This window comes from Salvelinus alpinus, chromosome 35, assembly GCF_045679555.1.
Source record: "Salvelinus alpinus chromosome 35, SLU_Salpinus.1, whole genome shotgun sequence".
In the NCBI taxonomy this organism is placed as follows: domain Eukaryota; kingdom Metazoa; phylum Chordata; class Actinopteri; order Salmoniformes; family Salmonidae; genus Salvelinus; species Salvelinus alpinus.
In genome coordinates this window covers 23,073,788-23,145,876 of record NC_092120.1, presented here as the reverse complement: position 1 = coordinate 23,145,876, position 72,089 = coordinate 23,073,788, and the positions used below count along the sequence as shown (strand labels likewise).

Below are 72,089 nucleotides of genomic sequence, written 5' to 3'. Positions count from 1 at the left end.
ACCCATCTACACACAATACCCCATCATGACAAAGTGAAAGCATATTTGTTGAATTTTTAAAAAATGTATTGAAAATTAAATACATAAAAATCTAATTGACATAACTATTCAAACCCCCTGAGTCAATACATGTTAGAATCACCTTTGGCAGCTATTACAGCTGTTAGTCTTTCTGGGTATGTCTCTAAGAGCTTTGCACACCTAGATTGTACAATATTTTCCCATTATTCTTTTAAAATGTCTTCAATCTCTGTCAAATTGGTTGTTGATCGTTGCTAGACAACCATTTTCAAGTCTTGCAATAGATTTTCAAACAAACTTAATTCAAAAATGTATCTCGGCCACTCAGGAACATTCACTGTCTTCTTGGTAAGCAACTCCAGTGTAGATTTGGCCTTGTGTTTTAGGTTACTGTCCTGCTGAAAGGCAGTGTCTGGTGGAAACACCAGGTGTCTGGAAAGCAGACTGAACCAGGTTTTCCTCTAGGATTTTGCCTGTGCTTAGCTCCATTCCGTAAATGTTTTATCCTGAAAAACTCCCCTGTCCTTAACAATTACAAGCATACCCATAACATGATGCAGCCACCACTATGCTTGAAAATATGGAGAGTGGTACTCAGTAATGAGTTATATTGGATTTTCCCCAAATATAACACTTTGTATTCAGGACAAAAAGTGAATTGCTTTGACACATTTTTTGTAGTATTACTTTAGTGCCTTATTGCAAAGAGGATGCATGTTATAAAATATTAGAATTGTGTACAGGCTTTCCTCTTTTCACTCTGTCAATTAGGATACTATTGTGGAGAAATTACAATGTTAGAATGTAATCCTTAGTTTTCTCCTATCACAGATATTAAACAATGTAACTGTCATGAAGTCACCATTGGCCTCATGGAGAAATCCCTGAGCGGTTTCCTTCCTCTCCATCAACTGAGTTAGAAAGGTCACCTGTATCTTTGCAGTGAATGGGTGTATTGATACACCCTCTAGTGTGTAATTAATAACTTCACCATGCTCAAAGGGATATTCAATGTTTTTTTATTTTATGTATCTACCAATAGGTGCCCTTCTTTGCGAGGTCTTTGGTCTGTGTGAGTAAATCTGTGTTTGGAATTCACTGCTCGACTGAGGAGTGTGGGGTAATGAGGTAATCATTCAAAAATCATGTGAAACACTATTGTTGCACAGAGTGAGTCCATGCAACTTATTATGTGACTTGTTAAGCAAATGTTTACTCCTGAACTTCAGGCTTGCCATAACAAAGGATTTTAATACTTATTGACTCAAGACATTTCAGTTTTTGTTTATAATTGATTTGTAAAAATGCCTAAATACATAATTCCACTTTGACATTATGGGGTATTGTGCATAGGCCAGTGACAAAAAAAATCGTAATTTAATCCATTGTAAGGCAACAAAATGTGGGAAAAGACAAGGGGTGTGAAATACTTTCTGAAGGCATTGTATTTGCTAATCTAATCCTATTTATTTGTATTCTTTTGTATATGTTATCTGTAAATAGTTCAATAAAGTTTTCAATTTGTACTATCAACTTCTTTTTTGTTCTAGACAAATACCATCAAGCCTTCCAGTGGTGTCAGGTTACATACTGACAGCTGCTGGTCTTATCAGTTCACCTCCGTTTATAAAAGGATTTAGTTCGACATTTAACATTGCAACCCTGAGAGATTGGTGGAGGAGGAACTCCGCTTTACACGACTACAGGATATGATTAGAGATTGGTCGCAGAGTTACAAAGCAATCATAGAGACTGAAACACACAGGAGGACCTCAGGTAAGTGGCATGAGAACACAAACGGTAAATGACACTCACGCCAACAGTCACACCTAGATCCAATTTACTGACTGTAAATTGCTCTGGATAAAAGCGTCTGCTAAAATAACCAAAATGTAAATACAAATATTAACACTTGCAAAGCACTCTGTGTATTTTTTTAATGAGCTCCAGCCCTAAACGAGACCAATTTTTTTCGGGTCAGACCAAATCGGAACCAAACCTAGACAGGACTATGTTTGGGCAAAATCAAGGCCGGTCCAGACCGGACCAAATCTGAACCAAACAACATCTGTGGTTATAGTTATATATACATATTCTCACATATTCAGAGTCCACCGGTTTAAGAAAGTACAAAACATAATATATGTTTACGTTATTAGCCTTCAGTGCCTATATTAACCCCCTTTTCACATTTCATTGTGTTACAAAGTGGATTCAAAATATTCCAAGTGGAAACATTTTAAAGTACATGTTAGAAACACCTTAAGCAGCCATTGTAGCTGTGAGTCTTTTTGCGTAAATCCCAAAGAGCTGATCACATCTGGATTTGACCGCTGGCTACGTCCCTTCCATCTTCAAGAGAGCGAGAGTTGCACCCCTTCTGAAAAAACCTACACTCGATCCCTCCGATGTCAACAACTACAGACCAGTATCCCTTCTTTCTTTTCTCTCCAAAACTCTTGAACGTGCCGTCCTTGGCCAGCTCTCCTGCTATCTCTCTCAGAATGACCTTCTTGATCCAAATCAGTCAGGTTTCAAGACTAGTCATTCAACTGAGACTGCTCTTCTCTGTGTCACGGAGGCGCTCCGCACTACTAAAGCTAACTCTCTCTCCTCTGCTCTCATCCTTCTAGACCTATCGGCTGCCTTTGATACTGTGAACCATCAGATCCTCCTCTCCACCCTCTCCGAGCTGGGCATCTCCGGCGCGGCCCACGCTTGGATTGCGTCCTACCTGACAGGTCACTCCTACCAGGTGGCGTGGCGAGAATCTGTCTCCGCACCACGTGCTCTCACCACTGGTGTCCCCCAGGGCTCTGTTCTAGGCCCTCTCCTATTCTCGCTATACACCAAGTCACTTGGCTCTGTCATATCCTCACATGGTCTCTCCTATCATTGCTATGCAGACGACACACAATTAATCTTCTCCTTTCCCCCCTCTGATAACCAGGTGGTGAATCGCATCTCTGCATGTCTGGCAGACATATCAGTGTGGATGACGGATCACCACCTCAAGCTGAACCTCGGCAAGACGGAGCTGCTCTTCCTCCCGGGGAAGGACTGCCCGTTCCATGATCTCGCCATCACGGTTGACAACTCCATTGTGTCCTCCTCCCAGAGTGCTAAGAACCTTGGCGTGATCCTGGACAACACCCTGTCGTTCTCAACTAACATCAAGGCGGTGACCCGTTCCTGTAGGTTCATGCTCTACAACATTCGCAGAGTACGACCCTGCCTCACGCAGGAAGCGGCGCAGGTCCTAATCCAGGCACTTGTCATCTCCCGTCTGGATTACTGCAACTCGCTGTTGGCTGGGCTCCCTGCCTGTGCCATTAAACCCCTACAACTCATCCAGAACGCCGCAGCCCGTCTGGTGTTCAACTTTCCCAAGTTCTCTCACGTCACCCCGCTCCTCCGCTCTCTCCACTGGCTTCCAGTTGAAGCTCGCATCCGCTACAAGACCATGGTGCTTGCCTACGGAGCTGTGAGGGGAACGGCACCTCCGTACCTTCAGGCTCTGATCAGGCCCTACACCCAAACAAGGGCACTGCGTTCATCCACCTCTGGCCTGCTCGCCTCCCTACCTCTGAGGAAGTACAGTTCCCGCTCAGCCCAGTCAAAACTGTTCGCTGCTCTGGCACCCCAATGGTGGAACAAACTCCCTCACGACGCCAGGTCAGCGGAGTCAATCACCACCTTCCGGAGACACCTGAAACCCCACCTCTTTAAGGAATACCTAGGATAGGATAAAGTAATCCTTCTAACCCCCCCCCCCTTAAAAGAGTTAGATGCACTATTGTAAAGTGGTTGTTCCACTGGATATCATAAGGTGAATGCACCAATTTGTAAGTCGCTCTGGATAAGAGCGTCTGCTAAATGACTTAAATGTAAATGTAAATGTAAATGATTGTGCAATATTTATTTCACTAGGCAAGTCAGTTAAGAACAAATTCTTATTTTCAATGACAGCCTAGGAACAGTGGGTTAACTGCCTTGTTCAGGGGTAGAACAACAGATTTTTACTTTGTCAACTCAGGGATTCAATCTTGCAGCCTTTCGGTTACTAGTCCAACACTCTAACCACCAGGCTACCTGTTAGCCTAAAGGTCGTCAGATGGCGATGTTGGGGTATGCATGCAGCCGGCTATACGCTCGTATCCCTGTGGACTGGTTCGTACATAAAACATTCTCCATTCAGGCTGCATACTGTTTGTGAAACACCATTTTTTGACCACCATGCTAGAGTGGCTAATGGTAGGTAGGTAGGTAGGTAGGTAGGTAGGTAGGTAGGTAGGCTAGCTATAGCAACTTAGTTTAATGCACTGACTGTAAATCGCTCTGGATAAAAACATCTGCTAAATTACTCAAATGTAAAAATGAACACTTGCAAAGCAGTGGGTATTTTTTTCGAATGAGCTCCTGCACTAAACAAGATCTAATTTTGTCGGTCCGTACTGGACCAAATACGCAACATCTGGGTCGAGCATTCCTAGGCATTAGCCAAGCATGATGGTGGAAAATGAAGTTTCATAAAGAAAGTACATATATTTTCCCTTTTTTTCTGCTTTCTCACCATTAAATCAGTTAAGGAGGAAATCCACACCTTTGTAGCCTGAATGGAGAATGTTTTACGTATGAACCGGTCCACAGGGGATACAAGTGTATAGCTGGCTGCATGCAGTCCATTTGGATGGTACGATGAAACGGCTCAATATCGCCATCTGCCGGCCTTTGGACTACAGTCAAGTCAAGTGGGAACTTTTTATACGGAACTAAACATCACGGAACGGAACGTTGTTCACGGAATGGTTTCAGTGCGGCACAATAATGGCATCTGTGGAAAAGGCACATGTGGAGATCTCAGCTGGGATATTAGGTAAGCTTTAATAGTTTTTCTTAGAATTGTTCAAAAGAAGTATAGCCAGCTAGCTAGATGATTAACCTTGTATCGTTGGTCTCTCCCAGACTCAACAGACTGGACTCAAGCTGGTAGCTAGGCTAGCTAACATAGCATTGGCACTCTAGCATGATCAGATAATCTATGGCTGTACGTTAGGTATCTAAAATGTTACATTAAACCCTATGGAGTCTTAAGTAGGCATATCAACGTACTAACTAGCTATGGTACTTGCTTTTAGTTGTCTTCACTCTGCATTTGAAATATCAAATGGCATTAACGTTCGCTTTACACGCGAAAGGTCCACGTTTTTTTGGGGCTCCCGAGTGGCGCAGCGGTCTAAGGCATTGCATCTCATTGCTTGAGTCGTCACTACAGACACCCTGTTTCGAATCCAGGCTGTATCACAACCGGCCGTGATTGGGAGTCCCATAGGGTGGCCCAGCGTCTTCCTGGTTTGGCCGGTGTAGGCCGCCATTGTAAATAAGAATGTGTTTTTAACAGACTTGCTTAGTTAATAAAGTGAAATAATAAACAAAAATCTAAAAAGTAGCTAGCCTATGTGACGTAACTAACTTAGATAATTGGTTAGCAAGCTGTCTGTGTAAGTTAAACATTTGATCGAATCAATAGTTCATGCCCAGCCTAACCGATTAAGCCTAGCCATTATTTGTGTAAGTCAATATGTTAAATGCCTAATTTTCGCACGTCAGAAGAGGATTCTGAGCCCCAGGAGGACCACAGTGCTGAGAGTGATGATTCTGACAGAGGGAGCGATGGAGGGGGGTCAGAGGATGGAGGGAGCGATGGAGAGGGTTCAGAGGATGGAGGGAGCGATGGAGAGGGGTCAGAGGACGGAGGGAGCGATGCCGGAGAAGACGATGGAGAGAGTGATGGGGAACAGGCTAAGGATGGAGGGAGCGAAGGAGAGAAAGACGAGGGCGAAGGCAACAGGGAAGCAGGTGATGTCGACGCCAACCCCAATGCTGGATGGGCGGAGGCCATGGCCAAGATTCTGCAGAAGAAAACGCCAGAGCGCAAACCCAGCATCCTGCTGAAGAACAAAGAGCTGGACAAGATAAGGGAGAAGGCGAAGAAGGAGAGTCTGGAGAAGAAGAAACAGGTACTGTTTATTTTCATGTCTGTGTGGATGTACCTGTATGTCAATCTCTCACTTTAATGTAAACGGTATTAAACTGGTTATTGAAGTCAGATGATAGCCTGATAACAGAAATGGCCTTAGACCAGTTCACCTGGTGTTAAATTCCACCCATGGCATTTATTCAGTACAGCTTGCATGTATGTATGTGCTTAAAAACTTTTTCCTTGGCCACCAGACTGATAAAAGGCAAGCTTGGGAGATGATGTGTCGAGAGAAACCAGATGTTGTAAAAGACAGAGAGAATGAGAGGAACATGCAGAGAGTTGCTACCAGGTACAAACACACTTGTGCCGCTTACAGACCTACAGTGCCTTCGGAAAGTATTCACACCGTGTGACTTTTTCCAAATTTTGCGGTGTTAAAGCCTGAATTTAAATGGATTCAATTTTGATTTTTTGGTCACTGGCCTACACACAATACCCCATTATGTCAAAGTGGAATTATGTATTTTTATTTTATAGTACAGTGCATTCAGAAAGTATTCAGACACCTTGACTTTTCCCACATTTTGTTACTTTCCAGTCTTATTCTAAAATTGATTACATTGTTTTTTTTTTTGTGTGATTTTTTTTTGCAAAAGTATTAAAAGGAAAACACAGAAATACCAGATATACTTTGTTGATTCACCTTTGGCAGCGATTACAGCCTTGAGTCTTCTTGGGTATGATGCTACAAGCTTAGCCATGCCTATATTTGGGGAGTTTCTCCAATTCTTCTATGCAGATCCTCTCAAGCTCTGTCAGGTTAGATGAGGAACGTCGCTGCACAGCTATTTTGAAGTCACTCTAGAGATGTTCAATCGGGTTCAAGTGCGGGCTCTGGCTGGGCCACCCATGGACATTCAGAGACTTGTCCCGAAGCCACTCCTGCATTGTCTTGGCTGTGTGCTTAGGGTCGTTGTCCTGTTGGAAGATGAACCTTCGCCTCAGTCTGAGGTCCTGAGCACTCTGGTGCAGGTTTTCATCAAGGATCTCTCTGTACATTTCTCTGTTCATCTTTCCCTCAATCCTGACTTGTCTCCCAGTCCCTGCTGCTGAAAAATATTAGTGAATATTTCTAAACCCGTTTCCACTTTATTATGGGGGTTTGTGTGTAGATGGGTGAGGGTGGAAAAAAACATTTTAAACCATTTTGAATTCAAACTGTAACACAACAAAAGGTGGAATTCAACAGCATATCTCTTAATGATGATACAATGCCTGCCAGGTGAGGATGGGGATAACAAAATGATTAGATCAGGGAAAAATCCCATGCATTTATGATTTAGTGCTAAATATAAGCGTCGCAAAAAATATTACAATTAATCATACAGTGAATTGGCCTTAAATTCTACCAGAATGACAGTGTGCTGTGTGTACCCCTCTCCACAGGGGGGTGGTACAGCTGTTCAACGCCGTGAGGACGCACCAGAAAACGGTGGATGAGAAGGTGAAGGAGGCGGGCGGCTCGGAGAGGAAGAAGGCCAAGCTCCTCTCCTCTGTCTCCAAGAAAGACTTCATCAATGTGCTGCGTGGCACAGAGGGAGGCAGCGGGGTTGTCAAGACCGAGAGACAGATGGTGAGTTTCATCCCCGATACCTCTCTCTCCCACTGTGTTGTTTTCCCAGAGTTGGTCTTAAGGCAGGTGCTAAATCAGCCCCCCGCCTTAAAGATTTATTGCAGCTAAAGTGTCAATTGCAGCCAGTTGTAGTTGTGCTGAATATAATAATTATAATTTCATTCTCCCGGATGCCAGTTGCTGTGCACCAAAGCACCTCACTCGCACGGCTCTCTCAGCTATATCAATTCTTATTAGCCAGTACCCGTCAAGTGATCGGGTCCTTGTCACAGGCCTAGCAGCTCCGAAGTAGCCTACAAGTGAAGACCGACACATCAGGGATGCATCAGCGTGCATCCTTCTTATCGAATTCTGATGCGCACTTTGATGATGTTAGAAGAACTGTCCACATTTTGCTTTTCCTCAGCCAACAAGACAAGTAAACAAACCGCAAAATCACTAGCCTGTGTCAATTTTCTATACCCCATAGTAATAAAGTTAACCGAGCTTGGTCGTTCTGTGCGAGAAATAAACATTTGATACAGTCTGGGGCCGTTGTGGGACGATAGATCCCAAATTCATACAACCGCTACACATAATTGTTTTTTAAAAAGCAATAGATCAACAAGTTTAGCTTAATGTCGATAAACTATTTTTTTAAATAAATTACATTATAAGCATTGCGCACACGGCAGTAGGCTACGCGCAAATGTTCCAATATGCAATGTGGAATAAGTACCTAATTGTCATACTGAGTAAAAGTAAAGATGCCTTCATAAAAAAGTGAAAGTCACCCAGTAAAATACTACGTGAGTAAAAGTCTTAGTGTTTGGTTTTAAATCTAAGTGAAACTATGAATAATTTCAAATTCCTTATATTAAACAAACCAGACAACACAATTTTCTTGTTTTTTAAATTTACGGATAGCCAGGGGCACACTCCAACCCTCGCACATAATTTACAAACTAAGCATTCGTGTTTAGTGAGTCTGCCAGATCTGAGGCAGTTGGGATGACCAGGCATGTTTTCTTGATAAGTGAGTGAATTGGACCATTTTTCTGTCCTGCTAAGCATTCAAAATATAACAAGTACTTTTGGGTGTCAGGGAAAATGTATGGAGTAAAAAGTACATTTATTTTCTTTAGGTATGTAGTGAAGTAAAAGTTGTCAAGTACAGATACCCATGAAAACTACTTAAGTAGTACTTTAAAGTATTTTTACTTAAGTACTTTACACCACTTCCAATATGCAATTAGCAGGAAAACACTGTTCACAATGCACATGAGAGAGCGGTTTCGTGTGACGGAGATGAAAATATCCGTTAGAAATGTAGAAAGCTGGGAGATCTAAACATGCAGCAACTAGCATGGGTTGCTAATATGACTAGAATTGGGCCTTTGGCTAATTGACAGTGAAATAAAGTTGATTTGAAAACCAGTAGAACATGAGAGAGTTGCTGTTTTCAGTGGCATGTGAGGAAGTGTTTATATAATTCCCTCATTTTCTTTAGGGTTGGATTTTGGCTAGGCTTCTTTGAAACAAGTAAAGACATGCCTCGTAAAATGACAAACATCCAGGTTTTAAACAATTACTTTGATAGTTAAATAGTTCTAAAATTCTAATTGACAAAGTCAATGCACAACAGTTGTAGGAAAAACACTTTTCAAAGCCAAAAACATCTTTCAAGTGAATTATGAATTATACTTTGTTAATTTTATTAGGTATAATTATTTTAATCAGGATGTTTTGTCTAACGGGGTAAATGCAGATAGACAAACCCGCATGCTTCAGCCTTTGTATTTATAGCCACTATGTTGCATCATTTGGGCTACAGACGATAATGCTTATTGCTTCTAGCACATCTGATAATATTGACCTCTCATACTCAACTCGGGACCTCGATGACAGTTCCACAGCTTTTTTTCATTGTCCCCCTCTAGTCAAGGACTGATTTAGACCTGGGACACCAGGTGTGTGCAATTAATTATCAGGTAGAACAGAAAAACAGCAGTCTCCGGACCTCTTAGGGTAACAGTTGAATATCCCTGATATAGACCATGCATAGGTTATATGTTAAAATATTTTTTACGAGTATGTTGTTGGGCTCATTTATTGAGGTGGAAATTATATTTTAGATGTGGTCAGCATCATTTTATTTTCATTCGTTTTGGGTAGCATGTCCTGTTCTCCTCACTTTGACAATTAAGGTAAGGGCATTTTTCGTGTCTCTTAAGTACGCTGCTGCCTACGCCACATTGTTCTCAACACCAATATGCTGGTTAATTTAGCTGTTATTCACTTAGCAACATGGTCTAGGAAAAGGTGCCAATTCAACAGCACACTGATATTTCAGAACTGTGGACAGCGACCGCTATCCAACGCATTTGTTACAAAATAATAATTTTTATTTGTGTTGCACTATGGACTGTGCCATCCCCACGGCCTCCACAATGGATCAGTCCACAAGGTGTCTTGTACACCATGATTTTTTTGGATTTTTTTGCTACTTCTCAACTAAAGAAATCTCGGTTGACCAAACATTCGACCAGTTGACTAAATGGGGTCAGCCCTCTTTGCAACTCACCTGGTAAAATAAGGAATAAATCAAATAAAAACTGTTAGCTTGGATATAGCATGTGATAGGTGGTGTTTTTTTTTTTTTTATCTAATAATCTGATATGGTGGTAGTTATGGTGCAGGGGCACTGTGTTGATTAGGAATGTGAAGATGGCGCCGCTTTGGCCTATGTCCCACTTTTCGGCCTTCTCACGTCTGTATAAATATTAGAGGTCGACCGATTTTATGATTTTTCAACGCCGATACGATACCGATTGGAGGACCCAAAAAAGCCGGTGACGATTTTTATTTATATACATTTGAAATGATGACAATTACAACATTCCAAAAATGCCGATTACCGATTGTTATGAAAACTTGAAATCAGCCCTAATTAATCGGCCATACTAACAGCAGCATCATAGGGACAGTCTGACATACATGTTGATATACTAACAGGGCCTCTGAGCTTCAGGGTTAGAGGGTCAGTGTTATAGCTGGGCTCGCACGGGATTAAAGGGTTTAGATAGATGCCAATCCCCAAACTACCATCTATTGCGTCTAGGGAATTTTTCCGAAGCCCAAACCAAGGATATTTTTCCGGTGACGGACATGGGATTTTAACATTAATAAAATGCGTATTGTATAGGACAGGTCTGTAATAATTGCTCTCATAACCGCTTATTTAATTGTAATAATTTTATAAATATTCTCTGGAGTGGCCTGTTGTCATATGTGTAGTTTCCCTTGATGTCCACATGGTGGCACTGTTGGCTTTGGGATGTTGTGAAACTTTCTTGGAGACTATTGTTATGAGACTGAGGAGTTGGGCGTTGTAGTGGTGGTCTATTCCTGCGTTTGATCATACACCTGAAGTGGAAATAGGTTTTATATAAGAAACTGATCATGTATGGGTAGTAAGTACCATCTTTGTAAAAAGTTGATATATTTTGTTTGTGTATAGACTGGCAGGGAGGCAGAAGAGAAGCCAGCCTGGAGTGTGCTGAGAGACGACTTTATGATGGGAGCCTCCATGAAGGACTGGGACAAGGAGAGCGACGAGGAGGGGGGCGAGCAGGAGGCACCAGGGGATGTGGAGGACGACAACAGCGAGTCGGACTGAGCAGACGGGCCCATCTAAGTGTGTGTATGACTGAGCACGCCCAGGAGTGTGTGTGTGTACACACGACTGTGCCTTTTGAGTCCACTGTGAGGAATGGAGCTGAAGGGTCCTGCATCGCTGAGATCGGCTCAACCCAGCCTCCCTCTCCTCTTCCGCCAGAGGCAGCTCTACCAGGCCCAAAGACCCCTCTTTGAATTTTCTATATTGAACCAGGAGCTGAAGAAAGACTGCGGTCAATGACCTGTTCTGGCTCACAATGCATTGGGTCAGGATACCTAGTTTGTGTAATGCTGGTGCTCTCTGGCTTGTCAAGGTCCCACTGAACATTTTTCCATCTGAACTCTGTTGTGTGTGTATATAGACCTTCCCCCCCCCCCCCCCCTAACAGTTGCATGTCCCTCAATAAAAAGCCCGTTGATAAACGTTTCCCTTTTCAGTTTTGTGTTTAATTGTTTTTTGGTGAACTGAGTTATAGCACTAGTTTAACGAAAGCCTTATCAACGTGTTTATACACTGTGTACAACACATTTTTACATTTACATTTTACGTCATTTAGCAGACGCTCTTATCCAGAGCGACTTACAAATTGGAAAGTTCATACATATTCATCCTGGTCCCCCCGTGGGGAATGAACCCACAACCCTGGCGTTGCAAGCGCCATGCTCTACCAACTGAGCCACACGGGACCACATTATGCACACCTGATATTTCCATGAGACTGACCAGGTGAAAGCTATGATCCTTATTGATGTCACTTGTTAATTCCCCTTCAATGTGTGGATGATGGGGAGGAGACCGGTTAAAGAAAGATTTTTAAGACTTGAGAGGATTGCGAGACATGGATTGTGTATGTGTGCCATTCGGGGTGAATGGGCAAGACACGTAAGATTTAAGAACTGCAACGCTGCTGGGTTTTTCACGCTCAACAGTTTCCTGTGTGTATCAAGAATGGTCCACCACCCAAAGGACATCAGCAAATTTGACAACTGTGGGAAGCATTGGAGTCAACATGGGCCAGCATCCCTGTGGAACTCTTTCAGCACCTTGTGGAGGCTGTTCTGAGGTCAAAGGGGGGGAGGGTGCAACTCAATATTAGGAAGTTGTTCTTAATGTTTTGTACACTTTATCTAGTTTATTTCATACATTTTATATATTTATTTTATGCAGTGGTGGAAAAAGTACCCAATTGTCATACTTCAGTAAAAGTAAAGCTACCTTAATAGAAAATGACTCAAGTGAAAGTCACCCAGTAAAATACTACTTGAGTAAAAGTATTTGGTTTAAAATATACTAAAGTATTAAAAGTAAAAAATAATTTCAAATTCCTTATGTTTAGCAAAGCAGACAGCACCATTTTCTTGTTTTTAAAATGTATGTGTAGCAAGGGTCACACTCCAACACTCAGACATTTACAAAATGTGCATTTGTGTTTCGTGAGTCCTCCAAGCATGTTCTCTTGATAAGTGCATGAATTTGACACTTTTCTTGTCCTAAGCATTCAAAATGTAACTAGTACTTTTGGTTGTCAGGGAAAATGTGTGGAGTAAAAAGTCTAACATTTTTGGGGGATTGTAGTAAAGTAACAGTCAAAAATATAAATAGTAAAGTACAGATACTCCAAAACACTACTTTAGTACTTTAAAGTATTTTTATTTAAGCGCTTGACACCACTGGTTTTATGTGGAATGGTTGTAGTGATCATATGACACACAAAAGACGTAGTAGACGTGCTGTCAGTGAATGTGAGATGCCCTACTGATGACCCCTCGGAGAGGAAATGTGTGTGTGCCAGAGAGCACAGAACAGCTGGTGACATTGAGACGACGTCCCACTACATAAACCTCTCGTTTTGTGACGCCCACCCCGTTTTACACACTGCTCTCCTGCGTGTGTCTACTGGACGGTTGCCAAGGTGACAGCCCTCACATCGGAGTGACCCTGAGCGCCAAGTTGATGCGGCGACTGCCCAGTGGCAGTTCTGCTGACTCTTCTCCCTTTCTCTTTTTTTTTTTACTCCCTCTCTTCCTGTCTGACTCTTGCCACACTCACACAAGTCGTGGAAATATTTGCAGAGCGCCCTTTTCGCCGCAAAGGAGAATGCCCGCCACGTCTCAGCCGACCTGTCTCCACCGCTTAGAACGCTCATTTGTCATGGCAACACTGCGACCTGCCACTGTAGAATGTCAGGGCTCTCCTGGCTCTGTTGACACACTGCTAGAGAACCAGCCTGCTATGTCATCTCATCCTCTTCAGTCTATATGGTATTGTCCTCTGTCCCTCTCTATTAGGTCCAGCTTTCCCTTTGCTGCTCTAACCTGGGCCATGTTCGTTAGGCCCAGAGTGGGAGAAAATGTAGGTAATTAGCGAGGTACTACCCGAATTTGCCCAATAAGACACACTTGTTTTTGTTTTCTGTCATTTTGTCAGTGTGCCCAAATGAACACGACCCAAGGGTTTTCCTGAGCCAGTGTACAGGGATTGTAGAGACGGAGTTCCTAATACAGGTTCACTGGGTGTAAAAGGAATGATATAGGGATATCTGCAGGTGCAGAAGGGGATTAAACATGACAGGGTCACTCACTACATATGTTTAGAGGACTTAAAGTAATAATGGTGTTCTGTCTGTGTTACTGTACCGTATACACTGACAGGTCATGGTGTGTTCAACACAGTGAGCAGGTGTTGGAAAGGACATGCAGGAACTGCCTTCCCTGTGTGAGATATTTACCTCTACTCCAAATGCACCTCACACACACACACCCACTCACACCTCTTGTTGGCCTAAGATGTCTGTGTGGGTATTGATTTAGTGACAACATCTGGTTTACACCAAGGCCGGGCTCTGAGAGAGTTTCTGAGAGCCTGTCATAGCTGATGAATTGCAGGCTTTGGTTTGGGTGGAGTGGGGTTGGAGGTGTGGGGGGCAGGGTGAGAGAGGGAGGGAGGTTTTAGCAGAGACAGGAAAAAAGACTTGGCAAAGGATGAAAAACAGTGGGATTTTCTTGGGAGCGTAAATGTAAATCAACCTGGCGCATTATGACTGTGGGAGTGAGAATCCAAGAAAATAGAAAGATCGAGTGGATGCGGGAACGTCCATGAACTTTCATGGCTGACATGGTGCAGTCCCCCTAAGACAGGTGCAGGGATGACAAGAGAGCTGTAGTGTACCACTCCCTAACGAAGACCCAGGGGAGAACCATTCTAAACATCCCCCATTTAAGAGCTGGATAAAGGGTTTTAAAAAGAATGAGCATAACAAATTACTTGTAGTAGTAATGTTGTTTTGATTTAAGTTATTCAAACCAGGGGAAGCAGTATTCTTGCCAACTTCTGTCATGTTATTGAGGAGGATTGAGAAAAGAAAAGGCTTTCCCAGAACCCACAAATCAAATCAGCCTATATAACATATGTATCCAGTTCATATAATTTCTCAGGAAGCTCAATTTTATGTTCTTGTAATTTCGGAGTTTTCATCAGCAAGATTTTTCTTCAGAACCATCCCAACTCGAATCTTAAATATTTATGGTCTACTTTATCCATTGCAAAATGCGGTACCAAAATAAGTGTATGTTTTACACCGGACTTATGGATATGGTTATTGAGCTAGTGGACGCCAAATTATACATCTGGCGTTAGGACCCCGTGGTTGCGCGCAGGGACATTACCCGCTGCACTGTCCGGATGGGCACACTAAACGCTCATTACAATAAATCGTCTCGTAACCTGAAGTTGAAGGAGTCCCCCGGCCTGAAAGTGACGACCACAACATCCATTTGAAGAAGAAGGAGCACGTGGTTAAGTAAGTCTTATAAATCTCCCTCTACAACCGGCCGTATGCTGTTGTGCCACTGGCAACATCAGCTCTGTGGACCGATTTTCAGAGCAAGAAGAGATGGAGGAACGCGTCAACGGTCTACCATTGTATTAAAAGGAAATACCGATTATCTTTATACTTCAACCTACTTGCCATACTTTTGATACATTTTTTCCCTCGCATTTTCTCCCATTTATTTTGACCCAACACATGCGTTATAACAACTTTAATAGATTATATCTCCTCGAGAGAACACTTTGCGAGAACCAGGACGGGTTGATTTTTGCACTGTTGTATGCTCTTCTGTCAAGAACCGCGATGCAACTGCTCAGCGAAGCCCACCTTGATCTCGAGATAGAGAAATCAAAGACGGACTTGTGCTGAGCGCGGTACTGGCCACCGTTGGAAAGCTCGCAGCGCTCTGATGCGGTAGAAGGTGTGCGCTAACCCACAGGCTACACGTCTGTTCTGTACAACTGGAGATAGCGAGCTGGCTGGTTGTAGTTTGTTTTTGCTTCAAGGTTTTTCGTGTTAAACTTTGATTGGCATTTAATGGCCACAATTCGGTCTTTTTCGTTTGGACAATTGTAACTTTACGCGCGTTTAGTATGCGTTTGTTGTGAAGGGATTGGTAATAATCATACATAGCCTACTGCTGCTGTCTGCTCCCCGCTGCCCGTATAACGGATTTTACAGATTAGTTCACTTCCATGGTTGAATGGATTTCCAGGTACAATTTGAAATATCGTGCTGAAACTGGGACCACAAAACTACCACGTTTCCCAATATTTCGGCCACAAGTAGTTAAGTGTGTGAGCCTATATATCCAATATTTAGGCTTTTTTTCTCATGTTTATATTGCCTTTCCGTTATATTTAAATCTCCTTTCCAAGGCTCCTTTATCTTTTTTTTGTCAAGATTTCAAGACGCTGCTGTAGTCTATTTTTAGAGTTCACAATGAACTACTGCGTTTTAAGTCTTCTCCTGACCATGGATTTAGCCACTGTGGCCGTCAGTTTGTCTACATGCAGTACGCTGGACATGGATCAGTTTATGAAAAAGCGCATAGAAGCCATCCGTGGACAGATACTGAGCAAGCTGAAGCTCACCAGCCCCCCGGAGACGTACCCCAAGCCCGAGGAGGTGTCGCGGGATATCGTCGCCATCTATAACAGCACGAGGGACCTGTTGCAGGAGAAAGCCAACGATCGGGCGGCGACGTGTGAGCGCCAACGAAGCGAGGAGGAGTACTACGCAAAAGAGGTTCACAAAATCGACATGCAACCCCCCTACCCCTCTGAGAGTAAGTGTTTGTGTGTGTGTGTGTGTGTGTGCGCGCGCCTGAATACGTGCCAGAGCGCACGCGCACCTGTGTAACGGTTTAATGCATAATTGAAAAGCTCCAATAACCAGTAATTACCCACTGGGCACAGAAGTCAGTTCAACGTACATTTGGTTGAGTTGACAACTAAAGTGAATTCAACAAAACATGTCACCATGTCATTGAAGTTAGGTTAAAAGTTGGGTGACTGCAAATCCAATCCGTTTTCCCCTGTGAGTTTTTGGGTTGAAATGACATGGAAACAACGTTGATTCAGCCAGTTGTTGCTCAGTGGGTAGTATTATCTGCAACGTTTTCAAAGATCGCCATTCCCTTTATGTATGTCATCATGTGTGTTTGGGATTATTTTGGGGGGAAAACTATACGAACTATTCCTGGCACTGCTGCATCCAGGCAGGCAAAACAACGATACTGCGAACCCTGCAGTTCGGCCTGTGATGCTAGAGCGGTCATCGAGAAAAAACTAGCCTGACTTGAACCTCTCGTGAGATAGGGGGATCGATTTCATCCTAGGCTGACTCCCGGCGCCGCCTTGACAATGTGTTATTGCATAGTTATGAGGTAGTAGAAGCAGACTACAATGAAACACTGATGCAATATTTACCCCCCCCACACCCCCCATCTCACTCTACAGAAAGAGTTCGTGGGTAAATTTGTAACATAACACGAGTGTTTTTCCCTCATGTTATGTTAATTCAGCGTGTCCTTGCCGGAGTCTCTCCAGCCTGGAGCTGCTGTGTAGATAGGGGACAGGGGTGAGCTCCAAGGACTCGTTAACCTCACAGAGAGGCCTATGAGTATTTCTAACACATTGAAGGAGTGGATTATATCTGTGATAACCTCTTATTCTCAGTGGGCCGCCTCTGAATTCCTGTTTTCCCCGACTGCTATAAACCCTGTCAAAATTGATAATACACTCACACGTCAAGTTTCTTCACGGTTTGCATGTCAAAAGCATGAAGAGCAGGGCAATCTAAAATATTGTCAGAACAGTTTTGAGACATCAAGTTTTATTCCTTTCATCTCAGGAGGCAGGGGTGATATTGAGATGGTGGTGTGTGTGTGTGTTTTGTGTGTAGACCTACACTCCCAAATTGGATTGGATTAACAGGGGTCTGAGACGGCTAACCCTGGGCTCCCAGAGTCACCACAATTACCTAATTTGAAGTTTTCTTTACCCCCTCACTGCTTTCAAGTAATAAACCACTGTGTTTTCTAACTCCATTTTTACATACACATTCATATTTTCAAAGTCATGGTTGCCTAAACATAATAATAATAATATTAAACGCTGCTATCGTGCCATTTATTCTGTAATCATTTTTTCTCCTCCAGATCAAATGTGAGTACACGGCATGGAGGAAAAATTCATTAGGAGATATTTTATATGCCCCAAGGTATATTTTGCATTAAATATTATCCTTGGCCCTGCCCGTTGTATAAATACCCTACATTTGAATAGATCAGGCAATGTGCCAAGCGCAGTCAGGAAGTTATTTACAGGGTATAAATAATCCTGAGTCAACATCCAGAGAAAAAGTCTGATTTTTTTATTTTATTTATCCTTTTTAATCTTCACTTCTGACGCTGCTCCACTCTTTAGCTCCTGGGAGGAAAGATGACAAAGAGAGAGAGACAGGAGAGAGAAAGTGAGAGAGGGAGTCAAACCACCAGTTGTTAGTCCCATAGTGCACAGCCAAAGATGATACGGATGGCTATTTTTTTAACAGTCGACTGTGTGTGTGTGTGTGTGTGTGATCCAGTGTCAAAGTGTGAATGTCTTTGCCAGCTAATGATGCACACAGACACACAAACACACAAGGGTATCAACCTTATTTGGTAGGGTGCCAGGAAGTCCTCAGAGGCAGCACAGTGGGGCACCATGGCACTGGAACTCACACTAAAATGTGCAAGGGGGAGAGGATGGGCTGGGGAGTGGAGTGGACCGGAGCAAGGGGGAGATGGGTGGGGTTGAGGGATGGTGTAGTGGGGGCAGAGACAAGCCCACAGTGCACTATTTAAACCAGCAAGCAGGCATTGTACATATAATACTGAATGCTGCCATGGGCTCTGCTCTGCCACTTGCTCCATGGACAATTCCAGCAGGAGACGCACTGTTGCTGGGCTGTGGAGTGGTTGGTAGAAAGGTGACCTATCCTTCCCCCATCCCAATCTCTTCCTCATCTCCCCATTCATTTTTGCCCCTCATTGATACTCATTGGCCCCCATTTAAACTCTTCCCAATGTTTGCCTTCTCTCACGCCCCCCTCACCCCTTTCCCAATCTCAGATGTATGTGTGTGTGCGTGCTGCATCTTTTTCAACCTTGTCACCTAGGCTATGTCATGGGGCAGTCTCTCATGATGCTGCATTATGGACTGTACAGTGGCAAGACAAAGTATGTGAACCCTTTGGAAATACCTGGATTTCTGCATAAATTGGTCATAAAATGTGATCTTCGTCTAGGTCACAACAATAGACAAACACAGTCTGCTTAAACTAATAACACACAAACAATGATATGTTTTCATGTCTTTATTGAACACACTGTGCAAATGTAACAGTATAACTTTAGACCGTCCCCTCGCCCCGACACGGGCGCGAACCAGGGACCCTCTGCACACATCAACAACAGTCACCCACGAAGCATCGTTACCCATCGAACCACTACTTCAAGGTCTCAAAGCGAGTGACGTCACCAATTGAAACGCTATTAGCGCACACCACCACTAACTAGCTAGCCATTTCACATCGGTTACACAAATATTCACAGTGCAGGGTGGAAAATAAGTATGTGAACCCTTGGATTTAGTAACTGGTTGACACTCCTTTGGCAGCAATAACCTCAACCAAACGTGTTCTGTAGTTGCGGATCAGACCTGCACAACGGTCAGGAGGAATTTTGGACCATTCCTCTTTACAAAACTGTTTCAGTTCAGCAATATTCTTGGGATGTCTGTTGTGAACCGCTCTCTTGAGGTCATGCCACAGCATCTCAATCGGGTTGAGGTCAGGACTCTGACTGGGCCACTCCAGAAGGCATATTTTCTTCTGTTGAAGCCATTCTATTGTTGATTTGCTTCTGTGTTTTGGGTCGTTGTCCTGTTGCATCACCCGACTTCTGTTGAGCTTCAATTGGCAGACAGATAGCCTAACATTCTCCTGCAAAATGTCTTGATAAATTTGGGAATTCATTTTCTGTCGATGATAGCAAGCTGTCCAGGCCCAGAGGTAGCAAAGCAGCCCCAAACCATGATGCTCCTTCCACCATACTTTACAGTTGGAATTCGTTTTTGATGTAGGTGTGCTGTGCCTTTTTTCTCTCCACACATAGTGTTGTGTGTTCCTTCCAAACAACTGTAGTTTAATCTGTCCACAAAATATTTTGCCAGTAGCGCTGTGGAACTTCCAGGTGCACTTTTGCAAACTTCAGACGTGTAGCAATGTTTTTTTTGGACAGCAGTGGCTTCTTCCGTGGTGCCCTCCCATCAAACACCATTCTTGTTTAGTGTTTTACGTATCGTAGACTCATCAACAGAGATGTTAGCATGTTCCAGAGATTTCTGTAAGTCTTTAGCTGACACTAGGATTCTTCCTAACCTCATTGAGTATTCTGCGCTATGCTCTTGCAGTCACCTTTGCAGGATGGTCACTCCTAGGGAGAGCAACAACAGTGCTGAACTTTCTCCATTTATAGACAATTTGTCTTACCGTGGACTGATGAACATCAAGGCTTTTAGATATAGTTTTGTAACCCTTTCCAGCTTTATGCAAGTCAACAATTTTAGGTCTTTATGCAAGTCAACAATCTTAGGTCTTCTGAGATCTCTTTTGTTCGAGGCATGGTTCACATCAGGCAATGCTTCTTGTGAATAGCAAACTCACATTTTGTGAGTGTTTTTTATAGGGCAAGCCAGCTCTAACCAACATCTCCAATCTCGTCTCATTGATTGGACTCCAGGTTAGCTGACTCCTGACCCCAATTAGCTTTTGGAGAATCATTAGCATAGGGGATCACATACTTTCCCCAACCTACACTGTGACTGTTTAAACGATGTATTGAATATAGACAACAAAAATACCATCGTTTGTGTGTTATTAATTTAAGCACACTATGTTTTTCTATTGTTGTGACTTAGAGGAAGATCAGATCAAATTTGATGACCAATTTATGCAGAAATACAGGTAATTCCAAAGGGTTCAGATACTTTTTTCTTGCCACTGTACAAGCTGATACTACATTGGCCTGTTAGCATGCCCTCATTGCCCTATACAGGAAAATGTTATTTAGCATAGCCCCGCCCACTCTCTAAATTATTGTATGTCTCCAGTGTGCTATAGCTCTCCTGTGGACTAGAGCTTTCCAGGAACACAGTGACCCTATTGTGTTTGTGTGTGTGTGTGTGTGTCTGTTGGGGATAGTTTTGCCATTCCCTTTACCGTGGTGTATGTATGTTTAAACTATATGTGTTGCTTGCTTTTATAAAATGGGATTTAGATGATGTCGTGTACACAGCATCGTTCAAAGGCAGGGGTTAAACTAATAGCCTCATAATTTAGCAGCACATTAATTCTGACTTGTTCTTCATGTGCAAACCTTTATTGACTATGATAAATGGTCGGAGAGGAGAAAGCATTATAGCCTAGACGTAGAAGGATGGCATCGTGAGAGTAGCATCAGCTATGCTGTCTTGTCCTTGTGATAAGACAGGAATGCTGGTTGGTTCAAATTTTGCAGTGGAGGAAAAAGTACAAATTGTCATACTTGAATAAAAGTAAAGATACCTTAATAGAAAATGACTAAAGTAAAAGTGAACGTCACCCAGTAAAATACTACTTGAGTAAAAGGGGTTAGGAAAACACATTTCAGTTGAATGCATTCAGTTGTACAACTGACTAGGTGTCCCCCTTTCCCTTTCCCTAAAAGTATTTGGTTTAAATATACTTAAGTATCAAAAGTAAATGTAATTGCAAAAATATACTTAAACATCAAAATTAAAAGTAAAACTATAAATCATTTCAAATCCCTTATTTTATTAAGCAAACCAGACGGCACCATTTTTATTTTTAAAATTTAAGGATAGCCGGGGGCACATTCAACACTCAGGCATAATTTACAAACAAAGTATTTGTGCTTAGTGAGTCCACCAGATCAGAGGCAGTAGTGATGATAAATGCGTGCATTGGACCATTTTCCAGTCCTGATAAGCATTCAAAATGTTAACAAGTACTTTTGGGTTTCAGGGAAAATGTATGGAGTAAAAAGTACATTATTTTCTTTAGGAATGTAGTAAAGTAAAAGTAAAAGAAGTTAAAAATATAAATAGTTAAGTCAAGTACAGATACCCAAAAAAGACTTTCAAGTATTTTTACTTAAGCACTTTACACTTTACAATGAAAACTGTTACAGCTGTACTTGAATATATGCCCTACACCCAAACAAGGGCACTGCGTTCATCCACCTCTGGCCTGCTCGCCTCCCTACCTCTGAGGAAGTACAGTTCCTGCTCAGCCCAGTCAAAACTGTTCGCTGCTCTGGCACCCCAATGGTGGAACAAACTCCCTCACGACGCCAGGTCAGCGGAGTCAATCACCACCTTCCGGAGACACCTGAAACCCCACCTCTTTAAGGAATACCTAGGATAGGATAAAGTAATCCTTCTAACCCCCCCCCCTTAAAAGAGTTAGATGCACTATTGTAAAGTGGTTGTTCCACTGGATATCATAAGGTGAATGCACCAATTTGTAAGTCGCTCTGGATAAGAGCGTCTGCTAAATGACTTAAATGTAAATGTAAATATAGAACATTCTGCTCATTATATACTGAACAAAAATATAAACGCAACACGCAACAATTTCAAAGATGTTACTGAGTTACAGTTCATATGAGGAAATCAGTCAATTGAAATAAATAAATTAGGCCCTAATCTATGGATTTCACATGACTTGGGCAAGGGCGCAGCTTTTCAGAATGAGTTTTTCCCCACAAAAGGGCTTTATTACAGATATAAATATTCCTCAGCACCCCCTCAGACGATCCCGCAGGTGAAGAAGCCGGATGTAGAGGTCCAGGGCTGGCGTGGTTACAAATGGTCTGCGGTTGTGAGGCCGGTTGGACGTACTGCCAAATTCTCTAAATGGCTTATGGTAGAGAAATTAACATTAAATGATCTGGAAACAGCTCAGGTGTGCATTCCTGCAGTCAGGGTGCCAATTGCGCACTCCCTCAAAACATGAGACATCTGTGGTATTGTGTTGTGTGACAAAACGGCACATTTTAGAGTGGCCTTTTATTGTCCCCAGCACAAGGTGCACCTGTGCAATGATCGTGCTGTTTAATCAGCTTCTTGATATGCCACACCTGTCAGGCGCAGGGATTATCTTGGCAAAAGAGAAATGCTCACTAACAGGGATGTAAACAAATTTCTGCCCAAAATTTGAGAGAAATACGCTTTCTGTGCGTATGGAACATTTCTAGAATATTTTATTTCATCTCGTGAAACATGGGACCAACACTTTACATGTTGCGTTTATATTTTTGTACAATATAGAAGTGCAATCCTCGTTCAGAGCAGCCTACTCCTCCCATGAGTTTAGTCATATCACTGGGGAGTGTTTTGTATTAAACTATATGTGGCATTTGATTTACATTAACGTTAACGTTGGAAATGTACATTGTAGAACAGAAGATTACATTGTACATAGTGTAGTACAATTTACTACACTATCTAAACTACACTCAATGCTTTAGACACTGATATGTTGTACGCACAGCAAATCACCGGACATATTTACAACTTATGAGACGTTGCTGGGCAAACATTTCAAAGTGGTTTTTAAGAGAGGTCAACCGCTAAGGAGCTAACACAGTGAGCGTAAATAGAGACCACATGTTGATTCTGCCTTTTATTTAGTCATGTGGATTCAAAGGAGCACTAATTACCTAGCCTTTCAATAACACGTCAGTACATTACACTTCGAACATCAAACATTACATGGTTCAAATAAAAATGCATTATGGCAAGTTTGAATCACTTCAGATTTGGAGTGCTTCGGTGTGATTTATAAAACAGAAACACCTTATTTACATACGTATTCAGACCCTTTGCTATGAGACTCAACATTGAGTTCAAGTGCATCCTTGAGATGTTTCTACAACTTGATTGGAGTCCACCTGTGCTAAGTTCAATTGAATGGACATGATTTGGAACCCGATGGTCACTCTGACAGAGCTATAGAGTTCCTCTGCTCTGTGGAGATGGGTGAATCCGATCGAACATCTCTGGAGAGACTTGAAAATAGCTGTGCAGCGACGCTCCCCATCCAACCTGACAGAGCTTGAGAGGATTTGCAGAATGGGAGAAACTCCCCAAATACAGGTGTGCCAAGCTTGTAGTACCATACTCAAGAAGACTCGAGGCTGTAATCGCTGCCAAAGGTGCTTCAACAAGGTACTGAGTAAAGGGTTTGAATACTTCTGTAAATGTGATATTTCAGTTTTTAACTGTTTTTGCTCTGTCATTATGGGATATTGTGTGTCGATTGATGAGTGGGGAGAAAAACAATTTGATCCATTTTAGAATAAGGCTGTAACATAATCAAATGTGGGAAGGGCCCGTAAGTAAGCATTTCACTTAGTCTATACCTGTTGTTCACGAAGCATGTGACAAATACAATTTGATTTGATTTTGATTTGTTATTTTGCTTTTGTCCAGTTTTTTGTTCTTCATAATATAACTCTCCTAAGGTGAGCTATCTAGCCTAGTGCTGTGTAGAGACATTCTTCTGGTGAGAGTTTGCAAAGGGGCCAGATAATAAGAAAGGCCCAGTGTGTGTGTGCCAAGTGTTTGAGTTACATAATGACATCTAATCAGCTTTTTAAACTTTCTGCAGGAAGGATGTGTCCCTTTTGTTATGGCAAGCAGAAAGTGTCAGACTTACATAGGTCTTAAAGACAAATGCACATTTATGAATAGCACTGCTTGTATTAAGATGTAATGGTGTGTATTGTGTGCATGCATGTGTCCGTGTCCATGTTTGTTTACATGTGTGCTTATGTGCATTCAAGCATGTACAATACCAGTCAAAAGTTTGGACACACCTACTCATTCAAGGGTTTTTTCTTTATTTTGACTATTTTCTTCATTTTAGAATAATAGTGAAGACATCAAAACTATGAAATAACACTTGAAATCATGTAGTAACCAAAAAAGTGTTTAAATACATAAAAATATATTTTATCTTTGAGGTTCTTCAAAGTAGCCACCCTTTGCCTTGATGACAGCTTTGTACACTCTTGGCATTCTCTCAACCAGATTCATGAGATAGTCACCTGGAATGCATTTCAATTAACAGGTGTGCCTTGTTAAAAGTTAATTTGTGAAATTTCTTTCCTTCTTAGCGTGTTTGACCCAATCAGTTGTGTTGTGACAAGGTAGTGGTGGTATACAGATATGGATCAAGTCCATATTATGGCAAGAACAGCTCAAATAAGCAAAGATAAATGACAGTCCATCATTACTTTAAGACATGAAGGTCAGTCAATCCAGAAAATTAGAATAACTTTTAAAGTTTCTTCAAGTACAGTTGCAAAAACCATCAAGCGCTATGATGAAACTGGCTCTCATGAGGACCGCCACAGTAAAGAAAGACCCAAAGTTACCTCTGCAGAGGATAAGTTCATTAGAGTTAACTGCACCTCAGATTGCAGCCCAAATAAATGCTTTACAGAGTTCAAGTAACAGACACATCTCAACATCAACTGTTCAGAGGAGACTGTGTGATTCAGGCCTTCATGGTCGAATTGCTTCAAATAAACCACAACTAAAGAACACCAATAATAAGAAGAGACTTGCTTGGGCCAAGAAACATGAGCAATGGACATTAGACCATTGGAAATCTGTCCTTTGATCTGATGAGTCCAAATTTGAGGTTTTTGGTTCCAACCGCCGTGTCTTTGTGAGATGCAGAGTAGGTGAACGGATAATCTCCGCATGTGTAGTTCCCACCATGAAGCATGGAGGAGGTGTGATGTTGTGGAGGTGTTTTGCTACTGACACTGTCAGTGATTTATTTAGAATTCAAGGCACACTTAACCAGCATGGCTACCCCAGCATTCTGCAGCGATACGCCATCCCATCTGGTTTGCGCTTAGTGGGACTATCATTTGTTTTCAACAGGACAATGACCCAACACACCTCCAAGCTGTGTAAGGGCTATTTGACTAAGAAGGAGAGTGATGGAGTGCTGCATCAGATGACCTGGCCTCCACAATCACCCAACCGCAACCCATATGAGATGGTTTGGGATGAGTTGCACCGCAGAGTGAAGGAAAGTCAGACAACAAGTGCTCAGCATATGTGGGAACTCCTTCAAGACTGTTGGAAAAGCATTCCAGGTGAAGCTGGTTGAGAGAATGCCAAGAGTGTGTTAAGCTATCATCAAGGCAAAGGGTGCTTTGAAGAATCTAAAATCTAAAATATATTTTGGTTTGTTTAACACTTTTTTTGGTTACTACATGATTCCATATGTGTTATCTCATAGTTTTGATTTATTCAATATTATTCTACAATGTAGAAAATAGTACAAATAAAGAATGTGTAGGTGTGTCCAAACTTTAGACTGGTCCTGTATGTGCTTGTGTTCTTGTCTGTGTGTGTACAGTATGTCTGTGTGCCTGTCTAGTATGTTAAAGGTCCAATGCAAACGTTTTTATCTCAATATCAAATCATTTTTTGGTAACAATTAAGTACCTTACTGAGATTGTTTTAAATTAAAATGGTCAAAAATAAACAAAAATAGCTTCTTAGCAAAGAGCAATTTCTCAAGCAAGATTTTTGCCATGGCTGTCTGGCAGTGGGCTGAGTGGGGAGAGGGAAAACAAGCTGTTATTGGCAGAGAGATTTGGAACTATCTTTCTTATTGGTCTATTAACTAATTTACCACCTGGTGATGCCACCAGGCAGGCCAAAACTTCATCCCACCAAAACAGGCAGAAATTTCAGGTGGTCTTTTGAAACAGCTTTTACACTAAAAGTGCATTATCATTATTTGCCTTATTTTCACAGTATTATTCCCTCAGTGCAGAAATATGAAGTACAGACAAATCTAGTTTTTGACCGCACTGGACCTCTTATATAATATCAGCATCGTTGTTCGTTTGTGTTTGACTGCTGCTGTTTGTGTGTTCGGATGTGTTAGCTCAGTACGTTGAAGGCCTCGTATGTGTTGATCCTGGTGTGGCTCGATGCGTGTGATGGATTGTGTTTAGTTTAAGTGAACACTCTTGCCTATCTCCCCTGCACTGCTGTAAATAAACACGGTCGTGTGGCGTGTGTGTGCGCGTGTGTCCGTATGTGCGTTCGTGCGTGTGCTGCTGCTTCTTGAGGAGAGGGCTGTACAAACAACAGCCAAACAGATGAACACAAACACACTGTGGAGAGCGGGCCCGTTTGAACTATTTTGCGAGTCAAAGCCTCACGCTCACGCTGTTTGCCACTATTATTAGCCGCATCTGACTTTCACCAAGCTGTTTCAAGGGAGAGGGACTTTCCTGGGTTTGGTGCCACGGTACCTCAAGCAATTGCACGTCAGTCTTGAAGGGATATTGTCCGAAAGCAACTCTTATAGTCAATGTGTTGCCCCTGTATCCCTGTTTCAGGTATATGGCTGTGATACGTAATCCTATGCCTTTCTCTATACCGGTGGCTTTATTGTTGCTGTGTCGTGGAGCTGAGTTCTATCATAATGCAACTGTGTTTGATATGTAATCATAATGCCATGTCGCCTTGGTGTTGTGCAGTTCTTTGAGGTCTACAGTAGGTCTTTGCCAGTGTTCAGTTTCTCTGCTGTCGTGCACCCTGTTGATGTCTCATTGGTGCTCTTAGAGAGGGAGAAGGAGAGAGAGAGAGAGCCAGGAGGTATCAGCAGCAGCAGCACTGTGGGGTTGTTGTTGAGAACGGGGCTCGATCCTCCGCTAGACTTACGCAAGACCTTGGACGCTGCTGCCATTTGAATTGGAGGACAACTGGGGCCAAACAGCATTGCGTAACCGAGGGAAAGATCGAAAAAGAAACGGGGAAAGAGAGAGAAAGAGTAAGCAAAAGAATAACAACTGTTCCTCCAACGACTTTTGGTATTGTTTACAACAATGGGACAGGTTCCCGTGTAAGATGCTACTAACAGGACAGTAATAGAAGGGAGTGAGCGCTAGTGGTGCTGTTAGTGGAGGGCAGTTTGGTGAATGTGCACTGCAGAGAGGCACGTTTTATGGGACTGGTGAATGTGCGGTTTGTAATGTTATGCAATCGCCGAGCAGAGGATAGTGTATTGCTGTGTGTGTCATAGTGTTCCGAAGGTTTATGTATTCAGCGATTAATGAGGTGAGGTATTCTCCCACTGAGTTTGGACCAGGCCACTGCTACCCAGCATGCATGCGCACCCGCTCGCTCTCGCTCATACACACACACATTTAAACACAAACATACACACACCGCCATGAGGTCTCTCTTTTTCTCCTTCCCTCTTACACTATTTCTCCTCGTCTTTCTCCCTCGCTGCTCTGCCTAGCTTGCTTGTTTTCTGGTTGCCATACAGCAACAGTGGAGAGGGACCATGTGTCTGTCTGGTGGCTGAAGCCCAAAAGCCCCTCTCATCTGAGTCTCTCTCTCTCTCTCTCTCTCTCTCTCTCTCTCTCTCTCTATATACATTTCTGTGCGTGTTGGTCTGTTGCTGGGAAAGATGCCTGTGGAGACTGACAGGCCTTCGTGGAAGGGGCTTCAAAGCACCGGGTATTTTTAGTTCCCAGGGATTATGTGCAGAGTTGTTTTCAATTTGCTATTGGCAGGTGAGTGGTTGGGCGGAGGCGTCTGCAGGGAACGAGACAGGCGGGAGCTCTCTTCCGTCTCACATTCCCTCTCGCCCTTTCTGTCGTCTTTTTCCCCCTTTACTCTCACCCCCCCCCCCCCCCCCCCACTTTGCCTCTGTGATCTCCTGTCTGTCTGTCCCTGTTTCCTTCTCGACTTCTCTCTTTATCGCTGTCTCGTTGTTCTCCTATTCCATCTAACGAGTTTCACTTTCTCAGCCAGTCGCCTTTTCCTCTCCCCTCTCCTTTCCTCGACCTCTTCGTTACCATTTCTTGACGAATATTTCTCTCCTTTCTTATTGCGCATTACTTTTTTTTTAATCCTCAGATGGTCGTCTTGATTCCACACAGGATCCGTCTCTCCCTCTCTCCCGCTCACCTTTGCATTCCTCCCTTCCATCTTTTCTCTCCTCTCCGCGTCTCCTCATCTCAAATAACATTTTATTTGTCACATGCTTCGTAAACAACAGGAGTAGACTAACAGTGAAATGCTTACTTACGGGCCCTTCCCAACAAATATAGAAGAAATAACAAGGAATAAATACACATTGTGTAACAACAACGTGGCTATATACACAGGGTACCAGTACCGAGTTGACGTGCAGGGGTACGAGGTAATTGCGGTAGATACAGTGCTTTCTGAAAGTATTTAGACCGTTTCACTTTTTCCACATTTTGTTACGTTACAGCCTTATTCTAAAATGGATTAAATAAAACATTTTCCTCATCAATCTATACACCATAGCCCATAATGACAAAGAAAAAACAGGTTTTTAGATCATTTTTTAACCAAGCCATGAGGTCGAAGGAATTGTCCGTAGAGCTCCAAGACAGGATTGTGTCGAGGCACAGATCTGGGGAAGGGTACCAAAACATTTCTGCAGCATTGAATGTCCCCAAGAACAAAGTGGCCTCCATCATTCTTAAATTGAAGAAGTTTGGAACCACCAAGACTCTTCCTAGAGCTGGCCGCCCAGCCAAACTGAGCAATCGGAGGAGAAGGGCCTTGGTCAGGGAGGTGACCAAGAACCCAATGGTCACTCTGACAGAACTCCAGAGTTCCTCTGTGGAGTTGGGAGAAACTTCCTGAAGGACAACCATCTCTGCAGCACTCCACCGATCAGGTTTTTATGGCAGAGTGGCCAGACAGAAGCCACTCCTCAGTAAAAGGCACATGACAGCCCGCTTGGAGTTTGCCAAAAGGCACCTAAAGGACTCTCAGACCATGAGAAACAAGATTCTCTGGTCTGATGAAACCAAGATTGAATTCTTTGGTCTGAATGCCAAGCATCACGTCTGGAGGAAACCTGGAACCATACCTACGGTGAAGCGTGGTGGTGGCAGCATCATGCTGTGGGGATTTTTTAGCAGCAGGGACTGGGAGACTAGTCAGGATTGATGGAAAGATGGATGGAGCACAGAGAGGTCGTTGATGAAAATCTGCTCCAGATTGGTAGAAAACATTTACAGAAGCCTAAGGCATTGGGTGGTTTAGCTCTACCAAATTTTAAGACATACTATTGGGCTGCAAATTTCAGAGCCCTTTTGTACTGGCTGCAGACTGATCCTACTGGCCCTAGACCACTCTCGGTCCAGATGGCGTCTGAATCGTGTAAACCTGCTCCACTTTCTTCTGTGTTGTACTCGTCTCTCCCAGTGTCCCTGGGCAAAAGGTGTGTCAACCCAATTGTAAAGCAGTCTCTTAAAATTTGGAATCAGTTCCGTTTAGCCTTTAGCCTCCGAGGCTTTTCTCTATCAGGCCCAATTAATCAGAACATTTTATTTCCTCCATCTTTGAATGATGGGGCTTTTGCCATCTGGCACTCACTAGGCCTCTCCTCACTAGCCCAATTATTCTTTGATGATACATTTGTCTCTTTTGCTCAGCTACAGGAAATGTTCAACCTCCCCCAATCCCACTTTTTCCGCTATCTCCAGACTAGGAACTTTGTCGGAGCTAACACACCTGAATTTCCCCATAGGCCTGCGAATACAGCTGTAGAGAGCATCTTTGAGCTGAACAAACTTCCTAGGGGCGCAATTTCAGATGTATATGCAATCATTCATGACTTACAGAACCCTCCTTTGGTGCCTTTAAAGACTCGATGGGAAAAGGATTTGGGGGAAGGACTTGGGGAAGACACCTGGGAATCTGTGCTGCACAAAGTGAATTCGTCCTCTTTTAGCACTAGACACAGCCTCATTCAATTCATTGTGGTTCACCGTATCCACTGATCCGGGGCCAAACTAGGAAGAATATTCTCAGATTTTGATCGTACCTGTGTCCGATGTAAAATGGAACCAACCACACTGTATCATATGTTTTGGGGCTGTCACAAAAGGTCAGGTTTCTGGGAATTCATATTTAAATGTTTCTCTGATATATATGACACTGTTATAGAGCCGTCTCACCTTACAGCACTTTTTGGAGTAATGCCCATAGGTGCCCCCCTGTCAAGAATTCAGTTGGACACTGTTGCTTATACAACTCTTTTAGCTAGATGACTAATACTCCAGAACTGGAAGATGGCAGTTTCCCCCATCTTATAAATATTGGGTGAGAGATGTGTTGTGCTCTCTGAAACTAGATTTTTTTTTTCAATACACGTGGGAACCCCAAACTGTTTCATGAGGCTTGGGCTCCATTCCGGTCTTACTTTAAACAGTCCATCTCTAATGGCATTCATATTAAAGCAATAATATGTCTGTATTTGACTCCCCTGTGACTTAAGGGCTGGATGAGCATTTCTTTGTGGGTTTTTTTTGGGGGGGGGACATTAAGGTTGATGATGTGCTTATTGATTGTGACCTGCGGATGCCCTGTTCATCTTGCCCGATCAGAGACTAAAATGTGAGCTTGTTTTGCCCTGTTTTTATTTTTATTTTGTTCACGCTTACATAAAATAAAATAAAATATATATTTTTTAAAGCATTGTCAACTTTGTTTTTGGTCCAGTGGATGGTCGGTCTGTGGCCATAACTGTCTGTGAGTGGCTGCATTTCTCCACCCCTGTCGCTTGTCTGTTTACAGGAACAATGGTGAGGTGTCTGCTCTGTCCCTGTACTACAGATTGCCCTTTAACCTTTGTAGCCTTCTGCCCGGTGTGTTTAACTTGTCTAAAGTACGGTATCTTTAAAGCTATTATTTTTTATTTGTATTTTTTCTAGTTCAGTATATTATTTATATTGTTTTGTGTTGTCTTGTGTGTAAAACGGAATAAACAGAGTTAAAAAAATAAAAAATAATCTGCTCCAGAGCGCTTAGGACCTCAGACTGAGGTGAAGGTTCACCTTCCAACTGGACAACGACAGGAGTGGCTTCGGAACAAGTCTCTGAATGTCCTTAAGTGGCCCAGCCAGAGCCCAGACTTGAACCCGATCTAACATCTCTGGAGAAACCTGAAAATAGCTGTTCAGCGACGCTCCCCATCCAACCTGACAAAGCTTGAGAGGATCTGCAGAGAAGAATGGGAGAAACTCCCCAATGACAGGAGTGCCACGCTTGTAGCGTCATACCCAAGAAGACTCGAGGCTGCAATTGCTGTCAAAGATTCTTCAACAAAGTACTGAGTAAAGGGTCTGAATACTTATGTAAATGTGATATTTCAGTTTTTTCTTTGTAATACATTTGGGGCATTGTGTGTAGATTGATGAGGGGGAAAAACTATTTAATACATTTTAGAATAAGGCTGTAACGTAACAAAATGTGGAAAAAGTCAAGTGGTCTGAATACTTTCTGAATGCACTTTTAAGTACATATAGGTAGTGACTAGGCAACAGGATAGATAATAAACAGTAACTGCAGCAGTGTATGTGATGAGTCTAAAGAGTTAGTGCAAAGAGAGTCAAATGCAGATACAGGGCTCTATGCTGACTTTTTCTTTACAAGGAACACGTGTGTGCCTAAGTGGAAAAATGTAGGCTGGCACAAATAAATGTTGGAGCACAATGATAAATATTTAAGGTAATAAAGCTAGAATCCTACATTTTTCTAGGCGCACTGGTGCTCCTAAATAAAAAAAATCCAGGTTGCACAGAAAAATATTTAGGCACATATGTGAGTAAAATGATCGCACTGTAAAGTCCTGAGATAGTCCAGGTAGCTATTTAGTTACCGACATAGCAGTCTTATGGCTACTCCTGGTAGAAGCTGTTCAGGGTCCTGTTGGTTCCGGACTCGGTGCATCGGTACCACTTGCCGGTCCAGAGTGTGTGAGAGAGAACAGACTGTCCGTGCATAGAGGAAGCCTGGGGAATCTGAGAGCATGTCTTACAGAAGTGAGAAATGCTCCAAAGTAGGTCAAATCATTTTCCCTTCGGTCTGTCCTGGGATATCTCAGCCCTGCAAACCAATATTTGGTCTCAATTTCCATTTTCAAATGGTAAAAATTACTCTGAGGTAGCAAACAGTTGCATCCGGTAATTTTACAAAGTCATAAATCAGACGTTTTGGGGAATTTGAACAAACATTTTGATATTTTCCTCGTAATTCATGGCTTGTAGGACCATTCCAACAATGAAGAAAATGAATGTCTCCTCATAAAATATATACCACTTAATGTCATATTTGATTAAAGCCACATGTTATGCCCTAAAGGTCTCCAGGCAACTCAAATGTTTTAATATTACACAAAACACCCTGTAATATCCCCCAGTGAGTGTGTGTGACTGTGTTTGCATGCGCCGTGCCAATTTAGCTGCAAAAACACTTGCAGGTGTTGTTATGAAATCCTAATAGCCTGTGCTAATACCACCGTTTTTTATTGAAACCGCAGTTTTAAGCCTGGTCCCAGATCTGCTTGTGCTGCATAGCTAACTTCTGGTTGTTGTCATGCTAAATGTTTGGCATGACAATGATCATAGGAATTGGCAAGACAGCACACACAGATCTGGGACCAGGCAAGTTTTCTCCCGAGCAGAACCTTGTGAGTTAGGCGTTTTAACTTCAGCTGTTTTTCACTGATTTGCACTGTTTATCATCAGGGAGTGAGGGCAGGAAAATCTACTTGTCTTCAGTTAAGGAGACGAAAGAGCTTGTTGAATGAGATTTGAATATAGTGTGTAGATCCTAAGTAAAAACTGTGCAGACATTTTTATTGGCTAACCATTAGCGAAAGGAGTCAAAGTCGAGTACTGCTGGAGCAGTGGGCTCAGCCGAAACCAGCGCAGACCAACTCCAAATTAAACAGTTTGGCCTTAAATTGTTTTTTTCTTTCTCGAAGGTCAAATGTTTGCCCACTGCAGGTGTTTCACTGAGCTGTGCCAAGCACCGTGAAGTCCCTTTCATGTAAAAAAATAAAATAAAATCTCCTTCATGTCGCTCTGTAAAGTAGAAGCCAGACACAGCTTGAAACATCGCTCTTTGTCAAACAGTCTGCAATTAAGGCCAGTTTTAGTGTCATTTCAGTATAAACTGAGAGAGTTTGGGCAGCTGGAGGCTAGTCTAACTTCTCACACACACACACGCACGCACGCACACACACACACACACACACACCACGGTGTACTGTATAAAACCTGCATGTCTGGAGTGCATTAAAGGACAAAGATGATGCTGGCTGCAGTTCTGGAACCGCTCCGGGGACAGGAAGCAAGTGGGTGGAGCCAGGGCGCAGGAAGTGTGTGTAGGGTCAGTGGAGGTCAGTGGTAGTGTGAGGAGTGAAGGACGCTGGGAGGGGTTGCATTGGTTGGCACAGGTCCCTGTGACTCTGCTGTTTAGATAACTGCACAGCAGACATTGAGCAGTTCACAGCACTCCCGGCTCTGGAGCCGTGGGAAAGATGCATATTTAATGTAATTCCCCCAAGATGAACGCTACTGGACGCTCTTCAGAGGAGAACAGGGGGCACCGTCATACTCAGTGAATTTCATAGAAATGTAAATAGTGAAACATTAAACAAGTTATCCTTATATGAGATAAAACTATACTAAATATAATCGCGTCACCAAATAACTGATAAAACTCACTGTTTTGCAATGAATGTCTACAGAAGCCTCAACAGCACCTTCTAGAGTAGCACCATGGTGTAGCTGGACACTCACTACCGAATTCCAAACTGCCTCTGGAAGCAACGTCAGCACAAGAACTGTTCGTTGGGAGCGTCATGTAATGGGTTTCCATGGCCGAGCAGCCACACACAAGCCTAAGATCACCATGCGCAATGCCATGCGTCAGCTGGAGTGGTGTAAAGCTCACCGCCATTGGACTCTGGAGCAGTGGAAACGCGAGTGATGAATCATGCTTCACCATCTGGCAGTCCGACGGACGAATATGGGTTTGGCGGATGCCAGGAGAACGCTACCTGTCCGAACGCATAGTGCCAACTGTAAAGTTTGGTGGAGGAAGAATAATAGTCTGGGGCTGTTTTTCATGGTTCGGGCCCCTTAGTTCCATTGAAGGGAAACCTTAATGCTACAGCATACAATGACGTTCTAGTTGATTCTGTGCTTCCAACTTTGTGGCAGCAGTTTGGGGAAGGCCTTTTCCTGTTTCAGCATGACAATGCCCCTGTGCCGAAAGCGAGGTCCACACAGAAATGGTTTGTCAAGATTGGTGTGGAAGAACTTGACTGGCCTGCACAAAGCCCTGACCTCAACCCCATTGAACACCTTTGGGATGAATTGGAACACCTACTGCGAGCTAGGCCTAATCGCCCAACATCAGTACCTAACCTCACTAATGCTCTTGTGGCTGAATGGAATCAAGTTCCCACAGCAATGTTCCAACATCTAGTGGAAAGCCTTCCCAGAAGAGTGGAGGCTGTTATAGCAGCAAAAAGGGGGACCAACTCCATATTAGTGCCCATGATTTTGGAATTAGATGTTTGGTGAGCAAGTATATACAGTGCCTTCAGAAAGTATTCAGACCCCTTGACTTTTTATTAGGTTTTAGCCTTATTTTATTAAGTTACAGCCTTATTCTGAAATGTATTGAATTGTTTTTTTCTCCCTCATCAATCTGCACACAATATAACATAATGGCAAAGCAAAAACAGGTTTTTAGAAAATAAAAATAAACTGAAATATCACATTTACATAAGTATTCAGACCCTTTGCTCAGTGCGCAGCTATTTTCAGGTCTCTCCAGAGATGTTCTATCAGATTCAAGTCCAGGCTGGGCCACTCAAGGACATTCAGAGACTTGTCCCGAAGCCACTCCTGCTTTGTTTTGTCTGTGTGCTTAGTGTCGTTGTCCTGTTGGAAGGTGAACCTTCGCCCCAGTCTGAGGTCCTGAGTGCCCTGGAGCAAATTTTCATAAAGGATCTCTCTGTTCTTTGCTCCGTTCATCTTTGCCCCGATCCGGACTAGTCTCCCAGTCGTTGACGCTGAAAAACACCAACACAACATGATGCTGCCACCATCATGCTTCACCGTAGGGCTGGTGCCAAGTTTCCTCCAGACATGCGCAGCTTCATCTTCAAATAATATTTTTGCAGGAATCTCCTTGCGAATGATTTTGCCGAAGATTGTATCTCCGCCGGGCTGGGCAACCTGAGCATTTGCTATCTCATGGAATTCAGGACCAAGAGTTGAATCTTGGTTTCATCAGACCAGAGATGAATCTCATCTTGTTTCTCATGGTCTGAGAGTCTTTAGGTGCCTTTTGGCAAACTCCAAGCGGGCTGTCATGTGCCTTTTACTGAGGAGTAGCTTCCGTCTGGGCACTCTAACATAAAGGCCTGATTGGTGGAGTGCTGCAGAGATGGTTGTCCTTCTGGAAGGTTCTCCCATCTCCACAGAGGAACTCTAGAGCTCTGTCAGAGTGACCATCAGGTTCTTGGTCATCTACCTGACCAAGGCCCTTCTACCCACGATTGCTCAGTTTGGCCAGCTCTAGGAAGAGTCTTGGTGGTTCCAAACTTCTTCCATTTAAGAATGATTGAGGAAACAGGATGCACCTGAGCTCAATTTCGAGTCTCATGGTAAAGGGTCTGAATACTTATGTAAGTAAGGTATTTCTGTTTGTCATTGTAAGAAATGTACAAACATTTCTAAAAACCTGTTTTCGCTTTGTCATAATGGGGTATTGTGTGTAGATTGCTCAGTATTTGTATTTATTTAATACATTTTAGAATAAGGAAAAACATGACACAATGTGGAAAAAGTCAAGGGGTCTGAATACTTTCCGAAGTCATTGTATATAGTTTGTAATTAATAAATGTTATAATAGTGCACATTAGATTGTCTAAGTCTTGGATGTGGCCTAATATACAAGAACCAACCCCACAACCCTGGTGTCACAGGCACCCTCTTCCAGCTAACTCAGCCATTGTAACCACACCAACCCACTGGTGTTGCTTTAACCTGCCATGGCAATACACTGTGTCAGCAGCACAAGGTGGAGAGAGAGTCCAGCCAAGCCCAGCACACTGCCCTCTCTTTCCTCTCAGGAAGGAAGCTGATGTTTGAAGTATCCTAGGACAAATTTATTCCTCCCAGCGCAGGAAGAAATTCCTGGTTTATTATTATGAAACAGTGTGATCCCTGAAAGATGGGCCTAGTTTTTTTCCTCCCTCAGTTGCTTGTGTGACTTGCCAGGCCATCACAACTGACTTGCCTGGTTGAAAAATGTGATAATAAATAAATATATAAAGAGTATGTGCTTGTTGTTTATTTTTGAAAAGTCCATGACAATCATTGCTTGGCTTCTGAATATACATGGGGGCAGTATAGTCTTTTTCTCCCAGCAGCACATGCCTGACTATTTTGCCATTGGCCTGTGATGTCATGGAAGTGATGAGTAATGAAGGGAATGATTAGAGGGATCAGGGGGCTGTCTATTCGCTGTGTGTGACAGCTCTCATGTGACATCAGGCTCCCCTCTGGGAGGAAAGAGGGAACGGAGGCCTCGGTCTGGTTAGTGAAAGTATAGTGCAACCCCTCTAACCAACCTCCTCACCCCCTCCCAATGAGCCTGCGCTTGGTGTGTTCCGTTCCGTGTGTGACATCACCACTGCCTCCCCGCTTCTCAATTCCCTGAATGAGCCCGGGTGCAGTGCACACAGACAGACCACAGCGGCGCCAGTTGTGGTGGATCATTTTGCTGTCACGTTCGTATAAATCAGTGTTACCGTGGTCTGACTGACTCTCTCTCACTCTCTGCCACTGAACCTCATGTCAACCAATGGTTGGCTTATTGAGTCACCCAGAATTCCCCAGTTGACTTGAGGGAGGATGTATTACTGTATTGTGTGTGTGTGTGTGTGTGTGTGTGTGTGTGTGTGTGTGTGTGTGTGTGTGTGTGTGTGTGTGTGTGTGTGTGTGTGTGTGTGTGTGTGTGTGTCTGCTTGACTGTTTATGTTTTGTTGAGTAAAATGACCTATTGTGTAGTAGTTGTGTGTGAGAGAGCATTCCATATGTATATAACGGATATACAGTAGCTTTGTGTGTGTGCGTGCTTGCGTGTGTTTGTTTAGTTTATTACGATCCCCATTAGTTACTGTACATGCAGCAGCTACTGTTCCTGGGGTCCATAAAACTTACAAATACATAACGAAGTACAGAACAGTTATAGACAAGAACAACACAAGATATCACATGAAATTATATATAAAAAAAATATTAAATAAAGGTTATATAGGAAAGACACATGGAGACAACAAAAAATACTATTTACACACTATTCATATATTCATATTCTTATATACAGTACAGTTCAATTGCATCTTTAGAAAGAGGAGGTGCTGTGATACACCATGTATTTTTTAATCCGTTTTTTAAGGCTAAATTGGCGTTTTGTTTGAGTAACATCTGGTGGCAGAGCATTCCACGATGACATGGCTCTATACATAACTGAGCAATGCATTAAATCTGTTTTTGGTTTGGGTACCGTGAAGAAACTCGCTGTGGCGTGTCGGGTGAGGTATGTACTCTACCAGTCAAAAGTTTTAGACCACCTACTCATTCAAGGGTTTTTCTTTATTTTCACTATTTTCTACATTGTAGAATAATGGTGAAGACATCAACACTATGAAATAACACATATGGAATCATGTAGTAACCAAAAAAGTGTTAAACAAATCAAAATATATTTCATATTTGAGATTCTTCAAATAGTCACCCTTTTCTTTGATGACAGCTTTGCACACACTTGGCATTCTCTCAACCAGCTTCACCTGGAATGCTTTTCCAACAGTCTTGAAGGAGTTCCCACATATGCTGAGCACTTTTCCCTCACTCTGTGGTCCGACTCATCCCAAACCATCTCAATTTGGTTGAGGTCGGGTGATTGTGGGAGCCAGGTCATCTGATGCAGCACTCCATCACTCTCCTTCTTGGTCAAATAACCCTTACACAGCCTGGAGGTGTTTTGGGTCATTGTCCTATTGAAAAACAAATGATACTCCCACTAAGCCCAAACCAGATGGTATGGCGTATCGCGGCAGAATGCTGTGGTAGCCATGCTGGTTAAGTGTGCCTTGAATTCTAAATAAATCACAGACAGTGTCACCAGCAAAGCACCCCCACATCATAACACCTCCTCCTCCATGCTTTACGGTGGGAAATACACATCATCCATTCACCCACATCGCGTCTCACAAAGACACGGCGGTTGGAACCAAAAATCACAAATTTGGACTCCAGACCAAAGAACACATTTCCACCGGTCTAATGTCCATTGCTCGTGTTTCTTGGCCCAAGCAAGTTTCTTCTTCTTATGGTGTCTTTTAGTAGTGGTTTCTTTGCAACAATTCGACCATGATGGTCTGATTGACACAGTCTCCTCTGAACAATTGATGTTGAGATGTGTCCGTTACTTGAACTCTGTGAAGCATTTATTTGGACTGCAATTTCTGAGGTTGTTAACTCTAATGAACTTATCCTCTGCAGCGGAGGTAACTCTGGGTCTTCCATTCCTGTGGTGATCCTCATAAGAGCCAGTTTCATCATAGCGCTTGATGGTTTTTGCAACTGCACTTGAAGAAACTTTCAAAGTTCTTGAAATTTTCCTTACTGACTGACCTTCATGTCTTAAAGTAATGATGGACTATCGTTTCTCTTTGCTTTTTTGAGCTGTTCTTGCCATAATATGGACTTGGTCTTTTACCAAATAGGGCTATCATCTGTATACCCCCATACCTTGTCACAACACAACTGATTGGCTCAAATGCATTAAGATGGAAAGAAATTCCACAAATACAATTTTAAGAAGGCACACCTGTTAATTGAAATGCATTCCAGGTGACTACCTCATGAAGCTGGTTGAGATAATGCCAGGAGTGTGCAAAGCTGTCATCAAGGCAAAAGGGGTGGCTATTTGAAGAATCTCAAATATATAGTATATTTGTTTAACACTTTTTTAGTTACTACAGGACTCCATATGTGTTATTTCATCGTTTTGCTGTGTTCACTATTATTCTACAATGTAGAAAATAGTCAAAATAAAGAAAAACCCTTGAACGAGTAGGTGGCCTAAAACTTTTGACTGGTAGTATATGTCTGTTTGAAGTGTATGCAAATAGATTGTATGTGTGCGAATGGATATCCAGACCTGTACATTAGGCGAGTGTGTGTTCATTGTGGTTAGTCCAGCTGCACTATTTCCTGTGCCCTCAGTCAATGCGGCCAGTGTTGTGTTAAGCACAGCGTCATCATTCATGAGGCAGCACTGCTGTGTAGAAGTTACACACTGCCTTAAACTGGCCCATTGGGACTTGGAAGTGTGACTTTCTCTGTTGACAGATGGGAAGGAAGCGAGCAAGAGCGTAGTTAGTCTTGGCTCATCTGACTCTCTGGTCACACAGAGAAGGGTTAGTGTTGGCGCGCCCAGACCATTGGTCACTGGCGCAACACAGAGAGAGACAAAATGAGAGAGAGACAAAAGATTGATAGGCTGATTAAAAAAAAGACAGGATCTGCTCTGAAACATGACCCTGGGACGGGTATTTGGTAGGTGCCTGTGAGAGACCTGAATGGGTATCTCACTAAGAAGGTCAAAGGTCACATTACACAAGAGCATTGTCACAGCTTTGTGTTTAACACTGACACAAACCGCACACACACAAGCTATTATGATTCAACTAATTTATCTCAGTGTTGAGTAAATGCTATTTTGGCTGTAGTTGTCCTTTAAGGTCTGGCTCCAACTACAACTGCTTAGCAGTTTCTCTCCCCCTTCTCTCCCTCCTGTCTTGATGGTCGTTGCGGTTGTATACTCTCTTTAAACAAACCATGGTGGCTGGCTAATCCTGGGCTTCTGCCTAAGTTGCAGCCATCAATTTAAGGCTCCGGGCCTCCTAATACACCGCGGTGTAGGGAACTGTCAAACACACACCACCGCACACATGGTTCCCAGCATTACGTGTGTTGCGTTACTTTCTGCGCCCAAGCGCGGCTGTCAGGCGCACCACTACACACAGTGTTGTCAGTGCTAAGTGTGTCACCCGGTTCTACTGTGTAAGCTTCTGTCAAACACACGCTTCCACCACACATGGTTTTGAGTTGTGTGTGAGCGTTACAGTACTACTGTGCAGGTCCCGTATCAGATACTTACACAGAGCTACACACATGTTCGGGAGTATTCAGTGAGCGTTACCATAGTACCGGGTTCCTATAGGAACCATATGAACTGCAGCATTACCCCCAAGTGACCCTCGCGAGAGACAGGGAGATGTGTGTGTCTTAACATTGCAAGTGAGCGAATGGCATCAATTCTAATCTGGTGGGTGAGCCATTTTGATAACTGCTGTGGTTTCTCAGAGAAACGATGAGGATTTGACGATTCTTTGTCTTTTTATGATCTCTCAACTGAACACAGTGAGTGGAGAAGAGTAAAAGTAGGGAAGAATTTCCACCCTGTCAGCCATCACATTTGGATTTTTGGTCTTGTCTTTACACACATAAACAAAATCGTCAGTCGTGTTGCTAAACTCCGTCCTCCGTCCTCCTTCCTGTGTTTCAGATGTTATCTCTCCCACGCACTACAACCCGTACTACAGACGGCTCACCTTCGACGTGACCTCCATGGAGAAGAATGCCTCGAACCTGGTCAAGGCTGAGCTACGCGTCTTCCGCCTCCAGAACCCCAAGGCCCGCGTGTCTGAACAGAGGATTGAACTGTACCAGGTAAACCTCCCTTCTGTCCTCATCTCTTACCACGTTTCCATCCAACCTTTTTTTACTTTCTTAGTAAAAACATTTTGAACCTCCTTTTTCTCCCCAATTTTGATCGGTTTCTCCCCAATTGTGACTTTCGTTCTTGATTAATGAAAACATTCTTGGCAAATGCTTTCGCTTTCGTTCGTCTTGCGCCGGTCCAAGAATTTCACCTCTAGCGGCACAATACGAATGCCCCCGGCCGTCCCTCTTAATCATGGCCCCAGTTCAGAAGAAAAACCCACAAAATAGAACCGGAGTCATTAGGTTACAGATTAAATAAATGATGATGAACTTCACAGGTTTGTGAAAGTGCAATGTGATGAGCTTGATGCTCCTTTCCAATAAACATTGAGGGTCTTATTCTGGTGACATGATCATCGATGCTTGGCTGCCATTTGACAAATATAAATAATTAGCACTATTAGCACACCTGACACAGCATGAATGATACTATGGTGGTATTCCACAAATATACTACGAATAAGTTATATAACTTATACTATAAGTTATACTAAATATACTACGAATACAAAAAAATAAGTTTTACCACTTCAGACCAGTATGAAATAGATGACTAAATGCTTACCACTAAATGACTATATGCCATACTTGAGTGTACATGCGTGCACACACACACACACACACACACATTATGAAGTTCAGCGTGGGCCTGTTAGAAATGTGTGAGTCAGTAGTGTCGGGAGCCGGGCGGCAGATGGATCAGTCCAGCGTTATTTGTGAGTGGAGAGAGGAGTGTGGAATGCAAAGCGGTGATTTAGACCCGGTGCTGAGTCTCCGGGGGCTGCGCTCCGGCCCAGCGTCTACTGCCTCCACACGGTGCAGGACCGCCGGCACCAGCCCATTCTCAGGGCGTGGTAGTGTTTATGTCCAGCCAGGGGAATGACAGGTGGCCTAAACACAGCTCAACATGGAGGATTTTCTCACACGAACACAGGCGATTGAAAGCATGTGAGGGAGGACAGATAGAGCCGGTGCAACCAGGGAGTTTCTCCAAGGAGATCAACTGATAACCTTCAGTAATACATTCAAGTTGTGCTCTACATGAACTGGACACCCAAAACATTACACTGACGTGTGTAGTTCCACACACATTCAGATACAGAGTGGAATTGAGCCGATACATGATGATGTATGTCTCAGAGATACAGTGTTACTATACATTAACTACTAGGAAGGTTCTCCCTTTGCCATGACTGTTGAGGAGTGATCGGGCCCTGAGATGGTTCACTCGCCAGGGCCTAGTGAAGACTAGCCAGGGCCTAGAGGAAAGATATCCAGGGCTATGTTGAAGTAAGTGACCATCCAGGTAGATGGGCCCCCATGTCTGTCTCTCATCTCAAGGGTTTGTAAGCAATTGGCCCCAGTCTCTGTAGGCTTACTTTTCAGAGATTTTGACTAGTCTCAACCTCTCTTTCCTTTTTTCTCTCACTCTCACTCTGCCTCTCTCTCACCTTTCCCCTACCTCTTCTCCCTCCCTCTCTCGCTTCTCTCGTCAGGCTTCCCTGTAGCAGCAGTAGATCTCAGTGGTGTAGCAGACAGTGGTGGAGTAGAGGAGCAGTGTTTCTCACATTAAGGAGAGCATGGCCAACATAAATACATGGTTATGAAGGACAGCAGAATAACAACGCTCTGTCCGGCATCTGTTTCCGGCCCAGCTCGGCTCCTCCTAGACCTGCTCAACCGATCAGGGAGAGAGCAGTCTTGGAGACTGGGGGGGGGACCACTACTAGACCCGAGTAACTGAACCAGGAGCGACTTCTGGGACTCTTACCAGAATTTCCCTCCAGGTTGTTCTCATACATAGGACATGTGTTGTTTCCACAGATTTTGAGTCACAAGGACCTGGCGTCCCCGACGCAGCGCTACATTGACAGCAAGGTGGTGCGCACGCGCACGGAGGGGGAGTGGCTGTCTTTTGACGTGACAGAGGCAGTCAGTGAATGGTTGCTTCACAGAGGTAGGACGCAGAGGTTTTGACTTCCTATACTACACTGATCATACATGATGCTGAAATCTCATTGGCCTGTTGTATATGAACAATCCTGTCTATTTCCCCCCCCCCCCCCCAGACAGAAACAGTGGATTCAAGATCAGCTTGCATTGTCCGTGCTGCACGTTTGTGCCCTCAAACAACTACATCATCCCCAATAAGAGTGAGGAGCTGGAAACCCGCTTTGCAGGTATGTATTGGACAGTATATGTGTGTTACCCTACAGGCATACAGATGCTATCTTAATTTGACTAGTTTCTCACAGCAGGAAAATAATCCTGCAGTAAAAGGAAATGTGAATGATTATGGACATTTTTGAAGGGGATGATACATTTTTCAATCGGGAAAATCAAGTCTGAAATCTTTAAGTGGAATTGAAAAACTTTCGAAGCCTTGAACACTACAGTTTGCATTTCCTGCACCGCAGGAACATTTTCTGTGACAACTGAGTGATCAAATAAAGATAGAATATCTGTATATTGAGAGATAAGTACATTGTATTTGACTTTCATTAATATGTAGCTAACTGACATGAATAGTTATGCAACAATGTGTTTGGCAAGGGTGAATAAGAAGTGCAGTAAGTAGCAGATATGCAGTTTGTGTGATTCACTGGTACAGATGATTTGGAGTGTGTCCCAAATGGCACACTAGTCACTATATAGTGTACTACTTTTGACCAGAGCCCTGTGGGTCCTACACAGATGTTCTATCTTAATTTGATCACTCTGTTGTCGCAGAGAATTTTCCTGCGCAGCAGGAAATGCAAATTGTAGTATATTCCAAAGGGTTTTAAAAAGCTTTTAAAAAATGTGTCATTTCCACTTTAAAATGTCACACTTGATTTCCCCTAACTTGATTTGACATTGTATGAACATGATGGATTTTTGATGATATGTATGTGTGTGATTGACAGGTATAGATGACAGCTTCCACCACAGCGGAGACCTGAAGGTGTATAGGAAGCGGCGCCACAGCGCCCAGGCTCCACACCTGCTCATGATGCTGCTGCCTTCCTACCGCCTGGAGTCCCAGCACAAGAGCCACCGCTCCAAACGAGCCCTGGACGCTGCCTTCTGCTCCAGGTACTGACCCATAATGACCCCTACTGACCCCACTGATCCTCACATGACCCCGACACCACTCTGCTGGCGGGAACTCAACACACACACAGACACAGAAGCATGTGCACATGCACACTCACAGCTAATAGATACTGTACACACCTAGTAAATAGTTAGCTTCTCTGTCAGCAGCTCACCCTCTCAGTGACACACACACACTTGGCAGTTGTTCTTATTGCAGAACTCTCTCTGCTCACAGCTCTGCATGTATTCACTCTCTCTTACACACACACACACGTGTGGCTCCCACAGAACCGTATCCATCCCTCACTCCTCTCTCTGTCTTCCTACGCACAGAAATGTCCAGGATAACTGCTGCTTGCGGTCGCTCTACATCGACTTCAAGAAGGATCTGGGCTGGAGGTGGATCCACGAGCCCAAGGGCTACAATGCTAATTTCTGCGCCGGGGCCTGTCCCTATCTATGGAGCGCTGACACCCAGCATTCCAAGGTGAGAAGTCAAGGGTCAAAGGTTAAATAATCCAAAGCGATTGGTTTAGAGCCAGCAGAGGTCAGAGTGGTAGTAGAGAAGTGGTGAGAGTAGCAGTGTGGAGAAGTGGTCATTGTGGCAGCGTTGTGCAGTGGAGTTCTTCTGTAGATCGTCTCATTCCTCTTTTTTAGTTTTTTCATAGTTTCAAAGCAGCACTGGTCAAAGACCATTGCCTTTGTCAACATCAAGCCTCATACTTGACCTCTGTGTGTGATTCTTCGCTTCAGGTGCTAGGCCTGTACAACACCATCAACCCGGAGGCGTCGGCATCGCCCTGCTGTGTGTCTCAGGATCTGGAACCTCTCACCATCCTCTACTACATCGGCAAGACCCCCAAGATAGAGCAGCTCTCCAACATGATCGTCAAGTCCTGCAAGTGCAGCTAGGAACTGTGCATATTCAGTCACACACACACACTTGGATACGCACACATTCAGTCACACATACATGCATACACACGTGTATGCACCCACCCACCCACCCACACATATAAATACACATACTGTACATACACACATTCATCAACAAACACATACTGTCCATTCACACAGTCAGTCACACTATTACTTTCCTGCACTATTGTACAGACATATTTGATCTCCTACAAGCACAAGTGGAAAAGGTGCTGAGCAGATCTAGGTACAGAAAACAGGTCTCCCGAAAACATCCATGCGCACACACACACACACACACACACACACACACACACACACACACACACACACACACACACACACACACACACACACGCAGCTGTGGCTTTTGTACAGGTGTGCCTGTGTTTTTGTGTTTAGAAAGGCCCTGTTAACATGCCTCACCTCACACACTTGTCACACAAAGACGCAAGAGTACGGCAAACACTGGAAAAAAGTATACGTGTCTATATGTGAAATAATACGTCTGAGAAACAAAGACGACCCCCCCCCCGGTTTCAACATTCTAAGCAAGCCATCTCCTTGATTTTGTTTGTCTCGTTTTGCATCCCTTTGAAACTATTGTAATTTTATATTTTGTTTAGATTTTTGATAATTGTATTGCCTATTTAATATCCAGTGTTTTACGGTTAGCACCCAACGCGTGGTGGATGAATCCACTTCCCAATGTCAGTTTACTAATATGTTATAACATAGTAATGTTATAATCGCGTCCCATATGCTGTTTATATGTGCTGTAACAGCCACTTAAGGCAGAAAGAGGCGAGGAGACTAAGAGAGAGACAGAGAACAAAATAAAATAAACACACCTAGCATGCCTACCTTTTCAACAGACTCATCCTCACACAGGCATACTCATAAAGAACACACACACACACCCATCCCAAACCCTGCAGCAGGCAACATATTCAATCTCTACTGGAATGAACAGTCCTGACATTTTGATAACAAAAAAAACGAAACAAGAAAAGTGTCCCAACGTAATGTTGAGCTCTGTTTCCCTTGTGCATTGAATCTTGAATGCTTTAGGGAGCCCAACAGTGATTCCATCAACCACACAAGGTATGTCATCATAAACACACGTTTAAGATTTCTGTGGGTATGTTGGATCGTTCTGAGTAGAACAGGGCTGTCGTTGTCTATATGATGCAGTGGTATGGGAATGTGGAAGTATGTTAGTTAGGGAGGTATAGTAGTGTTGTGGTGACAATTAGAGAGAAGAGATACGATAGGTGAGAATGGACAGTAGATGTGACCTGGTTCAGAGATTATCCATGAACCATTGTGACCATTCCATTAGGTCTGAGGTTACTTTAGGTCAGAGGTCAAAAGGTCATATTTACAGGTGTGCAGTAGTTGTTATGGACACCGGCGTTGTATCTGCTCATTTGCATCCGAAAAGCTTTGTCTCGCCCGCCTCTCTCAAAGTGTAAAGCCATTATTCAGTCATAGGTTTTTGTCCTTTGTAGGAATAAAAATAGTTGGACACGAAGAATTGCACTGACGCTATTTTGATTCAGTTTTTTATTTTTGTATTTTTTAATAGTCGTTACTTCCCCCTTATTAAATGAGGAGTGTTGATGATGTGACTCAGAGCAGGAAGTTTAGGTGACACTACCCCGCCCCTAACCCCACCCACCTTTGGGCAACCGCGCCAGTGGACTTCCTGGAAAACCAGGAAGAGGAGCGAGGCACCAATATTGTCATGATAGAGCTATTATTTTTCGTTGTTGTTGTTTATGATGATTATGTTTTTGTTGTTGTTGACCCACTATGATGTATTGTAACACATTATTGTTGTTGTACTCTAGTGGTAAATAAATTATTTAAATTACAAGGGAATAACGCAATTCGCCTTTTCTTTTTGCTGTTAATCTGTGTTAATCGAAGCGTGATGTTACATAAATGTTATCAAACCTTGAGAGAGATGTTGAGAAAGAAGATTCAAAAACAGATTTATTTGCCACTTCATTGAGCAAAACAATAACAGTATAATGTTCTTATGCTGTATGAGTGGGCTGTCATTTTCATCTCCAACACAAGCACTGAATGCATCTCCCTCTATTTCTTACTGTGAAAAGCTATGGAGGTAAGCTAGAATGGCACGTTGTTAGTACTCCATGAATATACATTTACAGTATGTGTCAGAATTGAATAACTCTCCAGAAGAGTAACTGCCAGAGATGGACTCAGAAGGGAACGAAAGGGAGTCTGCAGATGAGGAGGAAAAAAGAGGGAGTGTGCACAGTTAGGGTGCAGGAAAGGAAAGAGAGATGGACGGAGTATGAGCAGTATTAAAAGGACGTGGGAGGTTTGGGTCAGTTCGTTCTGGTATGACGCTTCTCACCTTGAGAGTGAGAGGGAGACAGGCAGGCTGCCCAGCTAGAAATATGACATGGCAGATATCCAAGTAACCGCTGAGATAAATAAAGACAGTGTGGTCCTAGGCAGAGCTGGACTTTCTGTGTGGTAACTAAGGAAGACACACACGCACACACCCTCTAGGCCAACCTAGTGCCCGGCTCCACTCTAAAGACATCTTGCCCCTCATAAAACATGTCTCAACATCTCTGCTGGACCCAACGAGACTCTGGTATCATCTGAGCCAATGGGGGTTCAGTTTTATTCTCAAATGATCAAGTTGGATACGACTGCAATGTTCAACACATCGTTCTCAATGCATTTTATTCACGCTTTGAAAACCACAACATCGAGCCGGGCGTGAGGGCCGTCACCGACCCAGAGGACTGGGTGATCTCGCTCTCCAAGGACGACATGAGTAAGGTCTTTAATCAGCTCAACACCCGCAAGGCCGCGGACCCCGACAGTATTCCAGGGCGCGTTCTCAGAGCATGCGCAGAACAGCTGGGAGGCATATATATTCACGGTCATTTTAAATCTCTTCTTGTCTGTAATCCCCACACGTTTTAAGATGATCACAGTCATCCCTGTTCTTAAGAACTCTAAGGCTTCATGCCACAAAGACTCCCGCCCTGTAGCACTCATTTCTGTAATCATGAGGTGCTTTGAGAGGCTGGTTATGGCACACATTAACTCCACCATCCCAGACATCCTAGACCCACTCCAATTTGCGTACATCCCAACAGATCCATAGATGACGCAATTGAAGTTGCTCTCCATGGTGCCCTAACCCACCTAGATAAGAGGAATACCCATGTGAGAATGAAATTTTGGGCAAAAAGTGAAACTCCGCTCCATCATTCATTGAATCAGATGGTTCCTTTGTCACAAAACCCACTGATATTGCTTTACAATTGCCAAGAAACGGAATATCTCGTACAACGCTGTGTATTACTGCCTTCACAGAACAGCGCAAACTGTCTCTAACCCGAATAGAAAGAGGAGTGTGAGGCCCCGGTGCACAACTGAGCAAGACGACAAGTACATTAGAGTGTCTAGTTAGAGAAACAGACGCCTCACAAGTCCTCAACTGGCAGCTTCATTAAATAGTGCCCGCAAAACACCAGTCTCAACGTCAACAGTGAAGAGGCGACTCCGGGATGCTGAACGTCTAGGCAGAGTTCCTCTGTCCAGTGTCTGTGTTCTTTTGCCACACCTTAATGTTTTATTTTCATTGTCCAGTCTGAGATTTGGCTTTTCTTTGCAACTCTGCCTAGAAGGCCAGCATCCCGGAGTCGCCTCTTCAGTTTCTTGGCAATTTCTCGCATGGAATACCCTTCATTTCTCAGAACAAGAATAGACTGACGAGTTTCAGAAGAAAGTTCTTTGTTTCTGGACATTTTGAGCCTGTAATCGAACCCACAAATGCTGATGCTCCAGATACTCAACTAGTCTAAAGAATGCCAGATTTAATCAGGACAACAGTTTTCAGCTGTGCTAACAAAATTGCAAAAGGGTTTTCTAATGATCAATTAGCCTTTTTAAATGATAAACTTGGATTAGCTAACATACAGTAACGTGCCATTGGAACACAGGAGTGATGGTTGCTGATAATGTCACGACTTCCGCCGAAGTCGGTCCCTCTCCTTGTTCGGGTGGCGTTCGGCGGTCGACGTCACCGGCCTTCTAGCCATCGCCGATCCACTTTTCATTTTCCATTTGTTTTGTCTTTGTCTTACACACCTGGTTTCAATTCCCCAATTACTTGTTCATTATTCAACCCTCTGTTCCACCATGTCTGTTTGTGAGTAATTGTTTGTATGTAGTAAGGTCCGTTAATGTGGGCCCTCCTTTTTGTATTGCATTTGTATATGTTGAGTAAAGTACGTTAATTTACTCATATTTTCTGTCCTGCGCCTGACTCCTCTACACAGCTGCCCCTCAGTCCGGCAGCTCCGGACTGAGGGGCAGCTCCGGACTGTCTAACGACTCTGGCTGGTCATGGCTGGCTGACGGCTCTGGCTGGTCATGGCTGGCTGACGGCTCTGGCTGCTCCTGTCTGGCGGAAGGCTCTGGCTGCTCCTGTCTGGCGGAAGGCTCTAGCGTCTCCTGTCTGGCGGAAGGCTCTAGCGGCTCCTGACTGGCGGACGGCTCTAGCTGCTCCTGACTGGCGGACGGCTCTAGCTGCTCCTGACTGACGGACGGCTCTAGCGGCTCAGGACAGACGGGCGGCTTTGAAGGCTCGGGACAGACGGGCAGCTCTGACGGCTCAGGACAGACGGGCAGCTCTGACGGCTCGGGACAGACGGGCAGCTCTGACGGCTCGGGACAGACGGGCAGCTCTGACGGCTCGGGACAGACGGGCAGTTCAGACGGCGCTGGGCAGACGGATAGCACAGGCGGCTCTTGGCAGACGGGCAGTGCAGGCGGCACTGGGCAGACGGATAGCGCAGGCGGCTCTGGACAGACGGGCAGTGCAGGCGGCACTGGGCAGACGGCAGACTCTGGCCGGCTGAGGCGCACAGTAGGCCTGGTGCGTGGTGCCGGAACTGGTGGTACCGGGCTAAGGACACGCACCTTAAGGCTAGTGCGGGGAGCAGCAACAGGACGCACAGGACTCTGGAGACGCACAGGAGGTTTGGTGCGTGGTGCCGGAACTGGTGGTACCGGGCTGGAGACACGCACCATAGGGCTAGTGCGTGGAGGAGGAACAGGGCTCTGGAGACGCACAGGAAGCCTGGTGCGTGGTGTTGGCACTGGTGGTACTGGGCTGGGGCGGGGAGGTGGCGCCGGATATACCGGACCGTGCAGGCGTACTGGCTCCCTTGAGCACCGAGCCTGCCCCACCTTACCTGGTTGTATGCTCCCCGTAGCCCGACCAGTGCGGGTTATTCCACCTCCCCGCACTGGTCGGGCTACGGGGAGCATACAACCAGGTAAGGTGGGGCAGGCTCGGTGCTCAAGGGAGCCAGTACGCCTGCACGGTCCGGTATATCCGGCGCCACCTCCCCGCCCCAGCCCAGTACCACCAGTGCAGGGCTGTGTTGGCGAACCGGGGACACCATGCGTAAGGCTGGTGCCATGTATGCCGGCCCGAGGAGACGCACTGGAGACCAGACGCTTCATGGCACCTGGCTCAATGCCCAATCTAGCCCTACCAGTGCGGGGAGGTGGAATAACCCGCACCGTGCTATGCACACGTACAGGAGACACCGTGCGCTTTACTGCATAACACGGTGTCTGCCCGTACTCTCGCTCTCCACGGTAAGATCGGGAAGTGGGCGCAGGTCTCCTACCTGACTTCGCCACACTACCCTTTAGCCCCCCCCAATACATTTTTGGGCTTGACTCACAGGCTTCCGTGCTAGCCGCCGCGTACCTTCATAACGCCGGTTCCTCTTTCCGGTTGCCTCTGCTCTCCTAACTGCCTCCAGCTGTTCCCATGGGAGGCGATCTTTTCCAGCCAGGATCTCCTCCCATGTGTAGCAACCCTTGCCGTCCAAAACGTCCTCCCATGTCCATTCCTCCTTCGTGCGCTGCTGCTTTCTCCACCGCTGCTTGGTCCTTGGTTGGTGGTTGATTCTGTAACGATTGTTCTCCTCCTCGTCTTAGGAGGAGCAGGGATCGGACCAAAACGCAGCTTTTGTGGAGTACATAATGAATTTATTCAAACAAGACGAAACACGAAGCACACTTGATAAATACAAAATAACAAAACGACGTAGACCGACCTGAACATGAGAACTTAACAAACAACGAAGAATGCACGAACAGGAACAGACTACACGAACGAAACAGTCCCGTGTGGTACAAACACTGACACGGAAGACAATCACCCACAAACAAACGGTGTGAACAGCCTACCTTAATATGGTTCTCAATCAGAGGAAACGTAAAACACCTGCCCCTGATTGAGAACCATATCAGGCTAATTAACAATGAACCTAAACATAGAAACACATAACATAGAATGCCCACCCAGCTCACGTCCTGACCATACTAAACAAAGACAAAATAAAGGAAAAAAGGTCAGGAACGTGACAGCCCCTTACTTTTTTCAATCTTTACTAACGAGTAAAGCCAGTGTGTATGTGGATGGCTCAACACTATACACGTCAGTTACCACAGTGACTGAAATGACAGCAACACTTAACAAAGAGCTGCAGTTAGTTGAATGGGTGGCAAGGAATAAGTTAGTCCTAAATATTTCAAAAATACTGTATTTAGGACAAATCATTCACTAAACCCTAAACTTCAACTAAATCTTGTAATTAATAATGTGGAAATTGAGCAAGTTGAGGAGACTAAACTGCTTGGATTAACCCTGGATTGTAAAACTGTCATGGTCAAAACATATTGATACAACAGTAACTAGGATGGGGAGAAGTATGTCTATAATAAAGCACTGCTCTGCATTCTTAACAGCACTATCAACAAAGCAGGTCCTACAGGCCCTAGTTTTATCGTACCTTGACTACTGTTCAGTCGTGTGGTCAGGTGCCACAAAGAGGGACTTAGGAAATTGCAATTGCTTCAGAACAGGGCAGCATAGCTGGCCCTTGGATGTACACAGAGAGCTAACATTAATAATATGCACGTCAATCTCTCCTGGCTCAAAGTTGAGGAGAGATTGACCTCATCACTACTTGAATTATTGACATGTTGAATGCACAAGACCACACAAAACATGCCACCAGAGGTCTCTTCACAGTCCCCAAGTCCAGAACAGACTATGGGAGGTGCATAGTACTACATAGAGCCATGAACTCTATTCCAAATCAAGTAACTCATGCCAGCAGTAACATTTCATTTAAAAAAACTGCTAAAAATACACCTTACGGGAACAGAGGGGACTGGGAAGCAACACAAACATTAACACATGCATACAAACACACAATAACATATGCACTATACACACATGTACACATGGATTTTATGTTATAGATATGGGGTCTACACCTCCCTCTGCAACTGGATCCTGGACTTCCTGACAGGCTGACCCCAGGTGGTGACGGTAGGCAACATCACCTCCACCACGCTGACCCTTAATCCCCTCCTGTACTCCCTGTTCACACACGACTGTGTGGCCACTCACGAATCCAACACCATTATCAAGTTCGGTGACGACACGACGGTGGTAGGCCTGATCACCGGCAACAATGAGTCAGCCTACAGGGAGGAGGTCAGTGACCTGGCAGTGTGGTGCCGGAGTAACAACCTCTCCCTCAACATCAGCAAGACCAAGGAGCGGATTGTGGACAACATGAAATGGGGGGGGGGGCACGCCATCCACATCAAATTCAACAACGTCGCCTATAGGCACAAACCCACCGTCGCTGGACCAGACAAGACTGGCAAAAAGTGCTCTTCTCTGACGAGTCGCGGTTTTGTCTCACCAGGGGTGATGGTCGGATTCGAGTTTATCGTCGAAGGAATGAGCATTACACCGAGGCCTGTACTCTGGAGTGGGATCGATTTGGAGGTGGAGGGTCCGTCATAGTCTGGGGCGGTGTGTCATAGCATCATCGGACTGAGCTTGTTGTCATTGCAGGCAATCTCAGCGCTGTGCGTTACAGGGAAGACATCCTCCTCCCTCATGTGGTACACTTCCTGCAGGCTCATCCTGACATGACCCTCCAGCATGACAATGCCACCAGCCATACTGCTCGTTCTGTGCGTGATTTCCTGCAAGACAGGAATGTCAGTGTTCTGCCATGGCCAGCGAAGAGCCCGGATCTCAATCCCATTGAGCACGTCTGGGACCTTTTGGATCGGAGTGTGAGGGCTAGGGCCATTCCCCCCAGAAATGTCCGGTAACTTGCAGGTGCTTGGTGGAAAAGTGGGGTAACATCTCACAACAAGAACTGGCAAATCTGGTGCAGTCCATTAGGAGGAGATGCACTGCAGTACTTAATGCAGCTGGTGGCCACACCAGATACTGACTGTTACTTTTGATTTTGACCCCCCCCCCTTTGTTCAGGGACACATTATTCCATTTCTGTTATTCACATGTCTGTGGAACTTGTTCAGTTTATGTCTCAGTCGTTGAATCTTGTTATGCTCATACAAATATTTACACTTGTTAGTTTGCTGAAAATAAACACAGAGGATGTTTCTTTTTTCGCTGAGTTTAGTACGCTTCCTTTATTTCATATTTCTTATTCTTATTTCTCGTGTTTTTTTCTAGTAATACATTGTTATTGAGTTTTTTGTTTGCAAGAAAGGCATTTCACTGCACTTGTGCAAGTAACATTAAAACTTAAAACGAATATGTTGCAATATGGGTTATTCAATTAACTATTTACATGCAACAATATATCACCAACTACAGTACACAACAACCGTATCACTCATAGTCAAATATTTGCAAACCAGTTCTTTGGCACATGTATAGGATACCATCCATAGTAGTATTATGGTCTTTATGGAGAACATAGGCTGTTGAGAATAACATGTTTTGAAGCTAAACGGGAACTTCCTGTGATTGAGACAGAGTTGTGCTTGGAAAGATAAATGCTCCACTAACTGATGATGTCACAGTTCACAGCAGTGCAAAAATCACTGAACAGTATTGAGTTTATTCCAGCAGTCCCTCCCTGCCCACCCCAATCATTCCTAAGCATCAAGATGGCATCATAATTACTCAAACGGAGGACAACAGTGACTAACCGTTTAAACCATTAGAAATAATCATTTCTCTTATAAAGTATTAGATAGCATTTTGATCATTGCAAGACCTACAGTAGCTAAGAACTTCTAACCTGTTATGGTTGGGAACACTTTAATGCAACTTCCCATATGTATGCATTCATAGAGTCTTCATAACAGCCACATAAGACATTATAACATCTGTCATAGGCAGTCATAAACATGATAAACAACGGCACAAGATTACCAATGGTTGATAGGTGCAGTGCTATGGGATTCAACTGAGAATCACGAACACACAGCTCAGGGAGTATAGTGCTCTTGGGCTTTAGACATCGACCAGCTGTGGCGGCAGGACGAGCAGTGAACAGCAGAGTCAAACTGGGTTGTCGTTTTCTTCTTTGTTGTGATTCTTCACATCGCGTCTTACTGTGTCCAGGTGTGGCCTCTCTCTCTCTCTCTTTCTGTCTCTCTCAGGGTTTGTAACATAGGGGGAATGCTGGAGATTTCACATGCACTTCTGAGACACCGTTTAATGTCTTATCTGCTTCTCAGCTTCCTCCCCGCTGACACACACACAAACGTATACACACATGCACACTTGTCTGCTCTAAACACACACATGCATATGCACATACACATACGCATTCAATCTTTCTCACATGCATTATTTGTCTCTCTTACACAAACACACTCATACTGCACACACCCATACTGCAAACACCCATACTGCACACACCCATACTGCAAACACCCATACTGCACACACCCATACTGCACACACCCATACTGCACACACCACACACTTTTTAGATGTCTACAATACCTCAGAAGTGTTCTCCCTCCTTGGCATTCGTGCACAAACACAGAGTGAAAGCCTGAGAGTATCCAGCAGATCAGAGCGAGGGGTTTGGGGTGAAAGGGCTCCTCGTCCCGAGGGAGTAAAGCGATTTGGTGATTCAGCCGCAGCTGGCGGCACACAATAATATGAAATCAGAGAGAGGCACTCTGAACGGTGACATCAGCATGAAGCAATGCACAGGCCCTGATTATCACAGAGAAAATCTCAGGCTACTTGTCAGAAAACGTATGTCTGATGACAGTTTGTGTGTGCGTGTGTGCGTCCTTGCCCGTGTTTGTGTGCGCGCGCATGTGTGTGCTAGTATTACTACCCTAATGGGTACTGGAAATCCCCAAAAGTCCCCACAAGGATAGTAAAACAAGGGAAATTCTCCCTCATGGGCTAGGTGTTAAAGGGAAACTTCACTGCTAAACGCTACTATTTGGAATATTCTTTCAGTCTACCTACATAGTTATGAGTGATGAGAGGTGTTTCAGACATAACTATCCACCATAGCAGTATGATCTAAAATTGAATGGAGTCATGTTTTGTAGCAATTATGGTGGCCTTTGTGTGTCGCCGATTACACAAGTACACTAGCAGCGCGAAAATATGGTTGTCCTTGTTCAATAGAGCCATTGGACTTGTCTCAACGATGTTCCTATCTGCCACAACATGCAGCCTGACAGCTATAAAAAGGCAGGATTTTCAAAATGGGGCGGACGGTTCTTACTGGAGAGGGTCACAGCAGACCCCATGGATCGTGTGTATGTGACAGATCATCGAAGTTTCGATGCAGATATGGATAGAGGTGTGTTGGAGACAGAACCTCCAAGATCAACTGGCGGCGGCAGCCTAGACCAGCTTGACCAGGAGATTAAATGACAAACGAGTAAGTTGTTTTGCTGTCAGTAGCTAGCTAGCAATATAAGCTCTCTTTTCACACGAGGCAGTGTTGTGCAGTGCAGTGTAATTTCGTGATTGAGTCGGCCGTGCCAAGCTAGCCAAGTTGAGCTAGGTAGCTTTGTTTGCTATACCCAAAATGTACTGTAGCCTAATGTTATAGCTAGATAGCTAGCTAACGTTATTAGCTAGCCTAGATACCCTCAGTGCATCTTATTAGGAGATTCCTATTTGCAAAACTGGAGAAATGTTTTGATGATGAAGAAGAGTAATGGAATGACTTTGGTTTTATGACACATAGTAGTCTTTGAGTAACTATACCTGTATGTTGTAGCTAGATTGCTAACGTGTGTCTGTGTAATATCATTCCTTGTGCTGCAACAGTGGGAACAGACATGAAAGTCTAATAGCGTTTAATTGTCTTTCTCGTTCAGGCAATACCGTTTGGTGGCCTACGGATTCTTTTTGGAGTTAGTTCTATGTGGGGAGAAGCTAGGCACAGGACACCGAATCCCCTTGCCTGTGTGTGTTGTTGGGGCCATTCATCCCTCACACGATGGACACAGTATGTTGGATACAAATAAGATGTGAAATCTCCCGTTGTATCAAAGTGACTCTGAACAACTCACTGCACCCACCAAACACATCATATGCAAGTATTCCCTTTGTAGAACTGTAGTATTTATTATAGGCGTTAGTAGAATATTTATGGTCATGCATTTATTTTTTTATTTCGCTTTTATTTAACCAGGTAGGCTTGTTGAGAACAAGTTCTCATTTGCAACTGCGACCTGGCCAAGATAAAGCAAAGCAGTTCAACACATACAACAGAGTTACACATGGAATAAACAAACATACGGTCAATAATACAGTAGAAAAAGTCTATATACAGTCTGTGCAAATGAGGTAGGATAAGGGAGGTAAGGCAATAAATAGGCCATGGTGGCGATGTAATTACAATATAGCAATTAAACACTGGAATGGTAGATGTGCAGAAGATGAATGTGCAAGTAGAGATACTGGGGTGCAAAGGAGCAAGATAAATAAATACAGTAGTTGGATGGGCTATTTACAGATAGGCTATGTACAGGTGCAGTGATCTGTGAGCTGCTCTGACAGCTGGTGCTTAAAGCTAGTGAGGGAGATATGAGTCTCCAGCTTCAGTGATTTTTGCAGTTCGTTCCAGTCATCGGCAGCAGAGAACTGGAAGGAAAGGCAGCCAAAGGAAGAATTGGCTTTGGGGGTGACCAGTGAGATAAACCTGCTGGAGTGCGTGCTACGGGTGAGCTGAGACAAGGCGGGGCTTTACCTAGCAGAGACTTGTAGATGACCTGGAGCCAGTGGGTTTGCCATAACTGTTCCTGCATACTGCTGTGTAAACTCACCTCGGTCTCCTGAGCAAATAAACATTATCTGAATACAATCTGTCTATTTATTTGCTACTGTTTTATTGAAATATGTTTACTTGCCAAGAAATAGAAGTTGAAATTATAAACCAACTGTTTACAGCGCCTTCAGAATGTATACTCACACCTTGACTTTTGTTGTTGTGTGTCACGTTCGTCTAAATGAGTAGACCAAGAGTTCCACATGTTTATTCCGATGAAACTCACAAACAAAAAACAACAAAGAGCAACGAAACGTGAAGCTATGTAGTGCTCACCAGCAACTAGACACAAACAAGGAAAAAGGGCTGCCTAAGTATGATCCCCAATCAGAGACAACGATAAACAGCTGCCTCTGATTGGGAACCATACCAGGCCAACAAAGAAATAGAAACATAGATTTTCCCACCCAAGTCACACCCTGACCTAACCAAATAGAGAATAAAAAAGGCTCTGTAAGGTCAGGGCGTGACATTGTGTCACGGCTCTCGTCGTAATGAGGATCAGACCAAAGCGCAGCGTGGTAAGTGTTCATGATTTTTTATTAACCAAAACACTTGAACAAAATAACAACGTGAAGAAACCGAAACAGTTCTGTAAGGTGCATAAACTATACAGAAAACAACTGCTGCCTAAGTATGATTCCCAATCAGAGACAATGATAGACAGCTGTCCCTGATTGAGAACCATACCCGGCCAAAACATAGAAACAGAAAACATAGAAATAAAGAAACTAGAATGCCCACCCTAGTCACACCCTGGCCTACCCAAAATAGAGGATAAAAGCCTCTCTCTGGCCAGGGCTTGACACATTTGTGCTACAGCCTGAATTTAAAATGGAATAAATGTGGATGTTTTTTCACTGGCCTACACGGAATACTCCATAATGTCAGAGTGGAATTATGTTTTTCAAAATGTTTACAAATTAATAAGAAATGAAAATCTGAAATGTATTGAGTCAATAAGTATTAAATCCCTTTTTTATGGCGAGCCTAAATAAGTTCAGGAGTGCAAAATTGCTTAGTCACATAAGTTGTATGGACTAATAGTGTTAACATGATTTTTGAATAACTACCTCAACTCTGAACCCCACACATACAATTATCTGTAAGGTTCCTAAGTCGAGCAGTGAATTTCAAACAGATTCAACCACAAAGACCAGGGAGGTTTTCCAATGCATCGCAAAGGGCACCTATTGGTAGATGGGTTAAGAAAAAGCAGACATTGAATATCCTTTTGAGCATTGTGAAGTTATTACTTTGGATTGTGTATGAATACACCGAAATACAGGAGTCCTTCCTAACTTAGTTTCCAAAGAGGATGGAAACCGCTCACGGATTTCACCATGAGGACAATGGCAACTTTAAAACTTTAAGACTTTACAGAGCTTAATTGCTGTGATAGGAGAAAACTGAGGATGGATCAACAACATTGCAGTCACTCCACATTATTAACCTAATTGACAGTTAAAAATCAAATCAAATGTATTTATATAGCCCTTCTTACATCAGCTGATATCTCAAAGTGCTGTACAGAAACCCAGCCTAAAACCCCAAACAGCAAGCAATGCAGGTGTAGAAGCACGGTGGCTAGGAAAAACTCCCTAGAAAGGCCAAAACCTAGGAAGAAACCTAGAGAGGAACCAGGCTATGAGGGGTGGTCAGTCCTCTTCTGGCTGTGCCGGGTGGAGATTATAACAGAACATGGCCAAGATGTTCAAATGTTCATAAATTACCAGCATGGTCAAATAATAATAATCACAGTAGTTGTAGAGGGTGCTGCAAGTCAGCCCCTCAGGAGTAAATGTCAGTTGGCTTTTCATAGCCAATCATTAAGAGTATCTCTACCGCTCCTGCAGTCTCTAGAGAGTTGAAAACAGCAGGTCTGGGACAGGTAGCACGTCCGGTGAACTGGTCAGGGTTCCATAGCCGCAGGCAGAACAGTTGAAACTGGAGCAGCCAGGTGGACTGGGGACAGCAAGGAGTCATCATGCCAGGTAGTCCTGAGGCATGGTCCTAGGGCTCAGGAGAAAGAAAGAGAGAAAGAGAGAATAGAGAGAGCATACTTAAATTCACACAGGACACCGGATAAGACAGGAGGAGTACTCCAGATATAACCAACTGACCCTAGCCCCCCGACACATAAACTACTGCAGCATAAATACTGGAGGCTGAGACAGGAGGGGTCAGGAGACACTGTGGCCCCATCCGATGATACCCCCGGACAGGGCCAAACAGGAAGGATATAACCACCCCACCCACTTTGCCAAAGCACAGCCCCCATACCACTAGAGGGATATCTTCAACCACCAACTTACCATCCTGTGACAAGTCCGAGTATAGCCCACAAAGATCTCCGCCACGGCACAACCCAAGGGGGGCGCCAACCCGGACAGGAAGATCACGTCAGTGACTCAACCCACTCAAGTGACGCACCCTTCCTAGGGACGGCATGAAAGAGCACCAGTAAGCCAGTGACTCAGCCCCTGTAATAGGGTTAGAGGCAGAGAATCCCAGTGGAAAGAGGGGAACCGGCCAGGCAGAGACAGCTAGGGCGGTTCGTTGCTCCAGAGCCTTTCCGTTTACCTTCACACTCCTGGGCCAGACTACACTCAATCATATGACCCACTGAAGAGATGAGTCTTCAGTAAAGACTTAAAAGTTGAGACCGAGTCTGAGTCTCTCACATGGGTAGGCAGACCATTCCATAAAAATGGAGCTCTATAGGAGAAAGCCCTGCCTCCAGCTGTTTGCTTAGAAATTCTAGGGACAATTAGGAGGCCTGCGTCTTGTGACCGTAGCGTACGTGTAGGTATGTACGGCAGGACCAAATCGGAAAGATAGGTAGGAGCAAGCCCATGTAATGCTTTGTAGGTTAGCAGTAAAACCTTGAAATCAGCCCTTGCCTTAACAGGAAGCCAGTGTAGGGAGGCTAGCACTGGAGTAATATGATCAAATATTTGGGTTCTAGTCAGGATTCTAGCAGCCGTATTTAGCACTAACTGAAGTTTATTTAGTGCTTTATCCGGGTAGCCGGAAAGTAGAGCATAGTCTAACCTAGACTATGCATAGTCTAACCTGCAGTAGTCTAACCTAGAAGTAACAAAAGCATGGATTAATTTTCCTGCATAATTTTTGGACAGAAAGTTTCAGATTTTTGCAATGTTACGTAGATGGAAAAAAGCTGTCCTTGAAACAGACTTGATATGTTCGTCAAAAGAGAGATCAGGGTCCAGAGTAACGCCGAGGTCCTTCACAGTTTTATTTGAGACAACTGTACACCATCAAGATTAATTGTCAGATTCAACAGAAGATCTCTTTGTTTCTTGGGACCTAGAACAAGCATCTCTGTTTTGTCCGAGTTTAAAAGTAGAAAGTTTGCAGCCATCCACTTCCTTATGTCTGAAACACAGGCTTCTGGCGAGGGCAATTTTGGGGCTTCACCATGTTTCATTGAAATGTACAGCTGTGTGTCATCCGCATAGCAGTGAAAGTTAACATTATGTTTTCAAATGACATCCACAAGAGGTAAAATATATAGTGAAAATAATAGTGGTCCCAAAACGGAACCTTGAGGAACACCGAAATGTACAGTTAATTTGTCAGAGGACAAACCATTCACAGAGACAAACTGATATCTTTCCGCCAGATAAGATCTAAACCAGGCCAGAACTTGTCCGTGTAGACCAATTTGGGTTTCCAATCTCTCCAAAAGAATGTGGTGATCGATGGTATCAAAGGCAGCACTGAGGTCTAGGAGCACGAGGACAGATGCAGAGCCTCGGTCTGACGCCATTAAAAGGTCATTTACCACCTTCAAATCAAATCAAATTTTATTTGTCACATACACATGGTTAGCAGATGTTCATGCGAGTGTAGCGAAATGCTTGTGCTTCTAGTTCCGACAATGCAGTAATAACCAACGAGTAATCTAACCTAACAATTCCACAACTACTACCTTATACACACATAAGTGTAAAGGGATAAAGAATGTGTACATAAAGATATATGAATGAGTGATGGTACAGAACGGCATAGGCAAGATGCAGTAGATGGTATAGAGTACAGTATATACATATGAGATGAGTAATGTAGGGTATATAAACATAAAGTGGCATAGTTTAAAGTGGCTAGTGATACATGTATTACATAAAGATGGCAAGATGCAGTAGATTATATAGAGTACAGTATATACATATACATATGAGATGAGTAATGTAGGGTATGTAAACGTTATATTAAGTGGCATTGTTTAAAGTGGCTAGTGATACATATTTATATGCATTTCCATCAATTCCCATTATTAAAGTGGCTGGAGTTGAGTCAGTATGTTGGCAGCAGCCACTAAATGTTAGTGGTGGCTGTTTAACAGTCTGATGGCCTTGAGATAGAAGCTGTTTTTCAGTCTCTCTGTCCCTGCTTTGATGCACCTGTACTGACCTCGCCTTCTGGATGATAGCGGGGTGAACAGGCAGTGGCTCTGGTGGTTGTTGTCCTTGATGATCTTTATGGCCTTCCTGTGACATCGGGTGGTGTAGGTGTCCTGGAGGGCAGGTAGTTTTCCCCCGGTGATGCGTTGTGCAGACCTCACTACCCTCTGGAGAGCCTTACGGTTGTGGGCGGAGCAGTTGCCGTACCAGGTGGTGATACAGCCCGACAGGATGCTCTCGATTGTGCATCTGTCGAAGTTTGTGAGTGCTTTTGGTGACAAGCCAAATTTCTTCAGCCTCCTGAGGTTGAAGAGGCGCTGCTGCGCCTTCTTCACAACGCTGTCTGTGTGGGTGGACCAATTCAGTTTGTCCGTGATGTGTACGCCGAGGAACTTAAAACTTACTACCCTCTCCACTGCTGTCCCGTCGATGTGGATAGGGGGGTGCTCCCTTTGCTGTTTCCTGAAGTCCACAATCATCTCCTTTGTTTTGTTGACGTTGAGTGTGAGGTTATTTTCCTGACACCACACTCCGAGGGCCCTCACCTCCTCCCTGTAGGCCGTCTCGTCATTGTTGGTAATCAAGCCTACCACTGTAGTGTCGTCCGCAAACTTGATGATTGAGTTGGAGGCGTGCATGGCCACTCAGTCGTGGGTGAACAGGGAGTACAGGAGAGGGCTCAGAACGCACCCTTGTGGGGCCCCAGTGTTGAGGATCAGCGGGGTGGAGATGTCGTTACCTACCCTCACCACCTGGGGGCGGCCCGTCAGGAAGTCCAGTACCCAGTTGCACAGGGCGGGGTCGAGACCCATGGTCTCGAGCTTGATGACGAGTTTGGAGGGTACTCTGGTGTTAAATGCTGAGCTGTAGTCGATGAACAGCATTCTCACATAGGTATTCCTCTTGTCCAGATGGGTTAGGGCAGTGTGCAGTGTGGTTGCGATTGCGTCGTCTGTGGACCTATTGGGTCGGTAAGCAAATTGGAGTGGGTCTAGGGTGTCAGGTAGGGTGGAGGTGACATGGTCCTTGACTAGTCTCTCAAAGCACTTCATGATGACTGAAGTGAGTGCTACGGGGCGGTAGTCGTTTAGCTCAGTTACCTTAGCTTTCTTGGGAACAGGAACAATGGTGGCCCTCTTGAATGTGGGAACAGCAGACTGGGATATGGATTGATTGAATATGTCCGTAAACACACCAGCCAGCTGGTCTGCGCATGCTCTGAGGACGCGGCTGGGAATGCCGTCTGGGCCTGCAGCCTTGCGAGGGTTAACACGTTTAAATGTTTTACTCACCTCGGCTGCAGTGAAGGAGAGCCCGCAGGTTTTGGTAGCGGGCCGTGTCAGTGGCACTGTATTGTCCTCAAAGCGAGCAAAAAAGTTATTTAGTCTGTCTGGGAGCAAGACATCCTGGTCCGCGACGGGGCTGGTTTTCTTTTTGTAATCTGTGATTGACTGTAGACCCTGCCACATACCTCTTGTGTCTGAGCTGTTGAATTGCGACTCTACTTTGTCTCTATACTGGCACTTCGCTTGTTTGATTGCCTTGCGGAGGGAATAGCTACACTGTTTGTATTCGGTCATGTTTCCAGGCACCTTGCCCTGGTTAAAAGCAGTGGTTCGCGCTTTCAGTTTTGCGCGAATGCTGCCATCAATCCACGGTTTCTGGTTTGGGAATGTTTTAATCGTTGCTGTGGGTATAATGTCGCCGATGCATTTTCTAATGAACTCGCTCACCGAATCAGCGTATTCGTCAATGTTGTTGTTGGACGCAATGCGGAACATATCCCAATCCACGTGATCGAAGCAGTCTTGAAGCGTGGAATCAGACTGGTCGGACCAGCGTTGAACAGACCTGAGCTTCTTGTTTTAGTTTCTGTTTGTAGGTTGGAAGCAACAAAAAGGAGTCGTGGTCAGCTTCTCCGAAAGGAGGGCGGGGGAGGGCCTTATATGCGTCGCGGAAGTTAGAATAACAATGATCCAGGGTTTTACCAGCCCTGGTAGCACAATCGATATGCTGATAGAATTTAGGGAGTTTTGTTTTCAGATTAGCCTTGTTAAAATCCCCGGCTACAATGAATGCAGCTTCAGGATGTGTGGTTTCCAGTTTACATAGAGTCAGATAAAGTTCGTTCAGGGCCATCGATATGTCTGCTTGGGCGGGAATATATACGGCTGTGATTATAATCGAAGAGAATTCCCTTGGTAGATAATGCGGTCGACATTTGATTGTGAGGAATTCTAAGTCAGGTGAACAGAATGACTTGAGTTCCTGTATGTTGTTATGATCACACCATGTCTCGTTAATCATAAGGCATACCCCCCCCCCCCCCCCCCGCCCCTCTTCTTACCAGAAAGATGCTTGTTTCTGTCGGCGCGATGCGTGAGGAAACCAGCTGGCTGCACCGACTCCGTTAGCGTCTCTTGAGTGAGCCATGTTTCCGTGAAGCAAAGAACGTTACAGTCTCTGATGTCTCTCTGGAATGCTACCCTTGCTCGGATTTCATCAACCTTGTTGTCAAGAGACTGGACATTGGCGAGTAGTATGCTAGGGAGTGGAGCGCGATGTGACCGTCTCCGGAGCCTGACCAGAAGACCGCTTCGTTTGCCCCTTTTACGGCGTCGTTGTTTAGGGTCGCCGGCTGGGATCCGATCCATTGTACTGGGTGGAAGGCAAAACACAGGATCCGCTTCGGGAGAGTCATATTCCTGGTCGTAATGATGGTAATGATGGTGAGTTGACGTTGCTCTTATATTCAGTAGTTCCTCCCGACTGTATGTAATGAAACCTAAGATTACCTGGGGTACCAATGTGAGAAATAACACGTAAAAAAACAAAATACTGCATAGTTTCCTAGGAACGCGAAGCGAGGCGGCCATCTCTGTCAGCGCCGGAAGTTCAAGTTCACAAGTGCAGTCTCAGTGCTAGGATGGGGTCTAAAACCAGACTGAAGCATTTCGTATAAATTGTTTGTCTTCAGGAAGGCAGTGAAGGCAAACAGCTTTTTCCAAAAAAATTGAGAGGAATGGAAGATTCGATATAGGCCGATAGTTTTTTATATTTTCTGGGTCAAGGTTTGGCTTTTTCAAGAGAGGCTTTATTACTGCCACTTTTAGTGAGTTTGGTACACATCCGGTGGATAGAGAGCCGTTTATTATGTTCAACATAGGAGGGCCGAGCACAGGAAGCAGCTCTTTCAGTAGTTTAGTTGGAATAGGGTCCAGTATGCAGCTTGAAGGTTTAGAGGCCATGATTATTTTCATCATTGTGTCAAGAGATATAGTACTAAAACACTTAAGTGTCTCTCTTGATCCTAGGTCCTGGCAGAGTTGTGCAGACTCAGGACAGCTGAGCTTTGGAGGAATACGCAGATTTAAAGAGGAATTTGCTTTCTAATGATCAATGATCTTTTCCTCAAAGAAGTTCATGAATTTATTACTGCTGAAGTGAAAGCCATCGTCACTTGGGGAATGCTGCTTTTTAGTTAGCTTTGCGACAGTATCAAAAAGACATTTCGGATTGTTCTTATTTTCCTCAATTAAGTTGGAAAATAGGATGATCGAGCAGCAGTGAGGGCTCTTCGATACTGCACGGTACTGTCTTTCCAAACTAGTCGGAAGACTTCCAGTTTGGTGTGTCTCCATTTCCGTTCCAATTTTCTGGAAGCTTGCTTCAGAGCTCTGGTATTTTCTGTATACCAGGGAGCTAGTTTCTTATGACAAATGTTTTTCGTTTTTAGGGGTGCAACTGCATCTAGGGTATTGCACAAGGTTAAATTGAGTTCCTCAGTTAGGTGGTTAACTGATTTTTGTCCTCTGACGTCTTACGCCTTCTGGCGTAAAAGAAGGAAGGCTGTACAGATTAAATAGATTTCCGAAACATGCATCCTGTTTGCAACCACACACTAAAGTAATACTGCAAATAATGTGGCAAAGCAATTCATTTTTTGTCCTGAATACAAAGTATTATGTTTGGGGCAAATCCAATCCAACACATTACTGAGTACCACGCTCCATATTTCTAAGCATAGTGGTGGCTGCATCATGTTATGGGTATGCTTGTAATCGTTAAGGACTGGGGAGTTTTTTGAGGATAAAAAATAAACTAAATGGAGCTAAGCACAGGCAAAATCCTAGAGGAAAACCTGGTTCAGTCTGCTTTCCACCAGACACTGGGGGAAGGATTCACCTATCAGCAGGACACAACATAAAACCCAAGGCAGTGAGCACTGTAGTTGCTCACCAAGAAGACAGTGAAAGTTCCTGAGTGGCTGTTACAGCTTTCACTTTCACAGTTTTCACAGTTTTCACTTTCATCTACTTGAAAATCTATGGTAAGACCTGAAAAAGGTTTTCTAGCAATGATCAACAATCAATTTGACAGAGCTTGAAGACGTTTGAAAATAATAATGGGCAAATGTTGCACAGTCCAGTTGTGAAAAGCTCTTAGAGACTTACCCAGAAAGACTCACAGCTGTAATCACTGCCAAAGGTGCTTCTACAAAGTATTGACTCAAGGTTCTGTAATTCAATTTCAATAAATGTGCAAAAATCTCCAAAAACATGTTTTCACTTTGTCATTATGGGGTACTGTGTGTAGATGGCTTAAAAAAAGTTTGCCATTTTGAATTCAGGCTGTAACCCAACAAAATGTGAAGTTGAAGTCAACACTTTATTGGTTTCTCCAAGCTCATCACCAAGCTAGGGACCCTGGGACTGAACAGCTCCCTCTGCAACTGGATCCTGGACTTCCTCACGGGTCAGCCCCAGGTGGTGAGGATAGGCAACAACACCTCCGCTGCACTGACCCTCAAAACAGGGACCCCACAGGGGTGTGTGCTTAGTCCCATCCTGTACTCCTTGTTCAGTGCGTGGCCGCACACGACTCCAACATCATCATCGAGTATGCTGACGACATGCCGGTTGTAGGCTTGATCACCGACGGCGATCAGCCTACAGGGAGAAGGTCAGAGCCTTAGCAGTGTGGTGCTAGGACAAAAACCTCTCCCTCAATGTCAGTAAGACCAAGGAGCTGATCGTGGACCATATGAGAAAGATGGGAGAGCACGCCCTCATCCACATCAACAGGGCTGTTGTGGAGAGCGTCAATATTTTTAAGTTCATTGGCATCGAGATCACTAAGGACTTAACATGGTCCACACACACCCACACAGTCGTGAAGACGGCACGGCAGAGCCTCTTCCCCCTCAGAAGGCTGAAAAGATTTGACACGGGCCCTTAGATCCTCAAAAAGTTCTACAGCTGCACCATCGAGAGCATCTTGACTGGCTGCATCACCGCTTGGTATCGCAATAGCACCGCCCTTGATCTCAAAGAGCTACAAACGGTGGTGCGGACAGCTCAGTACATCACTGAGGGCGAGCTCCCTGCCATCCAGGACCTCTATATTAGGCGGAAGGTGTCAGAGGAAGGGACGAAAAATTGCCAAAAACTAGAGCCTCCCAAGCCATAGACTGTTCACTCTGCTAGCGTCAGGCAAACGATACCGGAGCATCGGCTCTCGGACCAACAGCTCCGAGACAGCTTCTACCCCCAAGTCATCAGAACTGCTAAATAGTCAATTAATGGTACCCAAACGATCTACTATAACTCTATCTTGCACGGACCCTACGCACACTCAATAGACTTTATATACACACACCATATACTCACTCACTCACACACACACTACACTGTCACTCCCACACAAATCTCCCACATTCAAACAGTATACACACTCAAAACACACACACCGACACAACACAAACATACATACACGCAATCACACTCACGGACTTTTACACTCATCATTTGCCGCTGCTACTCTGTTCTTTATTTTACTCTTATTATTATCTATCCGGATGCCTAGTCACCTGCCTGCCTTCGTATATATCTACCTCAAGTACCTTGTACCTCCGCACATTGATCTGATACTCCCTGTATATAGCTCCCTTCTTGTGCATTTTATTTTATTCCACTTGTGTTAGTTACTATTACATTTTTTATTATTATTATTATTCTATAAACTCTGCATCATTGGGAACGGTTCGTAAGCAAGCATTTCACTGTAAAGTCCTGCACACGTTGTATGTGGCGCACGTGATTTGATTTGATCCTTTTTTTATGTAACTGGAATCATTTAGTCACTTGTCAGTCAGTACAGTTATTAAAAAGATGATAGAAAACCTTTTATCGAACTCCATTATATACATACAGGGCCTTCGGAAAGTATTCAGACCTGCGTTACAGCCTTATTCTAAAATGGATTAAAGAAAAAAAAATCTCACTAATCTTCACACAATACCCCATAATGACAAAGCGAAAACAGGTTTTTAGAAATACCTTATTTACATAAGACCCTTTGCTATAAGGCTCAGGTGCATCCTGTTTCCATTGATCATCCTTGAGATGTTTCTACAACTTCATTGGAGTCCAACTGTGGTAAATTGAACTAATTGGACGTGATTTTGAAAGGCACACACGTCTATATAAGGTCCAACAGTTGACAGTGCATGTCAGAGCAAAAACCAAGAAGGAATTGTCCATAGAGCTACGAGACAGGATTGTGTCGAGGTACAGATCTGGGACACCAAAACATTTCTCCAGCATGGAAGGTCTCCAAGAACATAGTGGCCTACATCATTCTTAAATGGAAGAAGTTTGGAACCACCAAGACTCTTCCTAGAGTTGGCCGCCCAGCCAAACTGAGCAATCGGAGGAGAAGGGCCTTGGTCAGGGAGGTAATCAAGAAACAGATGGTCACTCTGACAGAGCTCTAGAGCTCCTCTGTGAAGATGGGAGAACCTTCCAGAAGAACAACCATCTCTGCAGCACTCCACCATCAGGCCTTTATGGTAGAGTGGCAAGACGGAAGCCACTCCCTAGTAAAAGGTACATGACAGCCTGCTTGGAGTTTGCCAAAAGGCACCTAAAGACTCTCAGACCATGAGAAACAAGATTCTCTGGTCTGATGAAACCAAAATGGAACTCTTTGGCCTGAATGCCAAGCGTCACGTCTGGAGGAAACCTGGCACCATCCCTACGGTGAAGCATGATGGTGGCAGCATCATGCTGTGGGGATGTTTTTCAGCGGCAGGGACTGGGAGACTAGTCAGGATCGAGGGAAAGATGAACGGAGCAAAGGACAGAGAGATACTTTATGAAAACCTACATCTTCCAACAGGACAACGACCCTAAGCACACATCCAAGACAATGCAGGAGTGGCTTTGGGATAAGTCTCTGAATGTCCTTGAGTGGCCCAGCCAGAGCCCAGACTTGATCCCGATCGAACATCTCTGGAGAGAACTGAAAATAGCGGTGAAGTGACGCTCCCCGTCCAATCTGCCTGAGCTTGAGAGGATCTGCAGAGAAGAATGGGAGAAACTCCCCAAATACAGGTGTGCCAAGCTTGTCGTGTCATAGCCAAGAATACTCAAGGCTGGGGCCTCCCGGGTGGCGCAGTGGTCTAGAGCACTGCATCGCAGTGCTATGCTGCGCCACCAGAGTCTGGGTTCGCGCCCAGGCTCTGTCGCAGCCGGCCGCGACCGGGAGGTCCGTGGGGCGACGCACAATTGGCTTAGCGTCGTCCGGGTTAGGGAGGGTTTGGCCGGTAGGGATATCCTTGTCTCATCGCGCTCCAGCGACTCCTGTGGCGGGCCGGGCGCAGTGCGCGCTAACCGAGGGGGCGGGTGCACGGTGTTTCCTCCGACACATTGGTGCGACTGGCTTCCGGGTTGGAGGCGCGCTGTGTTAAGAAGCAGTGCGGCTAGGTTGGGTTGTGCTTCGGAGGACGCATGACTTTCGACCTTCGTCTCTCCCGAGCCCGTACGGGAGTTGTAGCGATGAGACAAGATAGTAATTACTAGCGATTGGATACCACGAAAATTGGGGAGAAAAGGGGATAAAATTAAAAAAAAAAAAAAAAAAAAAAAAAAAAAAAAAAAGAATACTCAAGGCTGTAATCGCTGCCAAAGGTGCTTCAACAAAGTACTGAGTAAAGGGTCCGAATACTTATGTAAATGTTATATTTCAGTTTTTATTTAATTTTATAAATTAGCAAACATTTCTAAAAACCTGTTTTTGCTTTGTCGTTATGGGGTAATATGTGTGATGAGGGAAAAAACTATGTAATCAATTTTAGAATAATGCTGTAATTTAACAAAATGTGGAAAAAGTCAAGGGGCCTGAATACTTTCCGAATGCACTGTACGTACAATAGCTAGCAATATCTATACCACAATGCTATTGTGAGTATACTAGGCATTATATATTATACTACAACATCAGTCTAACTGAATATGGATGTTGGGTTGGCTGAATCTTCCAGGCAGCGTAAACCTCGTTTTGTGTTGGGCAATAGCTGTCACGACTTCCACCGAAGTCGGCTCCTCTCCTTGTTCGGGCGGCGATCGACGTCACCGGATTTCTAGCCATCGCCGCTCTATTTTTCATATGTCCATTTGTTTGTCTCTTTCCATACACACCTGGTTTTCATTCCCCAATCAATCTACATGTATTTAGTCCTCTGTTCTCCATCGTGTCTTTGTGTGTAATTGTTCATTGTTAATGGTGTATGTTCACACGTGATACGTTTATAGTTTATGTTCCGTGTTTTTGGGCACCTATGTCATTTTTTTGTGCATTTTGTTGAACGGAATAAAAGTGCGCCTGTTTACTCTACTCTGCTCTCCTGCACCTGACTTCGCCTCCCTTACACAGCCTTAACAGAATTACACACCAACGATGGAGTCAGCAGGAGCAGGTACCCCGGTTAGAGGAGTCGAGGAGCGCGTCCAGGAACATTTAGCTATGTTAAATCATCTTGGTGCCATGATGGATCGCGTTGTCCAGACTATGGACCGATGGGAGAGACAGGAAGTCTCCCCAGTGCCTCGACCAGCGCAACCGGGGTTCCCTCTACCCGTCCCGTCCGGAACCAGTCCCAGTGGGATACGCCTCTCCCTTCCCAGGGAGTATGATGGGACGGCAGCACAGTGACAGGGATTCCTATTACAACTGGACCTCTACCTGGCCACTGTGCACCCAGCTCCCTCGGGAAGGGAGAGACTTTCTGCCCTCGTCTCATGCCTCTCAGGATGAGCTCTGGAATGGGCAAACGTTGTGTGGGGAGAAGGAGACGCGGCGTTGGTCCACTTCGAGGAGTTCACCCGTCGCTTCCGGGCCGTCTTCGACCATCCGCCCGAGGGTAGAGCGGCAGGAGAACGGCTCTTCCATTTAAGGCAGGGGACGAGGAGCGCCCAGGATTTTGCCCTGAAATCCCGGACCTTGGCCGCCGGAGCAGGCTGGAACAACAGGGCCCTCATCAACCACTATCGGTGCAGCCTGCGTGAGGACGTCCAACGTGAGCTGGCCTGCAGGGATGCCACCATCTCCTTTGACCAACTGGTGGATTTGTCCATCCGGTTGGATAATCTGCTGGTCACCTGTGGACGTCCAGAGGGGGCTCTGTCGGTGCCATCTTCCAGCACCCCCGCTCCGGTGCCCATGGAGTTGGGAGGGGCTGCTCGTAGGGAGACTGGAGGAGGAGCCATCACGTGCACCATCTGTGGCCGGTCGGTGCCGTGTTGGTTCCTCTGGGAGTCGAGGCAACAGGCAGGGCACTCTGGCGTCACCCCAGGTGAGTTCGCACCACACTCATCCAGAGTCCTCTGTTGATCACCTGTTTGTATCTGTTTGTTTCCCTGATCTTTCCCCGCATTCCCAGCATAAGGCGCTCGTCGATTCAGGCACAGCTGGGAATTTTATCGACAGAGCGTTAGCCCTTAGTTTAGGGATCCCCATTATTCCTGTAGTTAGACCTTTCCCGGTTCACGCTCTGGATAGTCAACCATTAGGGTCCGGGCTAATCAGGGAAGCCACCATCTCCCTGACCATGGAGACACAGGGGGCTCACGAGGAGAAAATCAGTCTCTTTCTCGTTGACTGTCCTGCGTTTCCTGTGGTACTAGGCCTTCCCTGGTTAACTCTTCATAACCCCACTATTTCCTGGCAACAGAGGGCTCTCACGGTGTGATCGCGAGAGTGCTTGGGAAGGT

At 44.4% G+C, this 72,089-nt stretch overlaps 2 protein-coding genes across 2 annotated transcripts; both read left to right on the top strand.

Moving 5' to 3' along the window:
* Positions 1–4,789: 4,789 nt before the first annotated feature.
* rrp15 (ribosomal RNA processing 15 homolog) lies at positions 4,790–11,721 on the top strand. The gene is made up of 5 exons (XM_071383561.1): positions 4,790–4,897; positions 5,632–6,041; positions 6,256–6,353; positions 7,451–7,637; positions 11,137–11,721. The coding sequence occupies exons 1-5, from the start codon at positions 4,849–4,851 to the stop codon at positions 11,293–11,295; spliced, it is 903 nt and encodes a 300-aa protein (XP_071239662.1). The 5' UTR covers positions 4,790–4,848; the 3' UTR covers positions 11,296–11,721.
* Positions 11,722–14,984: 3,263 nt separating this feature from the next.
* LOC139564238 (transforming growth factor beta-2 proprotein-like) lies at positions 14,985–47,312 on the top strand. Its single transcript, XM_071383590.1, has 7 exons — positions 14,985–16,412; positions 41,215–41,378; positions 43,257–43,389; positions 43,502–43,612; positions 44,339–44,507; positions 44,844–44,997; positions 45,264–47,312. Exons 1-7 carry the CDS (start codon positions 16,067–16,069, stop codon positions 45,420–45,422), a joined length of 1,236 nt encoding a protein of 411 aa, XP_071239691.1. The 5' UTR covers positions 14,985–16,066; the 3' UTR covers positions 45,423–47,312.
* Positions 47,313–72,089: the final 24,777 nt, after the last annotated feature.

Excerpts from the sequence above, each read along its gene's own strand:
- rrp15 (XM_071383561.1), top strand. The coding sequence starts at position 4,849 with ATGGCATCTGTGGAAAAGGCACATGTGGAGATCTCAGCTGGGATATTA. Across the intron at positions 4,898-5,631 it reads GATCTCAGCTGGGATATTAG|AAGAGGATTCTGAGCCCCAG; the intron begins GTAAGCTTTAAT and ends TTCGCACGTCAG. Across the intron at positions 7,638-11,136 it reads TCAAGACCGAGAGACAGATG|ACTGGCAGGGAGGCAGAAGA; the intron begins GTGAGTTTCATC and ends GTTTGTGTATAG.
- LOC139564238 (XM_071383590.1), top strand. The coding sequence starts at position 16,067 with ATGAACTACTGCGTTTTAAGTCTTCTCCTGACCATGGATTTAGCCACT. Across the intron at positions 16,413-41,214 it reads ACCCCCCTACCCCTCTGAGA|ATGTTATCTCTCCCACGCAC; the intron begins GTAAGTGTTTGT and ends CCTGTGTTTCAG. Across the intron at positions 43,613-44,338 it reads GCTGGAAACCCGCTTTGCAG|GTATAGATGACAGCTTCCAC; the intron begins GTATGTATTGGA and ends TGTGATTGACAG.